The 72,089-nt window shown below is 35.9% G+C and overlaps 2 protein-coding genes across 2 annotated transcripts; both read left to right on the top strand.

Moving 5' to 3' along the window:
- Positions 1–32,765: 32,765 nt before the first annotated feature.
- On the top strand, positions 32,766–48,732 carry adgrl4 (adhesion G protein-coupled receptor L4). Its single transcript, XM_028443856.1, has 16 exons — positions 32,766–32,882; positions 33,280–33,429; positions 38,967–39,116; positions 39,736–39,885; positions 40,164–40,234; positions 41,033–41,212; positions 42,466–42,649; positions 42,752–42,865; positions 43,117–43,316; positions 43,863–44,042; positions 45,244–45,447; positions 45,741–45,961; positions 47,328–47,394; positions 47,486–47,577; positions 47,675–47,843; positions 48,406–48,732. The coding sequence occupies exons 1-16, from the start codon at positions 32,837–32,839 to the stop codon at positions 48,466–48,468; spliced, it is 2,241 nt and encodes a 746-aa protein (XP_028299657.1). The 5' UTR covers positions 32,766–32,836; the 3' UTR covers positions 48,469–48,732.
- A 2,267-nt stretch (positions 48,733–50,999) lies between these two features.
- vtg3 (vitellogenin 3, phosvitinless) lies at positions 51,000–62,099 on the top strand. Its single transcript, XM_028443857.1, has 28 exons — positions 51,000–51,039; positions 51,289–51,309; positions 51,409–51,560; positions 51,854–52,105; positions 52,616–52,777; positions 52,874–53,022; positions 53,105–53,255; positions 53,383–53,540; positions 54,620–54,788; positions 54,879–55,001; positions 55,722–55,940; positions 56,041–56,258; positions 56,345–56,442; positions 56,673–56,797; positions 56,875–56,976; positions 57,107–57,226; positions 57,364–57,553; positions 57,680–57,767; positions 57,862–58,047; positions 58,248–58,386; positions 58,476–58,638; positions 59,354–59,463; positions 59,554–59,610; positions 59,916–59,933; positions 60,440–60,670; positions 61,517–61,662; positions 61,759–61,897; positions 61,982–62,099. The coding sequence occupies exons 1-28, from the start codon at positions 51,000–51,002 to the stop codon at positions 62,081–62,083; spliced, it is 3,828 nt and encodes a 1,275-aa protein (XP_028299658.1). The 3' UTR covers positions 62,084–62,099.
- Positions 62,100–72,089: the final 9,990 nt, after the last annotated feature.

The raw sequence follows: 72,089 nt of genomic DNA, 5'->3' as shown, positions 1-72,089 counted from the left end.
CTTTCTTACTATGACTCTTATTTTGTTAAGCGCTTTAAGATGACTTTGTTGTATTCTGCGCTATATAAATAAAAGTGAATTGAAATTGAATTGAATTAAATACAAAGTTCAGTTTAGATCTCGGAACTTTGACATCACTGGCAGATTGTACGAGTTATACTGGCTTTAACAAGATTTCTGAGTTGATAATTTCATCTGGTTTGGTCAAGTTTGATGAAATTATCAAAACCCCAGAGGACCTTATTAGCAGAAAAGGTTACATACACAACAAGATATTTTTCTCACACTGTACATTGATGATTCCTTGTGATTTAATATTAAAGAGCAACCGTCCACTCATAAGGGGTTTCAATTGTGACAGCTTGATTTAGGTTTAACATTGATTCACCCGTTGGCCTGTTGTACATCACCCTGGGATCACATTAATGAGAGGCCCCGTCTGCTTACACACAAAGAAAAGAAAAAGACAAAAGCTGACCCGACGTACTTCCATGAAAGCACAGAAGCAAAGAGCATATGCAAACATGCAGCAGTGTACCTAATGAGAAGTAAGTGCATGTCACAGAATAAAATGCCTCCTTGAACAAATTGCTATTCTTGTCACGTCACGCTTCTTGTACTGTACAGCAGTGCAGAGCAGAGCGGCAGGCTGCACGGGGTGTCCTACTTTCATAAATGAGATGGAGCTCATACACTTGCAAAGAAACCACTTGCCTCAGAGTGTCTGTCTGAGCTAAACCTCCTCATGCAACTACACAACATAATGTCACAGTGACTTCACTTATTAACAAGGGTATTGCAGCATTCATGAGGCAGAAGTAAGTCCAAAATTAAAGTGTGAGGGCAGTATTTCTGTTTTGCCTTCAGCGCCTGCTTTCTCATATTTGCTTTTTGCTTCCTTTAGGCGCATTCCCTAAAAATTAGGCTTGGTATAGATTTTGCAGTGTAGTGCAGTTGGTGGACACACGGTGCAACATGTGCTACCAAAAGAGATTAGTCATATATTATATGATATATATAAAATATATTTAAAAAAATGCAAGGTTGATTATTTATGAAATGTAATCAAAATTAAATCATTGAAGGAATTGGGAAAAATATGTCATGTTGTGACATGTTAAAATCTCAACATTTCCTGCCTTTTTAACCCTCCTATTGTCCTCACATATTTACCCTTGGGTCAATCTGACCCCATGGATATTTGCCTCCAGAAATATTTTTTCAGATCATTGTTGACCACGTTTTTGTGTCAAGCATTTTGTTCATTTGTTGAATACATAAATAACTCCTTAATAATGAAACCAAGCTAAAACAGCCTGGGGTCAAATTGACCCCAGAGCAGCTCCAATGTATCTGGTAGCCCTTCAGACTATACTAGTACCCCTGCACGGCAAGCCAGCACAACATTAAGCATTTCTCCTCAAACTGCAGCTGGTAGGCAGATACTACGGCTAATATACATGCTAACGTTAGCATTAGTGGTAACATGTCTGTGTATTAAGCAGATCTGGAAAACATCAGCAGTGCAGGACGGATGCTCCGTTAGCGGGGGAAGACCGCTGTTGTGCCAAAATCTGTGACCTGAAAAAATCTGTGACCGGAGGTGGCGAGAGTTCCAACCCCTGCGGTTTCTCGGTGTACATTTACTCCCCCTTAAACATGTTTGTAATTCTTCTCCAGTCTGCATTTTCTTCACCCACCAGAGCGTCATGTTTAAGGGGGAGTAAATAGCTCCTGAATAGCTATGAAGAGGTATAGCCCTCTTCTTCTCTACCGCCAAGAAGCCACAGCGGTCACAGATGTTTTGGGGTCACAGACTGTGGCACAACACTGGTTTCGGTAAAGGAAGCCGAAGCTACTGTAAAAACAGCCCAAACAAAGTCGAAACGCCCGGCTCTGAGGAAGCCTTGGGGCTTAACAGTTACCGTAGACTCACGGTAGGCAAAGCAGCAGTGTTCCTGGGTTTACTTAGCTTCTATAGCAATACCTCTTTGTAGCTATTACGGAGCTATTTACTCCCCCTTAAACATGATGCTCCGGTGGGTGAAGTAAATACAGACTGGAGAATAATTACAAACGTATTTAAGGGGAAGTAAATGTCTACCGAGAAGCTGCAGGGGTCGGAACTGTCGCCATTTGCAGTCACAGATTTTTTGGGGTCACAGATTTTGGCACAACACCGGCACTCGGCTGCCACTCGGCTCAGCTTTGGGTCTTGGTTACATCACCAACTAGTCAACGTTGACTCGACTAGTATGCACATAAAGTCGACCTTTAAAATTATGTTGTCGTTCCGCCCCTACTATACAGTACCTATAAAGTAGCTCACAGGTTGGTAACCCCTGGATTATATTATGACTATGCTTCAGGGTAGAAGGTGTTTGACAGCACAGGCATGGTCCGGTGCAGATTACAGACACAATGCTAATTTTTGATGTGCATTAGCATGTATTTTTTTAAACATCTGTGTTTTCAACACACAGAGGGCTGGTGACAGTGCACGGCGCAGTGATTCCACCTGTAGCTAAGCGGCAGATGTCGGCCTAAAGTTTCATAGCAAAGCCTCACCTGTAAGCTGATGTTCAAAGATCACGTTTTCTCTCACTCATTTTTCACGATCAAAAGGTGGCACAAGCACAATCTACACCTCTGTGAACTCAGTGTAACACCGAGAACACCCTACTGAGCTGTTTCCTTCATTAGAGTGCATTTGCTGAGCTAAAAAGATACATTGATGTCAATAATCAAGAGCAGAGTGGGCGGGGACCGTCTCCAACAGGGTTGTCAAATTTATTTTAGTTCAGGGGCCAAATACACTTAAAAAAATATTGACTTTGCTACCAATTATTGTTTCATTTAGAGTACATTTGTGGAATTGTTTGTGAGAAATTGCATAATGTGTGGCCAAAATTGAGAGTTCTTTCCACAATTTGCAAATAAAAACTACTGCATTCATGTGATATGAACAAAGGAAAAATGCAAGCCCCTAAAAATATTGTGCAGTTTTATTAAATTGGTGAATGTGAGATATCTACAACTGAATTATTTGTAAATTTACACAATAATTCATGTTTTCTCTGTTATTTTTACTTTCCCCTGCGGGCCGGATTTGGCCCTCGTGCTTTGAGTTTGACACAGATGGTCTACAAAGTGCAACATTAAAAGGAAATAAAACAAAAATATCAATAACTTCATTGTCTTTAAAATCTATGTTGCTCTAAAAATGATGTTTTAAAAGTCATGCTGATCATACCACAACAACTTTTCTTGGAATAAATACTTTTTGGAAATATTTATTTGTAAATAATCATCACTGTTGTAATTTTTAGTAATACATTTTTACAAAAAATACCTCTTTTATACCTTTAAAACTACAGCGCACCCTTTTGATTATGTTAAAATAATGTTAATTGTATACACTAGATCCACTGACATTTATCAACAAATACAAGTCTATAAGAAAAAAAAACTTTGAAAAGATTATTCATACTGAAAAACAACCTTTGTAGTAAAATTATATTGACTTAAAAAGTTGTAAGTGGTGATGATGAGTTTTGGGGTGTGCTTTAATGGATATTTAATGTACTCGCAGTTATTTACAAATGAAAAGTAATCTAATGTAAAGCGACAACATTCTGATGTTAACTCTGTTCCACAACAGATTTAATGGTGATGTTTTTATCTTGAGTATAGTTTGTTGTATGTGCAAAATTCCTGTGTTTTTCCACTTCCAGAGCTCCTGTAGGATATCTATTGCTCGTTGGTGAACCCAACACCTAAAGTATTACAGTCATTAGGGACACTGCTGCGGTGCAATCCCACACTATCCTCAGGGTGACCATTTGGGAATTTCAGGAGCCAAGCAAAGCTGTAAAAACTGAAATCCTATATTTGTTAAGATATTGACTTCAGTCGGATTCAAATGGCTTTGTGGAAGAGTTTTCTGCTGACAATAACGAACCATTTTTACAGTTGAGCCGCACAGAAATTTGTTGTTATGTTTGTTTGACTGGTTTATGGACTCCATTTCATGTTATTGCTCCATTCCAAAGACATTTTGTTTGGAGACTTTATGGCCCACTAAACAAACAATCATTTAAATTCAATTAAGACTCTGAAACTGCACACAGCTAACAACACTTCTTTAAAAGGTTTGCTTTCGTTCAGTACTGACCTACGCGCAATGACTACATTTAGCACCTTATATACCCTATAGTGCTTGTGACAACAGATAAAAATCTTTGGTCTATTTAAAGTGAATAAAACAGAATCATTAGCGCAAAGCTCAGCATAATGAGAAATAAACAATTATAGGATGTTCCCACTTCTGTGCTCAACAGAGCATTTCATAATGAGCAATCAGGGCTCCTTGCATTATAATAGGTGCTGTGCTCAAATTACGGTAATTCAAATATAGTTTTCTTTGATCGATCTTTCACACTTAAATAAATCTAGAATAAGACTAAATTCAAACACAGGAAGGACGGCAAAAAAAAAAAAAAAACTAGGACTAAAAGTAATGAAATTTACAATAAACACTCTGGAGCAAAGACTTCAATTATAAGGAGTTTATTACATTGCATGCTCATTTTGAGGGAGAGGCAAAATATTGTGAAGAGGCAGGTCATGGTGTTAAATGAGTTCATCAGAAGAATCTGGAGGCAAAGACAAAAGACAAAAGTAGGAGTAATTCCATTCGTCTGAACCATCAACAAAATTGGTTCAATCAAACACTTTTTTAATCTAGTGAACTAACATTAGCCAGAAACTAAGAAGAATTAAACTGACAAAAAATAGGAATAACTCTTCTTTATGTTTTTGTCAAAAATCAAAAAGCCAAGACAAATATAAAAAGAAAAAAAAAATATTCAAATGAATTTCAATGTGAAATACAAAGCTTGTACAAAGAGTTTCAATGGCCCGATGAGATGGGGTATGAGTTGGCTCATTTCATTTCGACGCATCATTTACTTTAACAGCTCTGACTAACCATTCATTCATTCATCTTCCGAGTCGCTTATTTCTGTTCAAGGTCGCTGCGGTCTGCTGATACCCATGTCCATCTCTCAATGAATGCGAGGCAGGGGTAAAGCCCTGGACAGGGAACCAGTCCATCACAGTCTGATTAAACAAAAAGCTTTAAATCATTTAAAATAGCAAAGGTTTTAACTCATCCAGTGTTTTTAAGCAGTTTGGGAAGCAAAGGACCTTTAAATTCTCTCTTACCTTTTTAAGTACTTTACAATACAAGTTGGCTTAGTGGGGTTCCCTAAGGCAGAGTCCAAAGGGTCTGCATTTTTTCCTTTGAGGAGATTATTTGTGTAAGTATATGGCCATTATTGTTTGTCTTACTCATTGGAGGACTATTTAGTTACTTTAGCAGACATAACGCACAGTGAAGAAACCGACATTCAAAGAAACTCTAGCTAATTCTTTTTAGGACCACGACAAAATTCAACATGCTTTCAACATCAACAAAAAAGTTGATTATTAATAGAGAAATTGGGAAAAAAAAATATTGGTATCTGATACAGATTAAAAACATTTACAAACCATTAGATATGCAAAAAGAAAATGGGAATTTGTGGATGAGCTTTCTAAAAATGATCCATCAGTTTGAAGAAATAAGTTTCTGATGACTTTAAGGCTTTCGTACGCAACATATAAACATTTATAGATGGGTTTTCAAATTAACAATAGTACTGAAAGTTTTCCCAAGTATGTTGACTTTTGTAAATGAAATAGAAATTTAAATTTAAATAGAAAATAGGCAGAACTAATAGAGGCAGTGCTTCCCAGGAATATTTAAGTTCCATAAATTTATGCAGGAATGAAATTTGACTTTCACCTTGAACGCCCTCTTCACGGGGTAATTTCTTTGTCGCTCACTGTGCCTCTGATCCAACAACATCATTATCACACATCCGCTGTCTTGTCCTCATTATTGCTTATGTTTTCATACTGTCTTCAAAACGCTAATTACAAAAACAAAACTGTTAGTGCTATTTTCTGTAAAACTTGGTGTCCTGTCTCTAACCATTTTGAAGAACCTTGATGGGTTTGTTGAGCTATTGTCAATAATTAATGACTGTTTTTCAGTTACTTGATTGTCATAGCCACCTAATATAAATAGTTATATAGAGTTATTAAATATTTACTGGAGTGTTGGTCTGAAGGTGATTAACTCCAAAGCCATGTGTACATAGACGCATGTGTCCTTGTCCAGGCAGAGTACAGAGAAAGACAACTTTTCAGAACTGAAGACTGTTGACTTGTTATCAGACATTCAGACCTCAGGACAGGACGGCGAGCAGGGAAGTGTTGGGGTCGTGGTGTGATAAGGGGTTATCACCAGCAAAGTGAAGACAATGCAGAATCTGTCTCTGACATTTCCGGTAGTCGGGACAGCTGGCAGACTTTAAAATGATTGTGTATCTGTGTCGTAGTGAGTCTTACTGGTCTTCTTGTAAACTGCACTACTGGGGCATTACACGCAAACTAAACATAGCCAACTCCAAGATCAACAATGCATATATGACATATCTAACAAGAGCTCATAGAGATTACAAACTTACGCCAAGTCCCAAATATTATCTTTGCAGGATATTCAGTTATCTGGATCAGAGGTCCTTGGTATCATGATTATTAACACTTTAAAGGTTTGGAAGAAATGTAGTTCACCATTAATAACAATACAGTGGGTGAAAAAAGTATGGGCACCTGCATTTTTTGGGAGAAATTGCGATGAAATACGCAATTCAGATCGGATCTGGATGAAACTCATTGGTGTAACTGAGGAACTTGGTGTTAAATTTCTGAAAGATTAGTCAATTACAAACCTGGGAAGGACATTTAGACATTTCGATTTATTGATCCGCATTGCCTCCAAGGTGTAATGGAACCTTCCGAGGTTTAAGGTCTATCTTTAGTTAAAATGTTGTCAAAATCCGTTAAATTGCTTTTGACGTAATCCTGCTTATAGACCAACAAACAAACTAATAAATAAACCATGTGGAAATATTACCTCTTTGGTGGGCATAATGATCAAGTACTGTATGTGTGCACATACTCAAGCATTTTATGAATGTTGTTTGAACCAGTGGTTCATTTTGCCATGGTCATTAAATCGCGACCCACTTTTTTTTTTTTGGAATTCAACCAACCAAATTTAATTTTTCAAAAATTGCTGTTGAAAACACACATATATAATGAATGAATCTATATATTTTCTTGCATAACATGCATTTCACAGCCTGCCTGTCAAAAAAAAAAGTTTTTTTCAAAATAAAAGACAAGTCCAACATTAGAGACATTAAGTATTTCTTTTTTAATTTTTGACCAGCTGTCCACGACCCACCCAGTACAGGTCCGCGACCCACTTTTGGGTCCCGACCCACAAGTTGAGAATCGCTGGTTTAAGCCATTTGTGTTTAAGGAATAAAAACTCTAACTAAAAGCTAAACTCTCCAAACAGCAACTCATGTAAAATGTATTTAAAAACAATTTCTGTTTCACTTTAGTTTTTTGGGTGTTTAAAAAAAACAAACATTTCCTTCAAATGACATTAGGTTGAGCTTGTATTGACTCTATCCATTGCAATTTAAATATTGTTTAACCTTTGAAGACACTTCAACATTTCACTCAAAAAGCCTCCCAGACATCAAAACTACATTGAATAAAATGTGTAAAAATATTTTCCCTAAATTTTTACACTCGTCTTCCTTTTAGGAGCATGTGCTGCCATCACAAGTTGCATTGTGGGAGTTAGGCCTGTATTAGCATATCAGCTACACAGATTAACATATATTAACATACATTATAGTGGAATTAATCATGGCATGTTGTAGAAACTTGGAAAGGCATCTGAAAACACACTGTTCTGAAGTCAGTATGAGACAGAGTGCTCACTGTTCTTACATAGTAATCCCAAATACGTTCATACGCTGTGTACATGAGTGTCCTATGATATCTGAGCTCTTGTATGGAGATAATTCATTGATTTTTTTTAATCTTCCTGTTTAGTAATTTACAGATCATGTGAGGACCAGCTTTACTCATGAGAGGATTTATGTGGTGTGTATTTTTATACGAAGTGAGTTTTTATTGACGGACGATGCAACTCGACTCTAAAAATATCTGTTAGTTGTTTTCTATGAAATGAATTATTACTAACAATGAAATATTTCATTCCATCTTCATTTACTGCATACAGTTGCTTTTTTTTGTCCTTTTTAAATTAACATAATGGCAGGCACATATTGTGCTCTGGAAATTCAAATGTGAGGTCATGTGAAATATTTTTTATTAATGAGAAAAATGATTGGATATTGTATATATTTTATAGCAGGGTTTTGGTTTCAAGCAGGCTGCTTCTGTTACTGTACACCTTAGGCATGCAGCCAGTCCGCTGCAGTGGTAACACAAACAGTCATCGTCAGCCACATATTCACTCATATGGCCAAATTGGAGAAAACATGTACTGACACTGAATTCTAAAGAGGAAACAAGATATCAAAATATTAAAATATAACAAGATGTATCAATGAGGGGACGTGTGGTATCACAAAGGGAGGTCGGATTTAAAAAAAATCCACAAAATTTACCAGAGGTGAAAGTAATAAATAGTAATAGATTACTTAGTACTCACGTTGCTGTAATTGAGTAGCTTTTATGGGTAATTTTATTTGTACTTAAGTACGTTTTGAAATGAGTAAAGTAATTCATTACATTTCTATACCCAACCATTACTGAGTAAATTATTATTTTTTGTGAGAATGTTTTTATTTCCGCTTCATGGCACATTGAACCTAATCCATATGTTCTTTTTCCTGCCATTTCTGCTCAACTCCCAGCCACTTTATTGGGTTATATTTGGTATGGCACTGTTAGAGTTCATAAATGTAGCTACATACTGTACTTAGCCTGAGAATGTTTTAAAATTTTAAATTGAATTAACTGGTGTTATTTTCATTTTTTCATTTAATTTTTTTAAAGAATTGTACATTTTGACAAACCTTTTCTTTTATACAGATGCCTTTGTGGAAAATATATTAAGTTCCAATTGTGCAAGATTAAATGTTTACTGTATGCAAGGGAACCGTGGCAACATTTATCACCAAAAATAAATGAGTAACTTTTACTTTGAGTACTATTTAATTGAGCTACTTTTTACTTGTACTTGAATATTTTCTGTATGACTTCCTTGTACTTGAGTACAATTTCAATCTAGTAGTACTTCTACTTGAGTAGGATATGTCAGTACTCTTTACACCTCTGCAATTTATTACACACCAGATAGTTATGGTTTGCTTTTATTTATTTTTTTATTCCTATTGAGCTGAAAAAGTCATAACCAGAGTAACTTTTTAAGTATGAAGACTTGAAGAGAAATAAAAGCATTTCCAAATGCTATTTAATTTTAAATTTTTTGGTCTTTTTCCTTCTCAAAACTGTGAGCGCTTCGCTTTTGCATGATCCTTGTATAAAATACAGTAGCTATATCATTGAGTGCCAGGAATCTTTTGATGTGTTATAAATAAAAACGTGGGTTTAGGACGTGTGACAAGTTTGTTTTGTGATTGTGAAGCTTTCTGTGATCCTTTGCACTGACACTTTTCATGTGTCCTCAGAAAAGTGCGCGCTCTGATTGGCTGCTTTTAGAGGTCTAAGACAGACTTGGGTTTTTGCCACCTGCAATAAGTTAAAAAACGCTGATAATAGCACATTTACAGATGACTGCCCACAGTTTTGACTCTTGAGTTTGACTTTGAAAAAGCCGTGCTTTGGATTGTCAGACAGATGGCACTGCCACTCTAATTTTCTAGTCTAATTTATTTGAATAATAAAGTGCATTTTTTAGGACAACATTGAATAAAATTGAGTGAAAAAAACCAAAAAAAAAACAACCACAAACAAGGTAATACCTGGCTTTCAGAAATGCAGATGTATTATTATTGTTTCGTCAAATGAATTGAAAAGAGGCATAAAAAAAACATGTTAATTTATTTATTTTCCTCCCTGTCCCTTGAGGGTGGGTGATAAATGCTCTAATCACATATTTAATATAAATAACACATCAATCAACTTAAAGTCTTCCTGCAACCTCCAATGGTTCCTTCACCAAGGTGGTGCACATTTACAAAATGAGTTCATGAATAAAGCGATGGAGTATCCAAGTGTGGAGGACGGGGTGGATTCAACTATCACATCAAATGTCACTGATTCCTTTCTCAGCTTTTGGACATGGCTACATTAATGGTTTGCTATCTCGTTGGAACACTCAGCTGGGCTCCTATCTGGGTACGAGCACAAATTGTGCCTTGGGCACAGGTATTGCACGCAATGTGACAGTGCTTTTAAAGATGAACCCTGAGCAGATAGCACCATTCCTTCCAATACTCATCATTAACTCCTAACTGCCAGGCATCTTGTCATCGCCCTTGTTGAAGCGGCGCCATATCATCGGTGGTGTAACTCAGGTCCTGACCGCCTGTTCCACTCAGTTAAGAAATATACGAATAGTTTCCCATTGAACGCCACTTAAACAGTCCACAAAAGTGTCTCTAAAATTGTAACGTAATAAAAGTGTCGCCCACAAAACCACAGTGCAAGTGATTATTGTCATTTGAGTGAGAATGTTGGGAGAAAAAAAAAGGCACAGAGCAACACAAGATGGACAGCTTCTTACTTATGCTAAATCAGGGTAAGGGGCTGACAACTTGAATTATATGGTGATTACACCCAACCAGTGTGGCTCTGTGGACCTGCTGACATCAACACAATAAACATGACCCATCACACACCCAGCTATTTGCCAGTCAAAAGTGAGAATAATATAATGGGAAAAAAAAAAAAACAAGTCTCTTTCTACTTCCCTCCGAAGTCCTTAATGTAGGGAAACCATGCAGTTAAGCTTTTCTCTTCATTTCGTTTAAATCGGTCAACCTACTTTCAGGCACAGGAACAACAATCAACAGTGAGTGCAAGATATTCTTTTAACCAACGTAGCATTTAAATGATGAGTGTGCATCAGTCAAAACAACTGTTGTTTTTGCGTTTCATCTTTTTTCTTATTTACAGGGAATGTGTTTTTTCAAATGAATGGATGTGAGACTGGTGTACTAAATAATGCAAGCGCACTTACATGAGTGTCAGTCAGCGTGAATCTGATCACATCATAAAGCCATGAAAAAGATGGAAAATGTACTTTTACTTTTACACCTTGGCACACACGAAATAATAACAGAAAAAAACACAGACACTAGACCTGAGAGCAAATGAATCTTGAGTTTCTCATTGTTTTTTTTTTTTTCTTCGTAAATCAGTGTTTTTCTTAGTGCTTGGCTACAGGATAGACCAGACATGGGGCCGCCTAGGGCCCGCAATCAAATTTTGAGCAGCCCCCAAAGTAAATGCAAAAAATGACTTAAAAAACCATACAAAATTACAGAAATATACCCATTATTATGAGACAACATAAATACACAAAATGGCTTCAAAAACACACAAAACTTCAACAAAACCAAAAAAAAACCCTCAAAATTATAGAATGTTTACAAAATTACAAAACGCTACAAAAACATAGAAAACAAATACACAAAAAATTCCTCCAAAATTGCTAAATAACAAAAATACACAAATTGTCACAGAACACGCAAAACAACAACTAAAAAAAATGAGATGAAAATATGCAAAATGACTTCAAAAACATGTAAAGCGACAGTAGAAATGCAAAAGACAACAACAGAAAGTGCAAAATGAGGGAAAAATACATAAAAACAGATGAAGTGACAACACAAAGTCAGTGTTCTTCCCTGTGATTGGCCAGTCACCTCTGAGATACACTATAGCATTCAGTTCACTGAGTACGACCGCACCTTGCACAACCTGCTACCCTTTCGCATAGTGCAGAAGACAAGCCGTCTGAAGCTGATGTTCAATCCACATTTTAAACACACTGACAAGCACTTTGTCTAAATACATTGAATGACAGCGTCGACTGATACCTACTAAATAATTCACATACCATCTGGGTATAACGGCGGTTTAAAGGTCATTAATTTTTAGTAATTGATAGCCTGAAGAACCATGTCTCGGACTACTCGTCAGGTAAATCCAAAGCAGTATTACAAACCTGTTTCTTTCCTTTTTATCTAATATTTTCAATAAAAAAAACAATCATAAACCAATCTATACAAAACAAAACTATTTCAAATTCACTTTCGGGGAAACAAATGTCAACAACCTTGCATATACAGTACGTGTGCGTAGAACATATGTTTAAAATGTAGCGCTAACGTAAGCCTGCTGTCTAATCTTTTTTTAATCGACATAAAAACTATGAAAAACAGTGGTCTTATACTAGCAAGAGTTGCACGTCATTGCATAAGCCGGAAGTACCATTTCTTTTCCTCCAAGTAAAAACAGATATTTTTATTTTAATATCCAGATCCAGATTGAGAAAAGGAACAGCTAATCAGAAGCATAAAGAAAATAACAAAATCCATCTGAAGAAACATTCTTTTTGGGGGCGGGGTTTAGCTCTTCAGGAGCCGCTGCAGGTCCCAACCAGAAGAAAGCTATTAGAGATGTACCTCGTACAAGATGGCTAATGTATTATTAATATCATATTCAGACATTTTAGCAACTGAACATTTTCCTTGGAAATTTGAAGCAGCAGTATAAGTAATATTCTGTAAATACTAAATATCAAATATACTTGTTTTGCTGCAGGTTTGTCATTTTATGATGAATGAATGAATGAATGAATGAATGAATGAATGAATGACGACTTCTCTAAAATAATGCTGTAACTAATTTACCTCCAAGGAGGTAACGTTTTTATTGATTTGTGTGTTTGTGTCTTTGCAGGATTAGGTCAAAAGTGCTCAACAGATTTTGACAAAATTTTAACCAATCATGGAAGATTCTATAACATTTTGCAGGTGGTCCAAAAACATATACTGATACAAAATTTGAAAAATCCTTATCCCGGTATACCATCTGCAAAACTTAAAAAATATTGGTTAGTTATATTGGGTTGGTTCCTCAATTACCCAACCAATTTTAATTCAGGTCAAATTCGAAATTTGCATTTTAGTAAGATTTTCAAAGAAAAAAAAAAAATGGTTGTGCTCATATCTACCTACTGTATCATTATTAATGGAGCTAGAAATGTCTTCCAGGCCTTTAAAATGTAAATGATCATGGTACCATAGTCAGTATCACTGATCCACAATTACTGCCAATATCTGGCAAAGAGGAAATTAGGCGCCTAGTGGAGTTTGGCACTTTCTGAGTGTTCTTGTTACGCATTCAACCAACCCAACCTGTCCAAAATGTGTCTAAAATACGGCTCTCGGCAAAGAGTTTTTCATATTCACATTAAATGCAATAGATATTATATGAGGTGTTATTGAAAAACTCTCCAGGAAACACTTTGTCATCACACAATGCTTAAAGTCCCATCAGTCACATTGATTTAAGAACATTTTAGTATTATTTTGACACTGTGAAATTGTTTTATGTACTGCTGCCAGGGCACACTTGTAAAACAGATTATTAATCTCAAAGTGGTTCTCCTGACGAAATAAAAGCTAATGAAATCAGCCTGTTGTGAAAATGGGAATGTCCAGTACTGAAGTGAGGCTTTGATGCTCGTACTAGAGCAGCAGATGAACACTTAAATCTCAGACCAGTCTAAATATCAAATCAATAATTAAGATTCATCAGTATCAGTAAATAAGTTGAATAAAAGGCCAATTGTAAAATGTCAAACGGAAAACCAAATTCTCTACACTTTTAACACCAAACAATATTACTGAATTAGTAAAGGAGGAACTGAAGTCTGTAATTCTAAAACACACCACAAAAACATGACATTTAGATGATGGTTCCCACATGTACTGTTTGACAGGACACAAGATGGCAAAGGCGGTATCTCCTTTGCTCCAAGAGGTCACATAGGAAGGATGAAGCACTAATCTGACACTCACCCCAACATGGCGAGGCAAATTAAAGCAAACTGGGGGCTTAAGATAACTTTGCTATCCACCAGTGACCTCAAATGTGAAGACATTTCATGGACCACTGTGTTCCCTGAACCAAATCCTTCTCACTGCTTGGAGACGTCGCCCTTTCTTAAACCCAAGAACAGCCGATATATTCATCTGGTGTTGTCTTTTATTGTTTGGGGAGCAATGCATTGCAAAGTGATGATTGATTGGTTGGTATAGGGTTTTTAATTTTTTAATATTCGATCTGTTTAAAAAAGTGTGCATGTATCTCGATGGGGGTGATTGTATAAAGAGTACTGATGTATCCCACTCAAGTAGAATTACTGTTACTTGATTGAAATTGTACTCAAGCATAAGTACAAGTAAGTCATCCATCAAATACTCAAGTACAAGTAAAAAGTAACTCAATTAAATAGTACTCAAAGTCAAAGTTACGAGTTACTTTCACCCCCCATGTTTATTTTTGGTAATAAATCATGTCACGGTTCCCTTGCATACAGTAAACATCTTATGTATAAACTTGAAAAAGGAAGAGAGCAAAACTTGCACGATTGAAACTTAATTTATTTTCCACAAATGCTTCTGTATAAAATAAAAGGTTTGTCAAAAATGTTGAATTATTTTTAAAATAAAATAACACCAATTTATTTAGTTCAGAAATCAATGACATTCCCACAATCTATAGCTATATTATGAACTCTAAAACTGAGAAAATAACCTTCATTCAATGCTGTTTTGGTGCCATTCATTACATTTAATCTGATTGGTCGGTTATGATGTGATGCGTTTGATTGTTGTCTGGTCATTTCATTTTTTTAATTTTTTTATTAGTTTCACAATGTCCGTTAATCAATTTAAAACAAATATATATATACATATATATAATTTACTCAGTAATGGTCTGATGTAGAAATGTAATTAATCACTTTACTTATTTTAAAAAGTTTTAAGTACAAGTAAAATGACTGATTTTGAAATATATCCAAAGTATCCATAAAATCTGTTACTTTCACCTCTGGTAAAGAGTGAAATAATGTTAAAATGTCCTCACATCATATAGAAAACATCCATGCCCTAAAGGCTATACATTATTAAAAGAAATCTCACTTCTTCAGTTGGAGTTTTTGCACAGGGATGAGTTCTCTTACATAAAATGGACATCTGCTCCCACTATCCAACGGTTTATGGAAACACTCAGATCTGGAGCAACAAATCAGACTCTGTGAAAGGCTCTGGTTAGAGGGATAAATCATGCCGCTGCAGCCCAAGAGACAATATTATCAGGAAGGTTTGTGGTTTCATTGATTTCAAGACTGCTATCATCCCCATCTGATGTAGTGGTCTGACAGTATGAGGCTCCACAGTCTGTGGGTGAGCGCTGCTGTACAGAGCGAGGGCAAGTTCTGAGGCAACTTCAGCATTACACCATCGGTTTAGGGAATTTAAAGGGTCATTTCATTTAACCGCTTACAACAAAATCCCCTCTGCTCATAGCCAAAAGATTTATTTTTCTCACAGCGTAAATGTAAGTATAAAACCATGCCTAAAATTTGCCAGCAATTTATATGTTCATTTTCACTCTTTTTTTTTGAAGGCATCCTTCTATACATCCTAATTATTATTGGTCATAAATGTGCGTACATTTCTAGGTTGACTTTAGCTGAGCATAAATACAATTTAAATGCATCCACAATTAAGATGTGAACAGTCTGTTATGGAATAAAAAAAAAAAAATGGATCAACAAATGAATACAGTTTAACAATATTACAATTCTAAAATAAAATAAAAATATTATCTGTTTATTGCTACTTATTTAGAAGAATGCAACAAAAAAAGCCATCGTCCTAATGGTTGTGTTACACCTGCAAAAACTCAATAATAATGTGGATAGATTACGTTTTAAATAATTAAAAACAAAAATTTAAACACTTATTTACAACATTATTTGTGGAAAAATGTTGATAAAGGTATTAATTGAACATGTGATTTTAAATTATCTGATTAATGGCTGATAAAGAAGAGTTTCTATAACAATTGGCTTAGTGAATCCAGACAAAAAGAAATAACTTTCTTTAAAAAATAAAAATAAAATAAAAAATACTGCTGACATTAAAATGTATTACAAAAATACTAATATATAATAATATATATATATATATATATATATATATATAAATACACACATTTCATTGTCCTCCTTAATACCACATTAATCATGTGTGTATCTTGGTTCATATTTAGTTCAATAAATATGTCACAGAGGCCCTCAGAACCTAAATGCCTCTCTATGATTTGAGAGTTTATAATAAATTAACAATATGTCTTCCAGCTTCAAAATAAACATGAGGAATTAATCAGTAGTATGTTTGTGGATATATATATATATTTATATGGAGCTGGCAACAAAGCATGGTGCATCGAGCAGCGTCGAGGATTGGTGTCCTCTGGCATTGTTCGTCACTACTCGTACTGTTTCTCATTGGTGCAAAGACAAGAAAAAAAAAGGTGCTTTCCTGCATGGCAACAGAAAAAAAACCCAAAACTGAAACAAGCAATAAGAATCCAGCTTTATCGAATTTATTTAAAATGACAATTTTCTTAAGATATGAAGTTTATTCTCTAAAAAAAATTATATTTTGTTACCGATGCATTGTTTTGCAATCACATTTTTAAATAAAAAATGTAATTAGGGAAACACTTAAGTAATAAAAATCTATTATTTTCCTCATAATTCAGAGGATCGCTTCACGAAAGGAAAATAAATCTCGTTAGATTACCAATAAAAGATGTGTAAAAGGCATAAAATAGCAGTGTCAGACAATGAAAAGCAATGATAATGGGTGCACATCTTTTCATTCACATGCACGCTCACAACTTCAGGCACCGTCACACAGAGCACGGCTCAGACCAGCCCTGGCATCTGGTCTACATTTTATCCACCCACTGAAAGCCATTGCTAGCAGCTCTTCACTAACAATGAGCTTCCCTAACTAAAAGCAGTCTTCTCTCCTGGTCACAAAATCATCAGTCAACAGCAAACAAAAAAAAAAAAACAATCAATAGCATCTGCTGCAATAACATAGAGAGGAAGTGCCTCCAATTTATCTTGATATTGGGATTTGATAGCCTTACCTGCAGTGGAGTGCTTTGCCCAGTGTTGAAGCTGTAAGTGTCTAGTGCATTGGGGCAAAGGGGGGAGATCTCTGGTTCACTTGTTGTTTGTCGGGGATGGGATAGTTTTGCCGTGTGGCTGGAAGCGACACTCCTAAGGGCCCACTGTGAATAGAGGTCAGGATAATAGACACAGTCACACAACAAAGACTGATAATCCTGTCTCGCCCCACAGCTCCCATGTTGCAATCAGACATTTTAAAGGCAGTTAAGTTGCAGCGAGGGGCGGCTGAATGAACTGCGGTTGGAAAAGACTCCCAAGCTCCCATTATGGACAGTAACCGGTGTCAATTCACAGCAATTAGACCACTCAGATGTGTCAGTAGACAGGCTTCAAATTAATAAATAAATAACAGCGACCGCAAGTGCTCGCTGATATAGCCTTTTGAGTCATTTGAGTCTCCCAGTGGTCTTTTTTAGAGCAGAACACTTAGTCCTTCAAAAAAGTGACTAGGTGTATTGCCTCCTCTCGTCTATGTGACCTTTTAGTGAAAATTGTCCTTGGTGAGCAAGTTTCTGCAATCTGCCAACCAATCTGCCCACTATGGCCATTAGAAACATTTATTTCAAAGTATAACCAAGCTATCATTAGCTGAAACTACAAGGCTCAACAAAACAGGAGGACAACAAAGTACAAGGAACAAGGCCACTCATAAGGCAATGGGCACAAGCCATAAATAGGAGGTTGTTTTGTAGTTATTCTTAATAAGTGACGGGTCCAGATCCATGCTTCACCTGTTTCATATTGGAATCTGGTGAAGTGCTGGGTCAGGGCTGTTGGCTTCAGCCTTGGAGTAAATAAGAGTAAAGAGAAGCCTGTTCTAAGAAGAAAAATCATCACAGTCTGAGGGTAAAAAACATAAGAAATACCTCACAGTGGGTGTCAGTATTTATTTCTACATAAGTCCAGTGATATTAACATCATGGTGGAGCATGAACCAAAATGAATAGTAAACAAAACAAAACAAAACAAAAAGACAAATAAAACATATTTATATTCGACTGAAATCTCTACAAATGTTTTGTTATAAGAGCAAATATTTAGATTCTAAACATTTGTTTCCATTTGTATCTGGGCTTTTTCTTTTTTTACCATTCAAAGAAGAAGGAAAAAAAAAGAAAAAAAAAAAGCATGAGACCATGTGACCCGGAGCACCCAATCAGGAGAAGAGCTACACTTCGGCGTGAGGGGGCGGCCATTGCTTTGTTAGCCAGCTTTGACTGAACACCTCACCTATTCAACAATGCATAAATAATGCTCCCACTGCCTTTTATCTGCTGTGGGTGATAACTTCACAACCATGGACACGTTCCACTCATTCAGGAGCCTCTGGCATTTGTATAACTACACGTCGAAGTGCATTGGCCTCACTGAAAGCTACTGACGAGGAAGATGTGAACAAAAGACAGAGCTGAGAAAAAACTTCAATAGGTTTACTCTCTGCAGTAAACTGTTGGTGAGAAAAGGGTTGTAATTTTTGCACATGATTTATTTTTTTGTTTTATATTTTATTTGGAGTTTACAAGTCAAGAGAAAAGCTATATATTGTATAATCATAATATCAACTGCAGTCTGCTCGTGTGCAGCGTGAAACACATTGGTGCTTTGTCCATGAACTACAGTATGTTGACAAGCTTGCAGTAACTTGGACAATGACATTCATTGGGCCAAAAGAGTATGCATTTCAAAATGTGAGGTACAAAAGAAAAAAAAAAGCCATAATTGGTACAGTAGCCTGGGTTATTTATTGATTATTAAACACATATCGGTCAGTACAAGCCTGATGTTTAAGTGAAGCAGAATCTACCAGGAAACCAAGATACGTAAAGTCTGTCCGGAGAGCACCGGGAAGGTCAAAGGAAGGAAAAATATCTCTATGATAGAAGAAGAAGAAGAAGAAGAAGAAGAAGAAGAAGAAGAAGGCTAAAACCCCCTATTACCAAACTGCTATGCGAAGTAAAGTGTCACCATGTAATATTAAGCATATTAGGAATGTAAAATACATCTGCTTCTTTCTCCTATTACAGATTCACATTTGACATTAATAGCCTAACCTTATTCAGACAGAAAATAGCTGAATTAATCCCCAGTTGGGATTTTTATTACAATATAATATACACAATATTTTTTAACACACTCTCTCTTTTTTTTTTTTTTTTTTTCTTGCATTTATTGATACAAATATTAAAATCAGATTTCTTTTCTCAGTAGATAATCCTCTATAGGTATCTGCATATAGACTGAATTATCTATAAGAACTTTTATTTAATTTGAAGCTGTAAAAATGTTAACCCTGGGAACTTATTAGCAGAGCTTCCTTGTGGGAAAACTTCCGGGAAAAAGGGGAAAATGAAGCACTATTTCTGAACTGGCTTTAATGCCATGAGCATCCCCTACTGGTAAAGACACACTTCAAACATGCGATCCCTAATGAAACCCACCAATGAAGCCTTATACTAATTAATACGCAACCTGGCATGAATAACAAATATTCATGTTCATTCTAACATAAGAATCCCATTTTTTTACGCTGCCGAGCAGTCTAATGAAGGCACATACATAAAACATATGTGTTCCGTGTAATGTATGCAGATTTAAAATATGATGGAATTTAACTCAGTTTTTACATTTCAATCTTTAATTCATTTTGTATTTATTTTTTCTGAGGCTGAAAATAATTACTCTTGACTAAAGAACAACATATTCTAGCTATGTGGCTTTCAGCAATGCAATCATATTTTCTTTTTCACAGAACACAGTGAGCAGGTAATTGTTCTTCATTCTTTATTCTTCATTCTTCAATGTCCAATGTCTTCTCATCAACATTATCAGTAACATCTAAACACACCAACTCATAAAGACCACCATGAAAATCTAGCATATGCCATCCATAATATTGCCAACCAGTTTCACAAATACATGCATTTAATTTAGTCATTTATTTTATTTTATTTTATTTTTTATTTTTTTACAGGCGTGATGGAAACAAGTTTTGCTTTTGTTACTAATATATTTTTTTCTTTTGTTGTAGTTATTTGCTGTGGTGGTGTTGTATTTGTGTTATGAATCCCCCTAGGTCTGACATAAATAAATAAATAAATAAATAAATTGTGTTCACTAAATGTTTACGATGAAAGATTTGACATTTATTTGCCTTTACCGGTCCCAATAATTTTTGCTTGTACAGAAAATGTATTTCACAATTTATTCTTATTTAATTTAATCTTAGGTAATTTCTATTGAATTAAAAACCCTTAGTTGTGAGGCTCAAAATATGTAATGCTGTAAAAAAAAAAAAAATACAATACAATATATATTACATTAAATAAAACTAAAAATTGTATTTTAAAGGTAAATGATAAAAAGAAAATATTGCTCATGCCAAATAAAAGGCAACACATTTGAATTTAAAGCAGTTAACAAGACCTTGCTCTATAATAAACCCTGGACTGCAGAATAAACTGTGGCCCTTAACATCTCATTTAACCTCAATTCTTGTCAGCTTTGTCTTTAAACTAGAATGCTGTGCCAATGAATAACCACCATGTGGGTTCAATAATTACTCATTGTCCACCGATACATGGACACTGCAGTAATCTTTAGGTCTCCTGAGTGAGGAAATATAGATATTTGTAAAAGCATTGAAGGGATTAGACAGGGTCTTCTACCTCCTGCGGTACATGACTCGAGTCATGCTGAGATCACCAGGAGATCTGTGCACGTCTGTTAAACACGTGCTGTATTATTCTGATATGACCCAAACAAAGTCATCAGCATGACACCAACATAGGGGGTGTGCAGTCTGCGGCTGGCTTTTCTGCACCTTTAGCTAAAAAAATAATAATTAGTATCAGATAAATTGAATAAAAGAATTTAAGAGAAACATACTTTGAAGATACATTCATCCTCCCCTAATAACAATTATTTGCTATCGCAATGATAGTCCTTGAATAACTGGAAACATGTTGCTAATAATAAAATAAAAAAGAATATAATGTAAAATAAAATGTTAAAGAAGAAAGAAAATATGATCATAATCATAATTAAGAGCTGGGTAAAAGGGGAAAAACATGTTATGATCTTAAAATAAAATACTGATTCGAATCATTGTTAAATTTGTTGAAACATTTAAAAACTTTGCAAATAATTACCATTTTTTGTCTGCTTATTATCATTTCATTTTGAATAAAATATAACGTAAATAAGAAAAATAGATCAAAAATGAATTAAAATGTAAACAACCACAGAGACAAATCTCTAAAATATTAAAAGCAAAAAATGTATATTATAATGTTTACTTAATGTTTTTTTTTCATCCATCATTTATGTCATAGAAAACAAATGAATTATTTAGGATTTAATTATGAAGTAATGCAATTCTATGTAAAATAATAATAATAATAATAATAATAATAATAATAATAATAATAATAATAATAATAATAATAATTTTTACAGAAAATAAAAAGTATATAAATCAGTGTACATTATTATTTTCTCTACAGACAGTGTACTATAGGGTTTCTTCACCTGCATACATACACCCTGCACAGACAGAGCCTCACGACAAACTGGATCCTAATAAAAATAAAAAAAAAGATACACTCATATATAACGTTTAGCAATCAGCAAACACCAAAATTACCATTCAATAATGCACTCACATTATTCCCTTCATCAGAATATTTAGCTTTTTAAAATCTTCTCTTGATCGCTGTTACTCTAGAACATGGAGACCACTTCTAAATGTCATAATAAATACATCAGCAGAAACTCAACGGCCTCTTTCAGCACTAAAACCATTATTTATTGATCAAATTAAATCTCATGGACGAAGAAAATCAGGCACAAATTAATACGCACAACTTCAAATGAAGTTCTCAGGCAAAATTGAATTTCAAATAGGAGCTGTAATTAAGTTATTAAAGAATGTCATTACGAATATTCATTTTTTGAATCGCATCCATTAACTATGTCCTCTAAATTCATTTATGAATGACCTTGGAATTTGAAACAGTGGCTGTGTTTATGATTTAAATGAGGTTCTTTTCTTTATACTTCTCACTCTCAGCCATGGTTTTAAACATTTATATTATTTCACTGGTAAGATGTTGTTGCTTGGTTTTTGTTACTTACATAAGTACAGGTACTGTATCTTTGTGTTAGGACAGTTAGTGACCACAAATTTAAAGAACGAATGATCTAATTTACTTGTTTTATTTCAGTTGTACAGTATATAGGGGGCAAACATATGTTCAGTGTGTCAAACTCACGAGCTAAACTAAAACATATGAAATAATAATGTCATTTTAACTTGAGTTAATTTCTTCTTGCTGTTTTAAAAAGTAAAGTGTCTATTTGTACGGTTGCTGTACAAACAACCCCCGATGCTGTTGGTACGGTTACCAAAGTACAAGTACGTGGCGTCTTAGGGTTAGGTTTAGGTTTAGGTTTAGGATTAGGTTTAGGTTTAGGATTAGGTTATAACTTAATATCACAACACATTTTAGGGTTGGGGTTCGGTTAAGGATTAGGTTTAGGATTAGGTTTAGGTTTAGGATTAGGGTTAGGTTATAACTTAATATCACAACACATTTTAGGGTTGGGGTTAGGTTTAGGATTAGGGTTAGGGTTAGGTTATAACCCAATATCACAACACATTTTAGGGTTGGGGTTCGGTTTAGGATTAGGGTTAGGTTATAACTTAATATCACAACACATTTTAGGGTTGGGGTTCGGTTAAGGATTAGGTTTAGGATTAGGATTAGGGTTAGGGTTAGGGTTAGGTTATAACCCAATATCACAACACATTTTAGGGTTGGGGTTCGGTTAAGGATTAGGGTTAGGGTTAGGTTTAGGGTTAGGTTATAACCCAATATCACAACACATTTTAGGGTTGGGGTTCGGTTAAGGATTAGGGTTAGGGTTAGGGTTAGGTTATAACCCAATATCACAACACATTTTAGGGTTGGGGTTCGGTTAAGGATTAGGTTTAGGATTAGGGTTAGGGTTAGGGTTAGGGTTAGGTTATAACCCAATATCACAACACATTTTAGGGTTGGGGTTCGGTTAAGGATTAGGGTTAGGGTTAGGTTTAGGGTTAGGTTATAACCCAATATCACAACACATTTTAGGTTTAGGATTAGGTTTAGGATTAGGTTTAGGATTAGGTTTAGGATTAGGTTTAGGATTAGGTTTAGGATTAGGTTTAGGATTAGGTTTAGGTTATAACCCAATATCACAACACATTTTAGGGTTGAGGCTAGGTGTAGGATTAGGTTTAGGGTTAGGTTATAACCCAATATCACAACACATTTTAGGGTTGGGGTTAGGTTTAGGATTAGGGTTAGGGTTTGGGTTAGGTTATAACCCAATATCACAACACATTTTAGGGTTGAGGCTAGGTGTAGGATTAGGTTTAGGGTTAGGTTATAACACAATATCACAACACATTTTAGGGTTGAGGCTAGGTGTAGGATTAGGTTTAGGGTATAACCCAATATCATAACAGGGTTAGGGGTAGGGTTAGGGTTAGGTTTTAGAATTAGGTTTAGATTTAGGTTTAGGGCTAGGTTAGTGTTAGGTTTAGGGTTTAGTCTTAGTCACGCGACCTAACTTGACCAATGACTGATCAGTCCCGTGACTTAAACTGCCTAAATAGGGGCGCTGCGTACGGATAGAATGTCGGTATATTAATAAGACAACCGCCTTTAAAAAACACTATTCATACTAATGTCACGTCTGTCCACACACTCAAACCAAATGGTGGCAATAAAAGAGAATAATAGTGAGGAAACACATTTTTGTCAGGCCTATTTATTGTGCTCCTTAATAAACCTGTACAGCTATTAACCTCCACCAACATCATTCTGAGTTCATACTGAATGAAGCCAAAAGTGTCTTGTCTTGCATAACACTTTCTACTCAAAATGAATGGGCACCTTTATGAGAAAAGACGTACTGTTGTTAATGATTTTATAAGCAGGGAGCCCACCTGACATCCTGTTTTCTATTACTGTTACTTATTCAATTTGCTAGGCACACTGCAGGTGACCCAACCTATAAAAGGGCACTCTAAATTAAATTATCAGAGTCTCCTTGAAATTTTATAAATTCAAAATTGGCCACACAGAGGGATCTCATACCAGAAACTAATGGCTTCACCTTTAGCTTTGCATAAATCAATTGCACCAAAGGTCAGAATTCATCATGCTTGCACACATCAATGCAGTTTTTAACATCATAACATACACTCATTTCAGAGGTGTAAATAACAGGTGGATGGATGGATGGATGGATGGATGGATGGATGGATGGATGGATGGATGGATGGATGGATGGATGGATGGCAGAGGTGAAAGTAACCGATTACAAGTACTCACGTTACTGTAATTGAGTTGCGTTTATGTGACAAATACATTTCCAAATTAGTAATTTTACTTGTACTTAAGTAAGTTTTAAAATAAGTTCAGTAATTTCTTTCATTTCTACACCCAAACAATTACTGAGTAAATTCTCTATATATTTGTTGTTTTAAAATTATCATCAGACATAGTGAAAATACAAATAAATTAAATGACCAGACAACAATCAAATGCATCACATCATAGTCGACCAACCACGACGTCAAAACAGCATTGACAAATGTAGCCATAGTTAGAGCCTGATAAAGTTTTTACTTTGAATTATATTCCGTGGTGTTATTTTCTTTAAAATGGAATTTTAAATTTTAACAAACCTTTTTATTTTATACAGATGCCTTTGAGGAAAATAAATTAAGTTCCAATTTTGCAATATTTTGTTTCTTCATTTTTAAGTGTATACAGTTTTATTACCAAAAATAAACATGGGGTGAAAGTAACCAGTAAATTTGACTTTGAGTACGATTTAATTGAGCCACTTTTTACTTACTTGAGTATTTTACTTGTACTTAAGAACAATTTCAATCAAGTAACAGTATTTCTATTTGAGTAGGATATAATGGTACTCTTTACACCTCTGATGGATGAATGGATGGATAGATGGATGGATTTGACATATGCTTTACATCAAATCACAACAACCAAGTTAATTAGAAAAATCTTTTGTATAAGCAAAAAACAAAAAACAAAAAAATAAATAAATAAAAGTTGTAATGGTGACGTTTAATGCAAAGCCATGCCCCCCCCCCTCCTTCACTTCTCCCCCTTTGTCCCTGCTAGAGCACACGCCTCGTCCCACTGTCATTTTGTTCCAGTGAATAACCTAACAAGGGGTCTGCGGTCGCAGGGGAAAAGGGAGCCCAATCAGTCCCACTTGTTGCATCTGAAAACATGGAAATTTTTAGACTTCAATGTTTGGGCAAAATGTAAAACATCTTGGAGTAAAGACGACATGGAATATGGATAGGAGCATTCAGCTGTGTTCAATTTCAGTCAGGACAAAATGCGTATGTGAAGCAGTCAACGGTGGAGGAAATTCATTGGCCAATTGTTTCCGATCTTTTGGAGAAAACGCTGCAGAACAAAGAAAATGTTTCATAGCTACCACTGCACAGACCCTTCATCTGAATGAAATAGGAAACAACAGTATGTCATTTTTTACAATTTTCACTCTTTTTTATTGAGGAAAAAGCGCCGGGAAACAGTTTCAGATCATTTCTACGGGTCTTTTCAACTTGCCAATTAAATTTTGCTAAGGGAATGGCAACACTTGCCTTACAAGTTGCTGGTTTCATGTTTTAGAAAACCCATGTGACCACCAATAAATGTTTCCCCAACAGAACCAGAAGATGAAAAATATCACTAACTGAAGCTAATAGATCACACTGCAAAGTCTATCAACATAAAAAAAAACTACCTCTATCAATTTGTAGAGATTTCAAACAACAAATTACCAAGCTTTTAGATATATTTGATAATACTCACGTTACAACTGAAGTTCAAGTTTGTATTTTAGGTTTTTCTCCCAAAAGGACAGAATTTTCCTCTTTCAAATACAGATTTTTACATTGTTGGTAAGTCGCTCAACCTTGGTCAGGTCTTTGACACTCATCATCACAAATCTGCTTGACTGTTATTTTTTTATGACTTAATGCATCACTTTGAACGATGAATCGAGTTAGGTGGATGTAAGGCTATCTAATAAGAGGCTTGGACTAAACTCAGACTACAGAAATCAACAGTAGGATAACACAAGCTAATCTCCAAAGGAGCTAAAGGCTGCTGTCAAGTGCTCATTTCTTGATGTGCTCATTTTTTATCACTTAATTATCCCCATCAACACAACAGATGTCGGGCTCATCTCAAATTGTATCATTTAATTAAAGTTTTTTTCTGCTGCCGTTAAATAACTACTACACTAGAAATAGCCTATATAAGTAAGTAAGTAAGTAAAAGTTTATTTATATACCACCTTTCAAGAGCAGAGACGTCACAATCAGAGAAATAAATGCAAAATACAGACAGATCAGATAAAAGGCAAATCCGAACAGATTCCAAGTTTTAGGGGCCACAACCTCAAAGGCAATGTCACCTTTGGTTTTTAACCTTGTGTGAGGAACAACTAGCAGACCCTGGTCAGAGGACCTCCGGGACCTGCATAAGGCCTCAGCAGCTCAGTAACATAAGCTGGAGCTTGACCATGCAAGGCTGTAAACACAATACTGAGAACCTTGTACTGGATACGAAAAGTGACGGGGAGCCACTGTAAAGACTTCAGAATAGGTGTCACATGAGACCGTCCGGATAATCCAGTTTAACAGCAGCATTATGGACCACTTGTAGGCAGTTTACAGACGTGACACCAAGACATGTAAACATTGAATTACAATAAACAACCCTTGATGAGACAAAAGCATGGACAATCATCTCCAGCTCACCTCTGGATACAACAGATCTGAGTTTCCATAATTGACTGTTTAGTTAGTTAGAGAGTTGGTTAGTTAGTTCTGTACATTTCATTGTTTCATTGGCAGAGCCACAATTTTCATTGGGATGACCATCATCTGTTTACATGGGGGAACTCTTTACTCGTGGTGCTGTATTTACAGTAACTACTTCGCTGTGGGAAACCTGAGATTCCAACGTAATGCTAAAAGTTTGGCAGCAAAGAAATTTCAGTAACTCAGTTTTCTTAACCCCTCCCTCTTAACCCTTTCATGCATGAATTATGAGATCCTTAGTCAATATTTTTCCCTGTATGTTTTTATTACTCTATAGGGCAGGCATATATATATAAAAAAAAAAAATGCAATAGAAAAACTTTCAGGGACCCATTTTTCATGGAGTTACGGAGACATCATTTAAAGGTAGGGTAGGTAATTTCCTCCAGGTACACTTTTTAAGGTTTTGGCTGAAAATGTCTTTGTGTTCTGACAGAAATTTAGATCTTATGTGCTCTGAATAAGGAACGAAGAAAATCCATTCTTTGTAGCAGCTGTAAAAACTTTGACCAACGGCGGAAGACGGTTCGTATTTTTATTAACCATTACGTCTCCCTGTCTCCCTGCTCGTTTTCAACACGTTACGTGCACTAGCAGACCCTGGACGTTTTTTTAACATATATAATGACACAGTTCAGTGTTTTCCTACCGATGTATGTGACATGAGACGACTTTGTTTCTACACAGTACAAGCGATGAGCTTCTGGAGCACCGGCACTCGTGCATGTGAGTGAGGGGTGTAGCTTTAGAGGGAGCGCAGAGGGGAGGCGCCGGTAAAAAAAGTAGAGCACTCGAAGATATTACTTTTAAAATCCTGCTAGTTTTCGAAATTACATACCCTGCCTTTAAGTAGACACCATGTGTTTGAGTCTTGTAACATGTAACTTGTTCGTGATTAAAATAATAAGGGAAAACATTTTTTTTATGCTGCCAATCTGATGTTTTCTCCCATTTTAACATATTCTAACACTTTTCAAAGCAATACTTAAATGTTAAACTTGGCGCCAAGCCTATGAACTGCAGACAAGCACATTCATGATTTTAAATATCTGATGTATGACTCAGATTTGTAATGCTTGGGGCCTCTTTTGGTTAAATCTTTTCAATCTGTCAAGTTGTCTACTTTTGCATGGTTTCTAGTTCAAGTTTTGTTAACTTTGATGTCTTTGTGCTTCCAGGTATTCTGCTCGTGTGCTTGTTGCTGTTGAGTGATTTGGCTCCCTCCTGTTTGACACTCGGGTGTGTTGCATTACCAATCAAGCCTCCTCACTATTGACCTGTTGAGTGTTTGGACAGAGAACTGTTGCTGTTTCATTTTGTCAGGAATCGTGGTCGAGATAAGACCCAGTCACAGAAACGGAGGCTGCAGGCAGGAGTAACGTTGGTGGTACCAGTCCATTTTATTGGCAGAATCAGGGTAATAAAGAAGAAGGTGAACCAAAACCAAAACCAGAATGACAAGAAAGGGGTGGGGACACACCAAAGTATTTGAACAGGAGAGACAATGTGAAATGACAACAAAGCATGGAACAACCATTCTGTGTCCAAACACTCAGCTCAATACTGAGGAGGCTTGATTGGTAATGCGGCACACCTGAGTGGAAACAGAAGGGAATCGGATCACTCACAGGTGGGGACACAAGCAGGGTTACCTGGAAGCACAAAGATACAAAAGTTAAAACATGAACGAGGAATCAAAACTACAGAAGTAAATAAAAAATAAATACAGATCCTGACAAGATGGTTTATGCTCCACTATTCTGTCACAAGCTTCATTTGAACTCGACAAATGATAAAGATACTAATTTTTATTCACTTTATGGATATAGTATGCTAATATTATTGGTTTTGTTTTTCAAAACGGTTTACTAAATTTTTTTTACACATATAAAATGATCTACACTAATAAGTGTCATTGGAGATTTCAAATGTATCAAGAAAAGCAAAGTTATAGAACTGGCCTGAATTGCATTGTTATGCATGGTGTCCAGTTTAGTGGACACAAGGTTTGCTCCAAATTTCTCCCATTATAATACAAATATACAGAAAATTTAACAATTGTAATGATTCTTAAATGTTACTTGATGCCAGCATATTTTAATTTCTTCAGCGGTGCCCTGTTAGAGAAAGATTTATATGAATTTCCTGAGGTACTTGGTATTTTTGGCTCTCTGTCTGCACCTTCATTTTGAGTAAGTGTTTGGGATAATCCATAAGTGTCCATTGTGTTGGTTGATATGCATCTACAACAACAAAACCCATGCATATAAAAAATAAAGTCTGGATGGATAGAAGTGTTTTTCCTCATTTTTACAATAGCTGGGTTTCCATTATACATTTTTGCAAAATAAGTGATGTTTCTAAATGTCGACAAAGTATAATTGCGCATTGAACGTGTTTCTATTGAAGATTGTTTTGGGCAGGAGCCTTGAACTCCTGTGAAATCTCATTCCGCAAGACTTCGCTGCAGGAAAACGGACGCTCCAAACCTCCTTATAACACTCTGTATTCCTTTGTTGTTTCACGTCTAATGAGGCAATAATAATTTATAATAATCATGTTTTCTCGAAGATAAGTGGTCATGTGACCATGTACGTTACGTTCTGTGACGTGTATTTCATTATCAAAAACATCTGAAATTCCTCCTCATGAAAGTGTAAAAACATTTTAGTGATATTTAAGTGTTTTTCTGAAATTCAGGTGTTTTCATTGCGCTGTTTAGATTTTGCGCATTTCTGAGGGTCATGGAAACACAGCTAGCATCAAATCACAACGAAGCATAACGAAGCATGGAGGAACCATTCTGTGTCCAAACACTCAGCTCAATACTGAGGGGGCTTGATTGGAAATGCAGCACACCTGAGTGGAAACATGATGGAGTCTGATCACTCACAGGTGGAGACACAAGCAGGGTTACCTGGAAGCACAAAGACACAAGAATGAACAAAACATGAACGAGCATGTGATAGGTCTTCCTATCACATGCTACATTTGAACTCTACAAATGATAAAAAAAAAAAAAAATGTTCTTCACTTTATAGAGATAGTATGCAAATAATATTGTTTCTTAAATTGTGTTTACAAATATAAAATGATTTATACTAATAAGTGTCATTGGAGATTTCAAATTTACCAAGAAAAGCAAAGTTATAGAACTGGCCTGAATTGCATTGTGATGCATGGCGTCCAGTTTAGTGGACACATGTTTTTCTATCTTTAGTGGTGCCCTGATATGGAAACATTTACATGGATTTCCTGAGGTACTTTCCATTTTTTGGCTGTCTGTCGGCCATCTTGATTTTGAGTATGTATTTGGGATCATCCATAAGTGTCCACTGAGTTGGATGATATGCATCTACAACAACAAAACCCATGCATATACAAAATAAAGTTCCATAAATGGATGAATAGAAGTGTTTTTCCTTCATTCTTACCATGATTTATTGTGTTTGCCCCCAAAAACTCTGCCAAATTCACTTACCAAAACATTTCTGGCATTTTCACAAACAGAAAGTTGAGGCAAAACAATGGTGGATGTTTATTTTTGGGCCAAAATTGAGTGTCTAGAGGAATGCGGTGGTATTGCAGGGAATACCATAGAAACACAAGAAATCATGACGAGAATGAATGAAAAAACACTACGGGACTCCATATCCCACAATGCAATGCACGTTTACTGTGGAGATGATACCAAACTTTCAAGTGTCATTTTTGACCTTTTACATCTTTTTTTTGTTTTTTGTTTTTTCAAGCAAATGTTCTTTGATTTATTGATCAATGACTCCGAGACTAGATCTACAGTATCTGATTAGAAAAGTTGTCTTCCCAAGAACTTCAAGTTTGGCCAAAAAAATCTCAATGATTTGGGAGTAAATAGCATATGTAGATTCTAGTTGCCTTCATATTCGACTTCACTTTTTGTCTACTGATCATGAATAAACTCCAGGCTCGTGTTACTATGGAATTGTCTATGAAGGGTTACATACACAGCCTTGATGAGACATTTTGATATTGCTTAAATGGTGATTATTACAGTGTGTTTAAAACAAACACTCAAACACACACATGAACCTACGCAACCTCCAAAATAAAGTAGAAATTTCCATATTTATACGTGAGGGATGAAAAAGAGGAAACATTTACACTTGGCCGCCTCCACAGTTGAACAGATCTTTTCTCTTAAGGGTCTTTTTTTTTTTCTTTTACAATGTCATTGTGAAAGCAAGCAAGCTCCTGGGGGTTTTTTACCAAATTCTGACTAAAAGAGAAATTTCCTGCAACAGAAAAGCAATGGAGGAAGGGTGCAATCATTCAGGTTTGTTCGAGGCACCATCACTTCCTTCCTCACCGTGAGGAGAGTGTCAGAGTGAGACATTCAAACATGGATTCCTCCAAACCCTTTCCCAGGACAGTAATGTGAATCACTTCTAATGGTGTCATTCAAAGCAGCTGCCTTTCTCAGCAATAAACTGAATGCCTTGCCTAAGCAATTCAAACCGCCTCCACAGATCACTGTACAGTCAACAAAGAACTTATCTTCCACGGGGAACTATTCATCAATGAATGTGTTTGTGTGCCAAAAAGTAGAGAGTTGTTTGAAAAGACCCCAGTCACACCTGAATGGATGTTCCTTCCCTTGGACTAACCTTGTTCTTTCAGATCTCAGTTCACCAGTTTTGCAGCTGTCGTTCCAGTGAAACTTTACCTTGAGCTAGATATTTTGAAGAAGAATCTAATGCAAAAACTATACTTTTCGGCGTTTATAACAAGTACATGTTGCTTTTACTTTGGAGAAACACAATTTGAGTCAAGTGTGGGTTGTTATCTCAATATACCACCTAGTCTCATTTCCCCTCGTGGAGAATAGGGTCATTCATCTGTGACATGCGTCAAAGAACCAAACATGGTGACCTTATCACTTATTTTCAAAGGCACACTGAAATAATGCTGCTACAACACAAAGGGCTGCACATTTGTGTTTGTACAGTTTGTTATTCAGTGAGTTCAAGTTTGATGAATAACTCATGTTTACGGGAGGGTTAGGAGAACATTTGCATCATTTGTCGTAATTAGGGAGTCATTTATTTATTTTAAGTATCATTTTTTAACCTCTTTTTTGATGAAACCCCAACAGTAATCTATGTTTAATGTCCATCTATTGTCCGTTATAAAAGCTGAGGTTTCAATGTCTGTGTTCTCGGGCTGTAAATGTGCAGTTGAACAACAGATTTCAGGAAATTGGTTGGTAAACAGAAGATGATCTGTTGAATACAGACACCTCTGGAATGTGTGTGACTTTGTGCTGTCCTTTCAGGAAGGGAGGGGGGGTTGTCCTTCTGTAGAATCAGTGGCTGTTGTTTTGGCCTATGTTTATACAGCCTACTATGACTGTTCAAGAGAGAACAATAGTGCAAAAGCTTCTGAAAAAACAACGGACCAAAGGTAAACAACACGCCAAAAAAATAAAATGTCTGCATATAAAGAATAATTGATTTGTATTTGGTAAATATTTAAGTCAAAATTCTTAAAGGATTGCTGTGTGGTTGCTAACATAACATGCAGGGTGTGTGTGTGTGTGTGTTTTTTTTTTTAGAGCAGATTAAAAATCTGGACAGGAAGGGCCAGGTTTAGGGAAACAGGAAGACTGATGCAAGGAAATGGACGACGTCACCAGCCAGCCCACCACAGTCTGAGCTGAAAGTAAAAATCTGAAGATTTGAGCCAGTATGAAGTCTTTACTGAGGTCCCCAATGAAACTTGTACTTTTAACAGGTATGTCAGCTTCTTTTTGTATCATACCATGCAAATGTCTTCAGGTGAGGGATGTGACGATTATTCTTCTGAAGGGGCTTCTAAATTACTGGTACCCAATGTGGGAAAATGATGGTGTAGATTGAAATATTGAATAGTTTTTTCATTGTAAACAATATCTGATGGTTTTAATTGCAAACGAATGGTTTTCGGCAATGTTTGATACATGGACATTAGTGGAGAGCTCTCACTATTCCTGGTTGGTAATGGTGAGCGAGCTTGAATATATTTTTTTATTTTATCTCACTTTTAGACAATTTAACTGTCCAAACTGAAGTCTGGCAGCGCAACCAAAGGGTTTGGAATATAGTATAAATGCCCTATTATCGGTCAAACATAAAGTCTTGTGTTTTCACAGCATGGCTCTCGAGTCTGTTGGACCCATGCAGTCTCTTTGACATTTGTGGCTCTTGTCACCAACATGCAACATGTAAGGCCTTGAACGGATCAAAAGAAGCCTGCTTCTGTAACCATGGCTATACCGGGGATGGAACGACTTTTTGCAATGGTGAATACAAATACTTGACCCCTATTTTTATTTACACTACTGTATATGTACAAGATGTTGCCGTTCTGCTGTGTTCATGCGGTGTGTGTATTTGTACCTGGAATTCAAGCTTTAGGAACCAATTGTTGTGTCTATCTGCTCACGACTATAACATGTTTCCCATCAGAACAAATAGCTATAACCAACATGATTTTCTCACTTGAATTTTAATGTTACAACTAGAACCTCTTTCATTTCTAATTGGATATTTGGAATGTATTACCTAAAAGGTAAACTTTATTGAATTAGGAGAATAAAATGTAGTTTGTTGAAGTACTAAATGCTTCTTTTTTTAAGAACTAAAATCTATCATTTGAAAATGTAGCAATATATTTAAATACACATATGTCATACTGTATATTCCTGCATTTGTTTCAACTTCTATATATTTGTAAACTGCCAAAGGTAAAGTAAGTGTGAGCTGGAGTAATGCTGTATAGTTTAATATTCATATCAGGAAAGTAATTACTATTAGTTAGTAATTAGTAATTAGTTAGAGTGATAATTAGCTTCTTCAGGAAAGAAGCCTCTGACTTCAATTTTAGGACTATTTATGCTGCCTGTTGGTCATTGATTTAGCGTAACTTTTACTCTTGTTTTTATACTGTTTTAGCTTAACATTTATTATGGTTTTATACTGTTTTAGCTTAACATTTATTATGGTTTTATACTGTTTTAGCTTAACATTTGTTATGGTTTTATACAGTGTTTTAGCTTAACTTTTGTTATGGTTTTATACTGTTTTAGCTTAACTTTTGTTATGGTTTTATACTGTTTTAGCTTAACTTTTATTATGGTTTTATACTGTTTTAGCTTAACTTTTATTATGGTTTTATACTGTTTTAGCTTAACTTTTATTATGGTTTTATACTGTTTTAGCTTAACTTTTATTATGGTTTTATACTGTTTTAGCTTAACTTTTGTTATGGTTTTATACTGTTTTAGCTTAACTTTTATTGTTTTTTTATTGTTTTAGCTTAACTTTTATTATGGTTTTATACTGTTTTAGCTTAACTTTTATTATGGTTTTATACTGTTTTAGCTTAACTTTTATTATGGTTTTATATTATGCATTGTAAAGTGACCTTGGGTGACCTGAAATGTGCTGGTTTTCAAACAAAATATATTATTATTATTATTATTATTATTATTATTATTATTATTATTATTATTATTATTATTATTATTATTATTACTTTTAATGTTTTTGGGAATCTTCAGTGGATACTGAATCAATGTGATCACAATGACCGCACAGTTTTCACTGCTTTGGATGAAATGTAAACTGGTGAAATGAACATGACTAAGATATTTTAATCAAACATCACTTTTATAGATTTAATAGTAATAAAGTTTTATTTGTTTTAGAGAAACTAAGGACAATATTCAACAACAAAAATGCTGCAGATTGATGCATTGTAGCAGGGTTAGCTTAACAACCATTGTGCATTTTACTTCCATATTGTGTTCATTTGACATAATGAAAATGTGAGTTCTGGACTTCAATGAAAAAGCTGGAGATGAGGGTGAATCATAGACCCAGAGGGGATGTGTTTGTGCTCACTTGTCCTGCGTGTCATGAAGGTATTTCCTCTTCCAACATTTGAAGTCCCTCATCAGAGCAGAGGATTTCCTTTACCACTCGGTTTTTACTGCCAAAGGTGCAGAGAATAGGAGGAGTAGAGTTTTCCAAAACAGGAGTTTTTGTTTTGGTAAACCGGAGGTGGAGCTGGAAGGTTTATTGGAAAATCAAGCTGGAAAAACAAGAGAGGACATCTGTCAAAATCAAGATAATATTCTGTACCTAGAATTGAATGAATCCAGTAAATACAGACAGACAAACAAACAAACACTAGGGTAATCAAAACTCAAGACAACACATAGTTATTTCATGTCAGTGTGAAATTCTAATTGTTGAAATATGGACTGCAAACATTGATGAGTTTTAAAAAGAGTTAAAAAACAAAAAAAACAAAAACAAAATAGGTTTTGAATACTGGTACTTTAGGATTTACAATTAGACAATTCAGCCATAAAAATATTCATCTTCAGCCTTTGGTGTTTTAATACAAAAAAAACATGAAATACAAAAGTAAAGCTACTGAAAAATATTTTCAAAGACATACACATTCTTTGACCAACACTATACTAATAAAAAAGTTCAGTGTCTTTAAATTTAATTAATTCAAAAGTTCAATTTCCCATGTGAACCTGTGCACAAAATAAACTTGTAAAGTCAATTATGAAAAACACGCACTTTGAAGAAAATAACTAAATTATCCCTAACCGACTGCCAGACGAGGGAATAGACAACACTGCATTAATAAACCTCCTGTGAAATACAACAACAGCTCTTCTTTTTACTTAATTTATTTTTTTAAGACAAATTTATTCATTAAAAGCGAGTCTGAATTTCACTTTTAAGTCTCAAATCTTGAATTGAGAACCCGTGCTTTAAACCTTTACTTTCTTGGCAGATGTATTAACATGTATACTATGGTTAATGTCAATCATTTTCCTCATGCAAACTTCTTGAAACACTAAAGTCATGTCTAATATTTCTAATGTTGCTCCACGTTTGGCTGGTATAGAGAACACACACACTTGTTTGGTTGGGTCATTTTATATTAAAGATTAGCAGCCAAGGAGTGAGGAAATGATAGGATTGAATAAAAACTCAGTCAGCCAACCTGCAGCTCACAAAGAAAGTGTGGTTTTGAAAGGAAACCTTTTAAATGTTGCTTTCCTCCACTTCTCTCTCCAACACTGCTAACCCCAGTTTTAAGTTTCTGCAGCAACATGAGTTTGTTAAGATACATCCATCCAATAATCCTCACACCATGTTCCCTGGTTTGGGTCCTGGGGCGATGGACCGTTTCCCAGTTAACTTAGGGTACAAAGCCAAGTAGATACACACACACACACACACACACACACACACGCACACGCACACACACAGTCAAATTAGATATTTTGATTAATTTAGCAGAAACATTTTAGGAACGTAAGAAGTAGGAAAAGTAAAATAACAATTTAAAATCTAAGTCATAAATATGGAAGCCTGTTTCCGCCACTAAAAGATACAAAAAATTACTATGGCAAGTCATAATTATGAGAAACAGTGATAATTATGAGATAGAAAGTCACAATTATGAGATAGAAAGTGATAAATATGAAATAGAAAGTGATAATTAGGAGATAGAAAGTCACAATTATGAGATAGAAAGTGATAATTATGAGATATAAATTCACAATTATGAGTTAGAAAGTGATAATTATTAGATAGAAAGGGATAATTATGAGAAACAAAGTGATAATTATGAGATAGAAATTCACAATTTTGAGATAGAAAGTGATAATTATGAGATAGAAATTCACAATTATGAGATAGAAAGTGATAATTATGAGATATAAATTCACAATAATGAGATAGAAAGTGATACTTATGAGATAGAACGTGATAATTATAAGATTTAAATTCACAATAATGAGATAGAAAGTGATAATTATGAGATAGAAAGTCATAACTATGAGAAAATTATTTTTAATGTAAAATTGCAAGAAAACACAAAAATGTGATGTAATCATTTTGCAATGAAGATGTATGTATGTAATTCTACTATTTTCTACACTATGTAAAAAAAATGTAAAAAAAAAAAAGTGAATGTAACCATGTCAGAAATAAACTGAATAAATAAATACATAAATAAAATAAAAATGTGTGGAATTCTAACTGAATAAACAGCCAAAATATGAGTTTTGAATAGATTATTACTCAAAGTGTCATTAAGAATGGTAAGAGTCAGTGTTAGTAGACTGCTGCAAATGCTCAGTTTGTATGATAAAAAGTATGACTTTACTAACTCATAATTATGACTTTCCATGGTGATGTCTATCAGAATACTGGAGAAAAAACAATCATACATACTGGGAGACAACAAGCACTGGGACTGAAGCCTCTGCCCTTGACACAGCAACATAACCTCAACCTCATTACTAAGCAACATGAAAATATACAATATAAAACCATGTCCATATACTCAGCTCTCTCCCTTCACCACAGCAGCCCAGTCCAGCACCTGCATACTTCCCATTGCCTCCCCCCCAGTCTGCCACCAATCTCACAATCACACTTCTCATGAAAGAACAAGACATCCAGTCACAAAAAATGGGCTTACCTCAAACTCTGTGTAGCTTTAATAAAAGCACAAGCACCAATAAATATTCTTCAAAAATGTTTAAAAAAAAACAAAAAAAAAAAAACAACACATCACAATCATGGATTTTGCAAGGATGACATCACTGAGCGGTTTTGCTGATCACTTTTAATATCCACTTGTAAAGTCTCCTAGCAACAGTACCTTCATTTAAACCCTAGGTTCCCAAAGTGGGGTACGGGTACCCCAAGCGGTACGTAAATTGACATGGGGGTACGTTAATCAAAATTAAAAACAGCATGACAACATTGGAAACTAGAATATAAATAGAGCAGCCGTCAGCAGCCTCCATGCATTGCCACAAATTACACACTGACCCTATGTAAGTGGTGACATAAAACTCAAAAAATCTCATCAAAAAAAGTGTAAACATGAGAGTAGCGACGTTGCTGTGTGCTAACCAAACGTGCTCGATGCCCTTTGTCACCGCGTAATTGTATGAACGTGGATTTTTAGCTTTGACAAACAAGAAAATAAAATATAGAACAGGATTTTAGGTCAATTATTTGAGACTTGGACTCATATTGCAGAGTTCTTCTGTGCATCCTCTCAACCTTCTCCTTAAAGCTGTAGTGAGTTGTATTTCACCGATGAATATGTGTTAATAAACTGGTATATGTTCAATCAACAAATATTTGGTAGATAACTTTTTTCCAAAAAAAAAAAAAAGATTATTTCTCACTGAAAATGCTCGTAGGTGAATTATTTAAATACATGTAATAATTCAGAATAAGATGTTTTCTTATGTGCTTACAAAATATGATCATTATTCATTTCATATATATAATATTCCTTAACAGGATAGGCAAACTTCAGAGAGAAATTTCACTGTCGGGATACATTATTATGTTTTTTTAAGTGTGCAGGAGTAGGGGTACATAAGACTTCACGTTAAATGTCTGAAGGGGGTAGGGGACTGTGAAAAGTTTGAGAACCACTGATTTAAACTGATTTATAAGTGGATTGCTGCACAATCCTGAAAAGCAATGTCTCTTTCTATTTAAAAACGCTCACACCATTCTACTATAGCCCTGACTCAAATAGTTGCTAGAAAACTTTACTTTTCCTGTTTGTTTTTGCAACTTTTGCGATCATCCTTCCTGGGTCTAGTCGACTCTGGCCAAATCGAAACTCAGTGAAATTAACACACGCTAATTTTCTTCTTCTTCGTTTTTTTTTTTTTTTTTTTTTTTTTCAAATGAACGTAGGTAGACGGTTTTAAACCTATTTCATTTTTCATTACTGTTTTCAGTTCACTGATTTTCAATTTTCTCTCCGCAGATGACAACGAGTGCCAGAATGTGACTAATATCTGTGGGGAGCTGAGCAACTGCACCAACACAGCTGGCAGCTACTACTGCACATGTGTCTCTGGCTACACATCCACTGGACTAACACAGTTCCAACCCAACGATGGCACCGAATGCATTGGTAGAGTACGAGTTATTATTAAGTTAGGAATGAAAAAGTTCACACAAAATAACCAAACACACACACAGGTATACCTGTTAAAGGTGTGTAAGCTATGAAAAAAGAGTGTAAGTGTAAACAAGAATAATTGTGTTTGTAGTTGTTTTTGTTTTTTTTCTCCTAACCTTTCTCTTCTTTCCATCTGCTGCTGCAATGGGAACTACTTTACGTTTCCTTTTCTTTTTCCTTTTGCACTCAAAGGTCACCAAAAGCAGATGCCACATAGTGTTTGATACAAATTCAAGCATGTGTAGCTGATTTCAATACTCTGATTTATAAATATTTACACGTGAGACATCGTCGACGTAGGGTTTATTTCTGAATGTGCTACACACACGACGGTGTCAAATTCCGTGAACAAATAGAAAAAGCACAAAGTATGAAGTATGAAAAGACATAGATGCATACTAAATAGATATGGTTTAAAAAAACAAAAAACAAAAAAAAACTACAGATTACTCAGAAGGAAAGACAATTACTAAGATGTGTTCAATGTGTGTAAACATTTTTCCAAAGTCAAAGAGACGTATCATTGTGTTGATCTTTCAGTGCAGCTCAACTCTTCATTTGCATTTTCCAGATATCGACGAATGCCTTTTGGGCCAGGTGTGTGGGTCCAACTCCCACTGCCATAATTTAAAAGGATCTTTCTATTGCACATGTCAGCGTGATTACGTCTCCTCTTCAGGCTCTAAGCACTTTCATCCTGAGAGTGGAGTAAAATGTAAAGGTCAGTGTGAGAATGGAGAGGCACACCTGCCCAACACACTACAATGACAGTCAAGGACACGTACATTTTTTTTTTGATCTTTGCTCTGTCAGAAATGATGCCGCACGTTCTCGAGTGAGAAGTTGAGTTTCACAATACTTCAAATATATGATGGAATTATTTTCTGCATTTTTTTTATTTATTTATTTTGCAAATTTGGTTACAAACTGTTCAGGTTTTTAAAAACTGACTGATCCCATTAAATCCATTCAGATTAATAAGAAATTGTTTTCTTCCAGAACATCCCCAGAAAAACTGCCATGACAACATGAGATGCATGACACAGGCTGTCAACAAAACACTCCAATCTGTAAGTACACTTTCTCGGAAATTAGCCAAATCAGGTGGAAATAGATGGGGTGACACTGCCCTCTGTTGGAAATAATGGGTACTACATAAAATGAAAGCTGAAGCTGAGTTGTTTTATATATATATATATATATATAATTTTTTTTTTTTTTTTTTTTATTTATATATGATACATAATGTATCATTTAACATAAAAGAGGAAAAATACAGTCCTATCCAACTGAATACTCACAAATAATGTGAATTACATTATGCTATGCTTGGAGCGGGAAATACTGCCATGTTGTCAAGATTCAATTTATTGTACGATATTTCTTTTTTTTTTTTTTTTTTCAATCGGCCTATGTATTTCTCTTTTTATTTTTTTATTTTTTTTACAATGATTCAGGGTTGGGGTGAATTACAATTTTCAGATTGTACACTTACATTTTCAATTATCCACATCAAATTACAATTAAATTACGATTACAGTGACCAACCTTTTTTCCAAATACAATTAAACTACAATTATTTTTTTTCTTTAACACTCCAGAAGACCGAGATGGAAAAAACAACAACTGTGGTGGTCATTTGCTGTCATTGTCATGACGATGTCATGGCAATGACATTGACAGTTAATGATTTTATTGAACTGTAAGAAATGTAAGAAAAAAGTACTTAATTAAAAAAAAAACATAACATAACATAAATGAAACACCCTGTTGATGTTAAGGAGCAACTACATTCACAAAAGTCATAAAATACAATACCCTTGATTTATTCTGTGATCTGTTTGAAACTTTTTTTTTTTTTCTCTCAGCTGAACAACATTACAGAGCCTCAAAGTCTCCTGAAAGAAATAGCCAAACAGACATCTGGAGAGCTCACATCAGTGGAAGTGATCGCATATGTCGAGGCTTTAAGTCGATCAACAACAACTCAGGCTGCTGGAGAAAAGGATTACAATGTCCAACCATCCGACATCAACTCCACCCTTACAGTAATCATCTGCCTTTACGTTTTTTTAAAAAAAAAAAAAATATTCATTAACATCCTAATGTTAGCCTGAAATGCTGGTTGATTTGTCTGTGTATGAAATAACTGTACCATGAGGAACATACAGTTTACTGTTTAGGACTCAAGCATTGTCCAACTATTCACCCATTGACTCTGCAGACAGCAGCATAACTGTATCCACCAATAAATGACACACCAAATATGAACATTTCGATAACACATTATTGTTGTTGTTGTTGTATGACACCTGTCATTAGCATGAATAAGGTGTCACGAAGACTGCCATTAAGTGTTGTTTGCTAAATTACGACACCTTTGGAGCTATAAAGAAATGTAAAGAATATATAATATATATACTGTATATAAAGAAATGACCTAATAAATGCCAACATAGCTCCAAAGGTGTCATTATTTTCTTCATGACAGCTTATTCATGCTAATGACAGGTGTCATGTCATAATAATGACAGCGTGATGTCAGCCTTATGTATAATACTTCAAGTAAAGTGTTACCATCAGTCATTAACACCTTCAACATACAGTATAAACACTTTCAACAAAGACCAAAAAAAAAAAAAAATGGTTTTACCAACTTAATTCAATTGTTTCCATTGGTAAAAACCTGAATGAGTTCAGTTCTTTGAAATGATGCTAATAAACGAGATTAAAACAATTGATTTAATTAACATGAATTTACTCATCTCATTGTTCTCAAAGCAATGTTTTGCTTTTGTCTAACTTAAAATGAACGCAAGTCAACTTAAAGTTTTTAGTTTTTTCAACTCAATAGTAAGGGCCTTGCTCAATGACACACGGTGGGGTTACAAGTTCACTTCCACTCCGCTTCTAACCTGATACTGTAGTTTGATGAAAATTACTTTTTAATTAACTGTAAAATGACATTCTAGTTTGCTTAATAATTAAAATTCCAATTTTAAGTTGGCAGAACTTAAAACGAAACATAAAATCGGATTTTTTTAAATTTTTTCTAGAGATTTTTCAAGAGAAATTCTCGATAAGTAATGACATCACACTTAATCCCAAGAAACCTACTTGACGCAGGATCACTCAAATGAGAACAGCAGGTTGTAGATAACCTTCACTGAAGCAGAAATCTGAACAAAAGTCACTCAGAACTATGAGTTACTTGAACAACTGTGGCAGAAAACAAGATGAAGTACAGACGTGCATGGCATGGCATGGCTTTCATTTTGAAACCTCCATCCTTTCTCAACAGAAATTAGTCGGCGCTGTAAACAATCTGGTGGAGAAGGATGAAATGGTGGCTTGGAGCAGAATGAGCGAGGAGCGCCGTGAACACACCATCACCAAGCTGCTGCACACTGTTGAAGAAAGCGCTTTGTCACTGGTGAACAATTATAAAACTCCAACCCAACTGGAAATCACAGCCTCGGACATGGGTCAGACTGGCATAAGACCACACAGCTTTTGTTCAAATGTTAGTGATATTACCTTTAAAACTGTGTTCAAACACACTTTGGTTTTTTTCCTGTCAACCACAGAACTGAAAATCTACACGTTTGATGCTCAGCAAACCAAACCCAAACTGTCCGTGTCCCTGGGAGGAGATCACATAAACCTCACACCAAAGCTCCAACCACAGGAGGACACAAATGGTATTAATCACCATACAATTAGTCTATTCTAGAATTATAGTAGCTAAACTGTTAGCCTTCCTATTATCCTTGGGGTCAGTTTGACCACATTTAATGTTTATCATTCAAAAAATAATAGTTGACTTCATTTTTTTGCTTCATATTTCATGACTTTTCCTACTTTGATGCCTATTATCTCAATGGTTAAGTGTGTGTTGCAGTTTGATCAGAAGTTTGACTTTCTTTTTATATTTTCTCTGTCCATCCATCAGGAAGTGTGTCGGTAGTTTTTGTGCGATACGACAGCATCAGTGGCATGCTGAAGCCCAGCAGTGACCCGGGTGTCACGGACTACTCACGTTACGCAGGAACAGGGGAAATCACCGTCAACTCCCAAGTCGTAGCAGCCGCCATCAAACCTGCTGATGTTTACAGACTTGACCATGTCACCTTTACTCTGAGACACACAGAGGTAATGAAGCAGTGCATTCTCAAACACACAATGTCTTTGTTTTAGTACAACAACAAAAAATGTGCCATGCTGCAGGGTCCAGCTGAAGGAATTTTTTCTTTCTCTTTGCTACTTTCAAGTCTTTGATCAACTACGGTAATAGAGTTGTTTGGGTTTCTCCTCTAGTTTTCTGTTGTGATTCAAGTCATTATTGTGTTTCCCTTCCATTGTGACAAATACCCTTCCTTATTACCAGATCGATTCTGACTTGATAATAACACGAGCTTCCATTAAAGGCAAAACACATGTAAAGAACTGAATTTTCTGAGGACCAGATGTTTTTCCAAGGGTTGTTGCATGTTCGCCTCAAGCTTAAAATAGTTTTCTTCATTTTTTTTTTTTTCCCTAAACGCATAATATTTAACACTCTGCAATTATAATAAAAAAAGAACCAAACTGAATATCATCTTTTTTTCATTCCTATGTTGAAAACTTTACCACTGAAGACATAAAGTAATCACCATCCACAGCTAACCGAGCCTTTGTTCCTCCTTTTGTCACCTAAAGCCCATTGACACCAAAGCTGATGTGACAAAGTGTGCCTTCTGGGAGTATGAGGTGGACAGCCTGCAGGGACACTGGGCCACTCATGGCTGTAAGACAGTCCACGTCACCAGCAACACCACGTCCTGTTCCTGTAACCACCTCACCCACTTTGCTATCCTCATGTCATCTGGGCGAGCCAATGTAAGTCACCAACGACACACAATATGGTTCCATGTTCTATTTATTTATTTATTTGCTGTGTGCATTTCTTCAGTGTAGGATATGTGATGAAAATATGTGTTATTATAATGGTGTGTTATAAGTGTACGTTACTTAAACAACAGGGTTTTTTTCATAATGTAAAATGATTTATTATTTTGTATAATATTATGTGATAGGCATATGATAAGCAGAACAGAGCAGGTATTTAACCTTTTTTGTAAATAAAACAAATAAAGAGTATTGTTGTACATTTTGACATTAGCTAATTTCATTAGCTTTTTTTTTTAAATAAACATTGAAATGAAAATAAATAAATACATTTTAAAATTGTACAAGCTTTTTATTGTAACACTTTACTTGTAGTATACATAAGGCTGACATTACTATGTCATTATTATGACATGACACCTGTCACTAGCATGAATAAGGTGTCATTAAGGCCGTCATTAAGTGTCATTAGTAACCCTAACCCTAACCCCACCTAACCCGAAAAATGCCAAGATGTCATAATTTAGCAAAAGGTGTCATAATGGCAGCCTTTTATGACACTTTATTAATGCTAATGACAGATAATGACAGCGTAATGTCAGCCTTGTATTAAACTTTAAGTAAAGTGTTACCAATTTCACTTTGTATGATTTTTTAGGTATTAAAAATGCAAGGACATAATATTATATTTTAGTTGTGGTGATTTACAGTAGGTTTTATATATATATAATTTTTTCTGTTAAAACTGAAACATTTTCAGGTGAACAAAACCTGGAGGCAAGGTGACTCGAAGCACACGATGACTCAAAGAGACTTCCACCCTCTAGTTTTTCGACTCACTTGACAATTGTTACCACAAGATAGGAAACTTTCCTCCAGCCCACAAATACTTTATCTATAGGCCGGAGGACATTTGTGCAACTTTGAAGTCAGCGCACTCACAAAAACTTAAAAACTGCAAGGAAATACGGCAAAAAGAAAGTATAATAACTATTAAAATATGAATCACTGACCAAAAGAGTTAATAGTCTTTCTGAAATATACATTTGGATACAAGGACAAGCTAACATGGATATACAAGGTCACACTGGAATCTATTCCTGTGACATGGGAAGTAATTTAAAGGTGAAACCCTGAGGTTACCATGAGACTGAGAATGAAACACCTCTCATTCTATACTTCCCCCCCCCAGCTGGTGGCCCACTATACCATCCTCACCCGCATCACACAGCTGGGGATGATCATCTCCCTCATCTGTTTGTCAATGTGCATCTTCACCTTCTGGTTCTTCAGTGAGATTCAAAGCACGAGAACCACCATCCACAAGAACCTCTGCTGCAGCCTCTTCATGGCTGAGTTCATCTTCCTGGTTGGGATCAACATGAACACGCATAAGGTGCACAAAACAAGATCTATGCCTCTCAGGAGGACATACTGTATGATAGATGTGCTAAAGTGATTGCATTTCCTTAAAGATGCTATCCGGAGTTTTTGAGATGAAATGTCTCGATGTCCCGCCCTCAACAGCTCTACTTCCTGATACATAAACATAGATTTCTCAGTAACTCCAGATATCAGCTTTAAAGCCTGAACCAAATAACCACCAATGCACATTTATAGCTTGAAAAATAAAAGAAAGTTAAATGAAAGTTTCCCTTTTTTCCCTCTCACCTCTCCCGCTGCCTGCAGCTTTTCTGCTCTGTGATTGCAGGGCTGCTGCACTATTTCTTCCTCGCAGCCTTTGCCTGGATGTGCATCGAGGGCATCCATCTGTATTTAATCGTGGTTGGTGTTATCTACAACAAAGGCTTTCTGCATCGTAACTTTTATATCTTCGGTTATGGAAGCCCCGCGGTGGTGGTAACCATTTCAGCCACACTGGGATCAAAATATTATGGCACCGACAAGGCGTAAGTTCAACCTGCTCAGCGAGCCTTTTCAAAAGACATTTTGTGGTAAATTTGCCCACAATGGTGTTTAAACAAAGTCATAATTCATGACTTGACAATTTTGTTCGAGTTTGTTTCACCACTGCCCAACTTGATACACCAGAGAGGAAGACAGAGGATGCTGAGCAACTCCATGATTGCTTGGCGTTATTTGAACTGTTAGTTGGTTAAGCAGGTTGTTAACATGGACAAACGAAGAAGAGGAAAAGTTCAAATCAAAGTCGTAAAAGTTTCTCATGCTGGGATTCTATATATGCATTTAAAATAAAGAAACTAAATGTACCAGTACTTTTATTTTAGTTAAATTTATCCCTTTTTTTGTTAAACGTAATGCTTTTGTCATATTAAACAGTGTACGCTTAAATGATACTTACACAAAAAACCATTACACAATATAATGTAAATGGAACCTAAAATGTACTCAATTTATAAATAATTACTATAAATCCTTAGTTTGAAATGTATTTTTACTGGAAAGATATGTATGTATGTATGTATGTTTTTATTACTTTCGAAAATGAAAATGGTTTTCGGTATGTTGGCCAGTTTGTTTGCGTGTGTGTGTTTTTGTGTTTGTCTGTTTGTGTACACAATAACTTGAAAAGTTATTTACGGATTTTGATACAACTTTCAGGAAACGTTGATAATGGGTCAAGGAACAGCTGATTAAATTTTGGTGATGTTCTGGCTACCAAAAGAAAATATATATACATATATATCCCATTTATTTCCCATCCACACTGTGGAACTTCTGATGATGTCATCAACAGTGATGTCATCAGTGTACATCGTGTACACAAACAGACACACACACACAAACAGACTGACCGCTTTTGTTTTGTAACAGTGTCTCCGTGGAGACGTACGGATCCGATCGGCCGTTTGCAAAAGTCTGCGCAAAACGAGCGCGAGTTAATATATTTATTAATTTGTAAACACACATTTTTACATATAGATATATAAAGTTTCTTTTTTTTTTTTTTTAGTATACATTTTTCGCTCATGAAAAATTCATTAAAAAAAGACGAGAATGTTATTTGTGAATTGCAGCAGAAAATATCATAGTTGTGTAAATAGCAAGTACGCAGTCAGTGTTGCCAGATAAATCTGATGATTTCTCACTCATTTTTATTGTGATTCAGTTTGCTATAATTATCAACAATTTCCTTTGTGTTTATGCGCACCCAAAATTGCCAACAGAATGTGGATGAGACAAAAAAAAGTCATATAAATCTGTGCAACAGCACACGTTTAGGGACAGTCAGAGTTTGCATGTTCTCCCTGGTTGTGTGAGGTGTGTGCTAATAATAAACTCATTGTATTCAAGGTGTTGGCTGAGCACAGAAAACCACTTCATCTGGAGCTTCATTGGGCCTGCGTGTCTCATCATCTTGGTAAATTTACTAACATATAATCACATGGACACATTGATTTCCTCCTTAATGTTGATGTGATTGTGTTTGTTGTCCATTATTCCCACTAAAGGTTAATCTCTTGGCCTTTGGAGTAATAATCTTCAAGGTGTACCGGCACACTGCTGTGAAAAAGCCTGAAATCAGCCACTATGAAAACATCAGGTCGGGATATGTTTTCTCTCATTTGAGCTGTTGAAAAAGAGAATTATTGACATGATGTGTAGTTGGTGGGGTTCATAACATGTGATATCCTGTCCAGGTCGTGTGCTCGTGGTGCCATGGCCTTGCTGTTTGTGCTGGGTGCCACGTGGACATTTGGGGTGCTGCACATCCTCAATGAAACCACCCTCACTGCCTATTTGTTCACCATCGCCAACACCTTTCAAGGAATGTTTATCTTCATCTTCCTCTGTGTGATGTCCAGAAAGGTACATTTTCATCTTTGAAATTCCAAACTACATTATATGATATGATATGATATTATATTATATTATATTATATTATATTATATTATATTATATTATATTATATTATATTATATTATATCAGAGCTTCTCAACCTTTTTTGGGTCATGGCCCCATTTTTATAACAAAAATGTCTGGCAAAAAAAATAAAAAAAATAAAACAAAATGAAATGAAATAAAAATAAATGTCTGGCGACCCCAGAGACATTTTTCTCTTCTCATGTTTATTAAAGTGTGTTACAAATACAGAGTAAACAGGATTAGTGCACAAAGGGATAAGTTTGCTACCTTATACCTTTGACATTTTCATATACTGCATTTTATTTGACCTACATTCATATTTGAGAAAGTTTGAATATACAGTAGGATACAGTTATTTGATGTGTATTGTGTGAAGTGTATTTAAAAAAGAATATATATGTATTTAGACATTTCAGGTGACCCCAAGATTGAAAAACACTGTATTCTATTCTATTGTATTCTATTATTAAATGCAGATCTTATTTATCTTCCATTTCTTTGCAGATTCAGGAGGAGTACTACAGACTATTCAAAAATGTGCCGTGTTGCTTTGAATGCCTACGATAAATGAGCACTATAATAACTGACTCTACAGCTCTACATTTTCTCCTGTTTCCAGTTTTAATACATCAGCCATCACACATAGCATTTGTAGCTTTTTTAAAGGTTGTGTTCTCCTTTCAGATGGCTTCATTTAAACATTGTGTGGCCCCTTCATATTTAAAACAATCAATAACAACAATAAATCTCTTATTACTATCTCAGATGGACTGCAAGTCCTGATTGTCTCTAATGGTAAAAAAAGGGGAAAAAAAACACATATTGCATATTCTGTTGGTGATTTTACATCTTTGCATTTCAGCTCAATTCAGTCATTTGTCTCTTTCTGTGTTTGTAATCAATTTGTAAATTATTAAAATGAATGTAATAAAGCAATCTTGATTACTGCAACCTATGGATTTTATGTTTGGGTAATCTTATGATATTATTATTGATCATCTCTATTAAGCACAACATTCAGTGTAAAACATGTGTGGAGGACCAATGGCGCCCTCTCTTGGACTGAGGAGGAGTTGTTTCTCCATGCACATGTTTGTTATGCTGATTCATTATGGATTGATTCCTTATCACCAGTGGGTCTCTGCTGCTGTGTTGCTTAATCTGGTAAAATAGTGTGCTGAGGGTCATCCTGTGGACCAAAGTCATTTAATCACAGGCTGTTTGTAATCTCTGCCCTGTATTTAAATGTGTGTCTCCATGAATTTCAATGAATAAAATGGTAAATTATGGTAAATTAGACTAACCTTCCAACAATGGCCCAGGTCTAACTATTTAATCCAGGTTGTAACTATATTATTAACAATATTCACTATTACCTTTAAAACTAGTGTTAAAAAAACTAAGAAACAGTCAGTGTTTCCAACAATAAATAGAACATGTTTTTAGAGGTTAACAGTCTCAGAATGAGACTAGTAAATATCTACATATTGAAAATATACAACATAGTAAATTCAGGATTACAATATTTATTACACTGTCAAAAAATACAATAAAAATAATAACACAAAATCTAAATAATGCTATTATTTGTATTCATGTTAATGTGAGACACTTTTCTAGTTGGAGACAGACATACTGTATATATTCAGACTTTCATATATACAGTATATTTAAACTTCTCTTATATTTATTCAGACTTATATCAATTCAAACTTCCATATAGATATATAGACTTTCATAATTATGTTCAAACTTTTCCTATATATATTCATACTGTATTATATATATTCAGACTTTCAATTAATTCCTATATATTTCTAGAGCCAATAAATAGAAATTAAATACAAGACTCTGGAAGGAAAAGTTTAAATATACAATATATACATGTATGGGGAAAAAAGTTTATATATATATATATATATATATATATATATATATATATATATATATATATATATATATATATACATATATATATATGTATATATATAGACAAATTTCCATCTTCAACCAGAAAAGTGTCTGTATTCACATGAAAATAAATACACAGGTTTTGTTTTTTCCAGTTAATATTACAAAATACTAAGCCATAGTCCAACGGTCAGCACTGGTACTTCAGCGCAAAGAGATTGTTGTTTGAAGTTGCGCTGATATTATTTAACTCTTAGATGCCTGCATGGAAACACACTTTCAGTGACATGAACGCACACACACTGACTTGAGTTTGCCAATGTTTGCAGGAGCACAACAACCAGTTCAAGGTGCTTGGATGATAAAACATCACCCAGTGAGTAAACAGGTGTAGAAAAGTGAAGTGTGAGAAAACATCAGCACCATAAAGCAGGAATAGAGACTCTCTGATGCCATCACAGCCAATTCTTATTAGGATGAAGTTTTTTTGTTTTTTCTTCTAAAAGATTGAACCTTAACAAATGTTATCCGCCATAAGGGGCCTCTGAGGTTCACATGCAGCAGTTTCAATCTCTAAACTCAAATACATTCCTTTTTTTAAAAGAAAAATTGAATTAAAAAGTCCAAAAATCCACTATTCTTCTGATTTCCTAATAAGAAATGATATATACTCTTTGAAAAAACAACTTTAAGAACTGATGCCAAACATGTAAATGGTTTGGTCTGGATTCCAACTGAAAAAGCCTAAAGCAACCTTTTAATGTTTATTAAGCTGTTTTATTTTAGAAACGTTCATAAATACTTCTAGGATTACAGTTGTTGTTGTTTTCGTTTGTATTTTTCTGTACCCAAATCTCTGACAGTCCAGCGATTAAATTTGAAAAGCTTCCATGCCTTAAGGGGTTTCGTTTGAAGCTAATGTTAGACGCTAACATTGGCTCTGTTTAGTGTGATTTTTCTCAAACGGTGACCTCGGCTGCTGTTGCCAGGGTCATTTCAGATATTGTCTGTGTCACTCTGACAGCGCAGAGGCAGGTCAGCATGGTTATACCTCAGATATGTTTGCTTTTTCCTCTGTAAATTGTCCAAAATAAACAACTACACGCCCCACCAGGCTGGATGGGGGATGAAAACCATACATATATATAGAGAGGAAAACAGCTCTGTGGCCTTACTCCTGACTTACCATGAGGGGTCTTCTGCTGTGTTGCCTTGTGGCCCTGGCTAGTAAGATTTTTAATCTCTATATCCATCATATTGTGACTGAAAAAACAATATAGAGTGTAAACCAATACTAGATTTGAATGAGTAAACATTTATAAAGCTATACTCACTCAATAACTTAATTTAAGATGCTTTTTGACATTGTTTGTTGACTAATGACAATTAAAATTCATTTTAAGTTTATTTAATGCCACTGTTATTGTACTGTTGTCTACATTAAACCCTAATCATTTGACTTTTTTTCATTTTCAGCATGCCAAAGGGGTCATTATGGTGAGTCCATTAATTCTAGTTCTACATTTCACAATGTGAGTACAGCTCTTATGTTCTTTTAAATGAAGACTAAGCCATTGTACAATTTTTCACTTCCAGATCTCAGCTTTAATCCCAAGAAAACCTACGAGTACAGATATGAGGGAATGGTCAATTTTGGGCTCGGAGCACCAAATCTTGTGGAGTCTGGATTGAAAATGATGTGTAAGATCAAGATCAACGGTGTTTCCCCACAAACATTTGTCCTTCAGGTAAGAATGGAAACAGCCCAATGACTGTTGTTTTGTTAACTGGCTGTGATAAGTCCTGATTACTTGTTGTTTCCGATGTCTCACACCAAAAAACCTTTTGACATGTAACTATGGTTGGTTGTATTTCATTTGATATAAAAAAAAAAAAACAAAAAAAATGAATAATAATAAAGAAAATGATCGTCAATGAACTAACCCATACAGACGTCTCACACTAGCACAGGAATAAATAACCTTAAAGCAATACGAATATTTTTGTTGCAATAACCTGAAGAATCTTTTCTTCCTCAAAGATTTCAGATTTGAACTTTGAGGAGTTCAACGGATTACCAAAGAACGACACCTTTAATTCCTCTGCAAAGCTGACTCAGCGTATTGCTGCCCAGCTCATGAAACCCTTCTTGTTCGACTACATTCGTGGGCATGTCAGTGACATCCGTGCGTCTGGTGACGTTTCTGACACTATTGTCAACATTGTCAGGGGTGTCCTGGATTTCCTCCACTTCACTGTGAAAACCACACAGAGGGTCTATGAGCTGGAAGAGGTAAATCATCACTGAAACTGGTCTCTTTACAGCTTTATTTCTGAACGTTATCTATACCAGTGGTTCTCAAACTTTTTTGGCTCAAGTCCCGCCTTTCTCTTACTTTTAAATCCAAGTACCCCTTTTGTCTGACTACTACATTTTGCTAATAATACTAAGAAAAAACAACTATAGAGCATAATAATGGAATGAATGAGTGATAACACACATTTCCAATAATCTAATTTTGTAAATAAGTGGAATGAAACAGTATTTAGTGCCTCTTGAATAGACTTGTTTCTATAGTTTTTTATAATTTACAGTCATCTCCCTGATGTTGGACCAACACTTACCCTTATATTTTCAGTTCATGTTCCAATCAAGGTAATTTTTAAACATTTAAAAAAACCCATATTTTAATGCTTTTATTTGTTAATTTTCCTCTTTCTCTCTCTCAAGTACCCCTGTAGAGCCATCGAGTACCCCCGTTTGAGAAACACTGATCTATGGCATGCTTTATTAATCTTCTAGGTTGGAATCCATGGCATGTGTCACAGTCAGTATGCTACTGAAGAAAATGTGGACACAAAGGAACTGACTATCACCCAGGTTGTGGATGTGGATAACTGCAGGGAGAAGGCAGCACAGTTCAAGGGAATGGCCACTGCTGTGCCTGACAAGTTCTCCAGACAGGTTTGTGTGCCCTGTCGTGGATGGACTCACTGAATTCTTTATTTTTGGAATCAAAAAGACCAAACTTAGATATATCTCTGCCTTTCTGCAACCCAGAGAGGAGCATCAGTCATATCCACACTGAGATATGTTTACTCAGTCAAACCAACAGCAGAAGGAGGTCTCATCACCAAAGCCCAAGGCTTAGAGCGACAGCACTTCAGTCCATTCAATGTGAAAGGAGGCAATTTCAAGATGCAAGCGAAGTAAGAGAAGGAAAATATCTTCTCATTTACTAAGCCCGCTCGCAACACAAACTCAAAGACTTTAAATAACTTTTTCCTGCAGGAAGGAACTGGTGCTGCTGAGTGTGACTGACACAAGCCGAGCCATCACATACGGGCCGATGGAAAGCAGAGGCAACATTGTTTACAAGTTCTTCAACTCAGAGGCTCACGTGCCCATCATGATGCAAGACCTGCAAGAGCCAATACCAAAGGTAACAGTAACTGACTGATGAAACTGATATACGTAGAACTCAAGGGAATCCATCCACCATCCGACGTTGAATTGTTTCTTTTTGTTTATTAATTGTTCTCATCTTTACTCTGCGTTTATCTCTGCAGGCTATTGAACTGATCAGGCGTTTGGCTCAGGTCAATTCCTACCAGATTGACAGTACAACAACAGAAGAAACCATAAAGCTGTATCAGCTTTTGCGAATGATCCCTTATGAAGGACTGCAGACTATGTGGGTAGAGTTTTCAGGAAACAATGAGCTCAGGTAAGCGTTTGATAAGAAAACAATACACTGTAGACAACAAACTTGTTATCCTCTTCACTAAAATATGATGTTTTCATACCAGCAATTGTCCAAAATAGATGTTTCTTTAGCATAGGATGTGTTGTCCTGAAAAATACAAACAGTTAACCAAATAACAGTTATTTTACAAGATACTCTCACCTGTAATGGCACATCATAGTAAAAAACAATAAAAGTAATACCTGCAATACCACATGTGCACAATGTATTTAGACAGTTTCAAACAGCATGTTTAATTATCTCATTCGACAGCCTAAATTAGAAAGACGTCTAAAAAGTATAGTTAATGTTAGTTATTGTACGTAAACCTTCCTTGGTAAAAGTGTCTCTACCTAAACCATTGATGATATTTAAAATGTTGTACTTTTTCTTGCAAAACAACCAACCCAGAACATTTCTGATTGGCTGCAACAGTGGTAACAACCAATATAATCAATGAAATTATCAGATTTTTCTAAGACTGGACAGTCTGATGTTTAATGATCAATGCTGTTTTAAAAGCTTCTAAAGTAAATATATACAGTATACATATAGATAATGCATGATACTGCTTTATGTATTATTCAATTCACCTTGAAAAGTCGAGTAGATTTATAGCAACTTTATATAGACTTCTTTTTAGAAAATCTATTTTTGCTGATAGCACATTAGTTAAAGCTATAAGTGAAATCCATCACAGATGACCTCTTAGTCTCAGTTTTATGGCATGTAGAAAAAAAAAAAAAAAAGGTTCTATGTTATATCCAAAAATCGGATCTACTGCAGCTATTTTACTAATTGAAAAAAATCCTTACACTTTGTTAAGGACAGATTTATTCTGCCACATTGGCACTGATGAATGATTTATTATCACAGATGGGGTGATGACAGATAGATGATGACTAAGAAACTGCGTTCTTCCATCATTAAAATTCACACCATGCTTTTCATATTTCACATTTTTTCCTCTTATCATCTGTGATTAATTTGATGGACAGCCCTTTCTAGCCAATATAATCGTGGTTTGAATAACTCTCCTTCATTCTCTTCCTGTTCATTAGGCGTTGGTTTTTAGACATGATTGTTGAGATCAATGACGCCAGAGTCCTGAAATTCCTGGAAGCTCGGTTTAAGGCAAGGGATCTTAGCACAAATGAAGCTCTGCAAACTCTTTTGCTGGTCTTTGATCACCTCCAGGCTCTTCCTGAACTGGTCGAGAATGCTAAAGTGAGTTATAATTACGAGATGGAGAAATGTGAGCAGACTGAGTAATGGTATAACTGGAAACTGGTAAATTACTCTCTGTGCCCTTTAAAGGCATTCCTTGACATGCCCTTCACCAGATCTAATGTCCTCTTGAGGCAAACTGTGGTGCTGTCTTATGGTTCTCTGGTGTACAAGTACTGTGCAAACTACACAACGTGCCCAGTTCCAGCTGTTCAGGTAATCCCTTTAAAGAAAAAGAAAATGTCATTTTACTAAGGTTGAAGCTGCTATCCATGATTCTTTTTTATTAGATAAAATCATAGTGTAAGCCATAGTGTATAGATCAATGAATCGAACATCATTTACTTGCACTTGAAATTGTGGGATGTGGAGTCCTGTAGACAGATTTCTAGATTTCATAGTGACTTCCTGTCACATTTCTGGTGTTTTCACAGACTGAAAGTTGTGCCAAAGCAATGGCAAAAGTTTATTTTCAGGTTTACACAGAAATATCCAAATCTCGCCAAAATTAAAAGTCTCGCAGAGTAAGGTGATATCACGGGGAATACCGGCAATAAACTCGAACAATTATGGTATCAAGAATCACTGTTTTCCTTATTTGGTGAAGAAACACAACAATTCATAGTAAGAATGAAGTAGAAACACGTTTATGTATCCGTCTACAGGAGTTCACATCCCACAATGCAATGTGCATAACCTTTCCAAGAATGTCAATTTAGTGTTTGCAGTGGAGATCAAAACAAACTTTTGACAATCTTTTTTCTTTCTTTTTAGGTAAATGATGCTAATACTATGAAGTATACACTACAATTTCATCTAATATAAACTAATGTTGGTAGCAGCTTTAAGTAATGTTTATTGTCAATGCAAAACCTCCTTTAAGTCAATCAGCATTATCAAAGCATCATAAGCTCATGTCTGTTTTCCTCATTCTAGCCACTGCTAGACTTAGCAACAGAGAGTCTCAGACAAAGCAATGCACCAGACATGGTCCTTGCTCTAAAAGCTCTTGGAAACGCAGGACATCCAGCAAGTATTAAAACCATCATTCGTTTCCTCCCTGGAGTGTCTGCCACCCCTGTGGACCTGCCGCCACGTGTGCTGAGCGCCGCAGTGCAGTCCATGAGGCTGATAGCTGCCAGAGATCCCCACAGTGTAAGAACACAAAGTGGCAGTTTGCTCTTACATGGGTTAAACCTCCAAATGTGAGCGTTGACCTAAACTTCTCACCATGTTGCGTTTTGTGTGTTCGCAGGTTCAAGACATCACCCTGAATCTGTTCCTGCAAAAGGAACTTCCCACTGAGATTCGAATGCTGGCCTTCATGATTCTGTTTGAATCCAATCCATCAATGGCTCTCGTATCAACGGTGACTGCACATCTCCTGCAAGAACATGACCTCCATGTTGCTAGTTTTGCATACACTTACTTGGAAAATGTAGCTAAATCCAAAACACCAGAGAATTATCAAATGTGAGTATTACAATTCAAAGTGTTATATTTCTTTGTATGTGTTTTGTAAAAGCTAATTATTCTTTTATTTATTTATTCTTTACTAGCTCTACGGCCGGCAGCTTAGCATTGAAACTCCTTGCTCCCAAATTTGGCCGTCTGAGCTATTCCTACAGCAGGGCAGGACGCATGGACTGGTTTGATGGTGCATTTACTCAACCTCTTTCTAAAATCTGTTGTAACTTTTTTCGAGCAATTTTTGAAAGCACATTCAATCTTTTTTTAAGTAACACAATGCAGACTTAATGTGGGGCAGTATTGGCCAGCAATTAGCATTTACATTGATCTACTGTTTAAACAAAACACACAGATAAAACTCTAATTACACAATGTTTTATTGAGATCAAGTCAACATTTATTATTTCCCAACTGCAGATAACTACCTCATTGGAACAGCGGTAGAAGTCTTGATGCTAAAGAGTGCAACTAGCTTCTTTCCCACTGAGATGATGACAAAAAGTAAATTCTATGTCATTGGTCGTATCCTGCAGCTAATGGAGGTACAGTGTCTGACGTTATAACTGGCAATGAGTTCAACACATATTATTAACACATTTTGGTAATTTGTGGATTACAGTTCGGTATTCGTGCTGATGGCCTTAAGGAATTGTTTGGCACCACAATTCCTGGATTTAACGGAGACTATAGCTTCAATGATTTCCTGGCTATTTTCAAATCGGTGAGAATTGCATACACAATGCATTTATTCGGTATTCAGTACGTAAGTCTTTACGTACAATACTCCAAGGTAAAACTACCAAATTAATTCAAATGCATGTCTTCTTGATGTGTTTTTTTGTCAACCGTAGCTTCAAAACTGGGAAGTTATGCCCAATGATAGGCCAGTCATTTCAGCGTACACTCGTACCTCAGGACAGGAGTGGTTCTTTGCTGATGTCAACAAAGACTTAATCCGCAATATCATCATGGTGAGAGTAAAAAATGGATTAAACCCCTTTTTTTAAAAAAAAAAAAAAAAAAAAAAAACGCCCTCACATAACAGTTTTTCATGCTTTTCTAACTTTGAATTCACTGAAACATGTCACGGCCTATTGGTAACCCACAGGCGGTCCATCCTGCTGAGGACAGCAAAAGTCCACTGTGGGCTGCAGTTGAGGGTTTGCAGAAAGGATTTTCCTGGCATTGGACCAAGCCATTCCTGATCTTTGAGGCTCGGTACTTCCAAGCTACCACTCTTGGTCTTCCCCTGGAGATAAGCAAATATTATCAAACGGTCAATGGAATCACTGTCAACGGTAAGAAGCATTGTCTATCACTTACTCTCCATTACGGTTGTCCCCTTCAGGGACAGAAAATCAGACAATTCTACATTAAAACCTATATTTGATTAACTAAAATATTTCTGTGGTATATTTTTATAGCTAAAGCTACTATCAATCCACCTCTGAATGGGAAACTTACACAGCTCTTGCATTCTGACATTTCCGTGGAGTCTGATGGTTTCATTGGGTAATCAATGTTATCACATTTTCCTTATATTCCTTAAATTGTAATTACATAGCACTCAATTTTATTGAAATGTTTTGCCGGAATTTTTCTTTAGCTTCACAAAGGATTTCTGGGTTTTCTACGGAATAAACACAGAGTTGTTCCAGTGTGGCTCAGAGTTTAAGAGCAAAATGCCTCTGTCCATCCCTTATAAGGTCACTGCCAAGCTCAACATGAGGGAAAAGAAATTTGAACTTGACATCCCGGCTTTGAAAAAGGAGATTGAAATCTTGTCTGTCAGGTATGTTACACATGTCTTACATCAGACAGAAAAATGGCACTCAGTGGCTTTGTAAACAAGTAGACATGACACTGCAAATTAGAGCATCTTTAGTTGAACCAGCTTTCAATTTGAATGATAAAATAGAAATTCAGTTCTTCATCCTCACCTTGAAGCCAGTGTCATAGTTTCATGATAGTGTCCTTTCTTATCTTTTACAGCTCTAATGTCTATGCAGTCACGAGGAACATTGAAGAGCTAGCCTTAGCTAGGCTCACACCAATGATCCCTGACTCGTTTTTCACCAATGATGAAATCGTCACAGGGGTTCCACCTGTGGCGAGGGCTGAGCCAGGCAAGGTGAAGCCACATCTCTGAAAGTCCATATAAAAAAGGAATTATGTGACAATAGAATCAATATTTCATGACTTCTATCAAATCTCCTACAGGTTCAAAACAAATGGCATCCAAAGAGCAAACTGCGAGTGGAGAGTAACACCTATGGAGTGGGTGTGAGTATAGAGTCTGAGCTGAAGAGACTGTATTATCATGAGGAGTACCCCTTGTACTATTTCTTGGGATACACCCACATGGCTCTCAAAATAACCCCAGGTATACACAACTAATATTTATAAATGTATTTACATTATTCCTTTGTTTCTTTGACACATGACAGATAGGTGTGTGGTCTTGCAAATTTAAGTATTACTTGGTTGTTGATTCGTTATTTTGTTTTTGTTTTTATATTTGGTTTGTTAAATTGCTGAGGCTAGCAGTAGACATGATTACAGAATGTATTTACATTTTTTATTCATTGCTAGTTCTTACATGTTGTAACCTAATTGACTGTAAAACAAACCAAAAAAAAAGAAAAGAATTAATTGAAAGAATATGAATGCAAATGGTTTCCTTAAAGGTGCAGTCCGTAACTCTCAGATCCCTCTCTCCCCCTGCCTCCCGCTGCTCTCTTGCCCTGCCTCCACACAGTGTAAAAAAGATGGCACTCCAGCCCGGGAAAGGGGCGGGGCCTGTGAGGAAAAGGCTGTCAGACAGCCCATCAAACACAATCCTGGCTCTGATTGGTTCTGTTTGCTCGGTCGCAGTGCATTCTGGCATTCTGCCAAAGGCTGCTGGAGCAGTAGAGTTTTATTCACACAAACTACTAGTTTCATGTAAATCTATCCTTATATAGTGACAGCTTTAGCAAATATGACAAAAAGTTACTTTTATAAGAGTTGCAGACTGCACCTTTAATTCCTTGTGTAATGTGGTGTTGTGTCAATGCTTGTAACTTTCTTCTTCTAACTAGCCTGTCCACCTTTTTCAGCCCAGGCAGGCAAAAGCCTGGACAGAATCCACTTTGAGATCAATGCCGGGGCAAGCAAACAACCCCTGAGTATGCATCAAATGCTGGCCACTCTGAAACAAATGTCCCAGGTATGTTTTTGGCCGTCTTCACTCAGTTTTATAGCAGTAGCTGCTCTGCTGCTTCTACCGCTCAGTGTTCTCTCTGAATGCTGTTTACAGGAAGCAATGAAGAAACTTTCCTCTGATCCAGCCTCAGCTGCAGGGAAGGTTCATGGCGTCTCAATGGACGTACGTAATGCATGCATGCCGCTACACAACCTATTTTCAAATTTTACATTATTTGTATGCACTTAGCGCATTCAACTTAGTTACTTTACTTTACTTTAAACTCACCGAAACAAGGTTGACTTATGTTTCTCATTTTTTGTTGTCGACACTAATATCAAACTATGCAATGTCATGCACACGGCCCATTTATGCTGCAACAGGTCGCAAAAAAGAAAAGATAAAGATGAAATGATCATTATGGGGCTGCACAGCAAATCTTTTAGAACTTTGAACTTATGAAACAAATTGCCTAGGGACCTGATTCAAGACATGTGAACTTTACGCATATTTAAAAAACCTTTAAAATTGTAATGTAATGTAATGTATATATCATGTATTTTTTTATGTATTTGTTGGTGTAATAAATTGGTTGGTGTCTTGATGTACCTTTTTATGTAATGTTTGTGTATATTTTGAACATTCTTTAATTTTTCTGTTCTTAAATGTACTAGAATATTTTTATATGGACCCCAGGACGATTAGCAACCACTACGGTGCAAGCTAATGGGCATCCAATGAACAAATAGACAAATAAACTAGCCTATAAGGTCAAATATTTATAGACTGTGTCGCCAGTTTTGTAGTTAAAAGAAGATTTTTTAAAAAAATAATTCAAAACATTAAAAATGATAATTAAAGGCAATATGTTTGATGGCAATATGGTTAATTTAAAAATCTCTGTGCCGTGTGTTTTACATCTTTGTCTTCGGTTATTTAATTATAATCACGACAACTTCACTTTTGTGTTGCTGTCATAATCTACGTTCTTCGATAACAGTGTTCTATATATCTCATCTCTCAGGGCTTGAGTTCAACACCTGAACCAGTTGTCGGTGTCAAAGTCTATGCCATGAGCTCTACCCAGAAGCCTGAGGGATATGATGCATCTGTGTATCACACAGCTGAGGCAGGCGCTATCAGTGCTCAGCTGATCGTATCCCAGGTTGCAGATGAAACCAACTGGAAGATGTGTGTGGACACCAGTGTTGACCGTCAAGCTGTGGCAAAGGTATGCTCAATAAAACATATCAGAGTTCTGAAAATGAGTCTGAACTGCATATAAGTTTGGAAATTACTCTCAACGTTTGGATTATTTGTTTTCTCCATTCATCTGTTCTTTATTTATCTATGGAAGGCCTTTGATTTGCACGTACATAACTAATGCAAACTACATCATCATCAAAACTTTCATCTACTTTCTTTTCCCTGGTCTTTTTTCAGTTACTCTATAACCTATACTGGCTTATGTAGTGTTAAAGGTAGCACTGATCCAGGGACAAGGACAATCTAAACTGAGCTGGCGTAATAAGATAGTATTTATCATATGTTACATTCATCTAAGTAGAACTACAGTATTCTTTTGTGTTTTTCTTATGTTAAATTACAGTACATCATTTTTTACATTTTCATATATTATATTTTTGCTTTCTGATTCTTGTAAATATCTATATTATATTTGTATGTTTGTATTATTATTATTATTATTATTATTTTTATTTGTATATTATTGTTTTTTTTACTGTAATGGTTGCACTATTATTTTATCTTTATTTTATTAGCAGTCTTTTACTCAATCATGTATGTTTTTTTTTCTTTTTTTTTTCTTTCATTGTTTAGCGTTTATCATTTTCATTTGTATTATGTCTCGAGCGTCTGTGACACCTGGGATAAATAAAAGTACTTCTGATGCTTGCATGACTTTTAAGCAAAACGTGACGACGTCTGAGGTCATTAATACTCTAACCCGCAGTGTGCACCATCTTTTCCAGCCTTTTCAGACATCTTTTAAAAGTAAAATGTCAACAAGTACACGTTAACAATAGTTCTAACCTTTGTTCTTCTTTGCTGCTTTCAGGCCCATATCAGATGGGGATCTGAATGCCAGTCCTATGAAATGTCAATAATCACTGCCCCTGCAGTTCTGCCTAGTATGAGACCAGCACTCACAACCAAAGTGCACTGGCCCAAGATCCCAGACTCCTTGGTAGATATTGGCAGGAGGTGAGTCAAGCCAAACCTTTGAGAAACACTTCCTATTTACAGCAATGACAAATACTAATTTCATTTTCTTTTTTTTTTATGTTTTGCTTTTTGCAGATTTGAAAGCTACATCCCAGGTATGGCTCTGTTTCTGGGCTTCTCAGAGCAGCAGGAGAAAAATGCCAGCCAGGAGGTCTCCGCATCCATAGGAGCGTCTGCTGCAGACAGCATTGATGTGATGATCAAACTGCCAGAGGTTTGAAGCACAATCATGACTCCTTGCATTGCAAGAGACAGTTCAATAAGAAAAAATGTGTCTTTCTTCTTGTGTCATTATCAGTACACCATCTACCGCCAGGCCATTCCATTTCCGGTGCAGTCCATCATTTACCGGGAGCAGAACATCAGAAATTCAACAACTGAAGAAATTGGACGAGCATGAAACAAAATGAGCAACCAAAAGCTATTTCATCGAGCTTAATTGGATGTTCAGTGTAATCTGTGTTTTCATGTAATTTTGTTTCGAATGCATTCACTCTCGTTTGCGGTCGTCTTGAAGTGGTTTCTTTTGACAAGAAAACAAAAGAGAGGCAGAGTTGATTTGGTTTGCTGTGACTGAGTGAAATGCTTTTGTGTTGCAGAAAGGCAGAAAAAAGGCTGTAATTCTTCTTAATGCATTAGAAATCTATCTAATGGCTGCAGTTTGTGAACATTGAACAACTAAGAAAAGTCATGGAAAAGAAAGTTTGATTCCTGCTAGAAATAAAATAAAAAATATCCACTGATATGTGTGTCTTTATTAAACTGTTTTTATATGTTCATTGTCCAACACTATAGGAAACAGTAGTCAGTTCGATATTTCCCCCATTTATGGACAAGTTAAGATTTAATGTATTTGTTGAAATATGAACTAAAAGCATAATTTCAAAGTAAAGGCATTTAATGTCAGTAAACAACAAGGAGTAAGTTTAAGAAGTCATAGATTTCTCCTCCAAATTACATTTTATATACATACCGTATAGTCATATTTCTAATATTTGCTGTGAAATATACAGTATGTCCCGGTTTTTCTAGAAATGAAGACGTTATTGGAAAAGAAATACTCAGCAATTCTAAAAATACTAGAAATAGAAAAACTTTGTATTACTATTGACATAAATACACTAGTAGTGGAGTGGTTTTTTAAAGAATCTGTACTCCAACCGTATAGGACTGGGGACCAATAAACCCAGTAATAACAAACACAAATCACCATATTCTTCCTCCCGGTTACAAGTTGATTTCATACTGAAACCAACAAACAGAAAACAGATACTGGATTTAAAGAAACTAGTTACTAATCATTTAAATTAGGGGCTTTTGTTTCAAATCAACTTTTTGTCTCTAAAAACTGTTTTCAGCCTTTTTTTTATTGTTTAGTGGAATAAATCCATAACAATTTTAGGCGACTGAATCTGAAAAGGTTTTAGTGAACTCATGTTAGCTATATTTACATTTATCAACTTACAAAAGGGAAGATCCACCAAGCCCCAAGTCTACCAAGTCGGACTTCCTTCACACAGTTACTATATATCCCACATTCCAAATGGGAGAATAACCACTACATCCTATTTAACAATGGACTGTCTCCATTACTCCTGTCTCTGCTTTCACACTGCAATACTTATTAGACCAGATGGTGTCGAGGTGAAATGATATACAATTTCATTAAATACTGAAAAAAAGCGGAATTATATTTCACGTCTGTGTATCCTGCAGGATATCTATATTGTGTATGTATGGACAGCTGTGCACACATACAGATGTGCACTGAATCCTGATAATAAATATCAGGACAGTCTGACCTTGTGTTGACATCAGTTGATGTTGGACTGGTTGCAAAGCGTCTGAAAATAACTGACCTCTGGTCATTAAGTGGGAATGAAGTGGCCATCGCCTCTTTTAACGGCTGATCACTATAATTACAGCAGGCAGTCTGTCAGGCCAGCTGAAAGTCATCTTAGGCTCGTGTTTATCATCACGGCATTGGACGCTTTTGTTAAACTGTAGCTGTTGCTTTACTATGTGTGCATGGAAGAAAAAAAAGCACTACGTTTGTTTTAATCACATACACTATCACAGCCCATTGATGCGCAACGTAAATACCAATACAGGCATTTTCTGTTTGGAACTTTAACTGACCTCTATTACTATTTTCTTTCACAGTCCACAATCTATGTTTTTGTTTGTTCCGACTACAATTATTGCTCTTAAAAACCTGCTGAATCATTCTGAGGTGTTCCATACACAGACACAACAATGCCCATGTCCAGAACACCTTTTTCAAACACTAGTGGTTAATGATCTACAGGGTAGTATGGTAACTTGTCATATTTGCAAGATATAATCATTTCTAAAACTTCTGCCAACAATAAGCATTGTTCTATGATTTCTAACCCTATTGGCCTAAGAAACTGGGCGACAAAATGAGTGTGGAGTCTGTGGACTGAGAACCTTGAACTTTGGTAAATAATGCTGAGTAATGGCTCATTTTTATCCTTTAAGCCAGGGGTGTCAAACTCATTTTAGTTCAGGGGCCAAATATGGAGCAGTTTGATCTGAAGTGGGCCACAGGTTTTTTAAAGGGACCCTCCACTGTATTTATAAAAGTGGCCTAAAACCTTTGAAATGTCCTTATTAGAAGATCTATGGAAATTTGTTTTATTAACTTTTAAAACTGGGACTACTTTACACTGTGTCATTGATGACATGAATCGCCCCTTTCAGCCCATTGAGTTCTATGTAACTTTGACTGAAAAATCTGCTAAATGATCCTGAATTATATATATATATATATATATATATATATATATATATATATTTGGTATTTTCATATTTTGATCAAACTAATTCATTGTTTGAAATACATTTATTAATGGTTTTATTTGTGATCCTTGACTTCTCTTTCTTCATTAGAACTTACATGGAAGTGCAAGCCAGGTGTAGACATTCAGCCCAATCAAACAGAACCATGTGGCCCAGAGGGAGGGGAGTTTTAGGAGTAGAAAGATGTAAGTAAAATGGTACAGTATCAACAATACACAATGATACTAATAATAAATAAAGATCTATCTTTGTTAAATGTTTTTGTTGAATTTGTAAATATTTATTGTGGGTGTTGAAATGGGCTAAATGTGGAACTCACCCACTCATGGACTAATAATGGGTTAGTCCGTTATGTATTTAGGGGCTGTAAATGTGATTTTGTGTTGATTTTTTTTTTTTTTTTTTTTTTCAATGGATGATCCGAGGGGCCAAATGTGGCCCCCGGGCCATGAGTTTGACACCATTTAGTGAACTCTTGATGTTGCCATATTGTTTGGGAGAATATTTAATGTTTAGGGATCCATGTTTGAAAAAGATGCATTTATTGTCAAACAGAAATGGGGTCTGAACCATCAGTCAGAATAACTGTGGGCAGGTTTTGATTGTACAATTATTGGAAAACATAACTTCATTGTATTTCTATTTGAAATAAGACATTTGTGTGAGATTCATTGTGTTAGGGAACATTTTCATGTGACACGGTGCTGTAGTGTGAGCACTAGAGGACAGTGTTTACCCAAGATTAAAATACTTGGCAGAGAGCAGAAACCCTGGATCCAGTATTTGTTCAGCTTACACAGAAAAATAGGCAGTGGGTGTTGACATTTTCAGGGTGAATGAATATACATCGAGATACTTTTGGAATAAAAGAGAGATTCCACCTTTCCATTCAAATTCCACCTTTGAAAAAATTTAGTCCTCGACAAGCTGTTATGTTCTACGACTATAACAAACAGGGTTATGACTGAGCAATTAGCGCACACGTGGCAAACTCAAGGCCTGGGGGCCAAATGCGGCCATTTCGAGGATCCGATTCGACCCACAACAAAAAGCAAAAAAAGTCAGAAACAATGAATCATTGTGTAAATGACCAACTACCAACTAATTCAGTTGTAGATATCTCCAAATTAACACACAAACTCAATGAAACTCCACAATATTATATTTTTATCTCAAATTGTTAAAATAACAAATTTTCCCAAATCATGCCATTTTATTCAAATTATTCCACAGAATTTTCACAAATTTCACACAAAACGTTCATAAAATCAACAAATTGAAAGTGAAGACCCTGCAGGGACTGATATTTGTCACTTATTGCTTTTCAGTGCAGTATAATTTTATTCATACATGGATGTGCAAACTAGAGCACAATTACGGATGGGTATGAGTCTCGCCATTGACCCCATTATTCGAGTAACATTCCGTTACTGTGCAAGCACTGCTTATGGCTACAAAACTTGAACTCATATAGCGTTACATGTGTGACCCAGCTTTTTTGTTTTCACCTAACTGAATATACTAGGTAGGAAAATAATAAGTATGACTTCTCAGGCCACGGTTTCAGCAAAAACAACTGTTTTACGGCAGCTACGGCAACTCTCAAGGAACAAAAACAAAGCAGCTCTTATTGTGTATGCTCTGGATCCCCGGCACAAGCGCCTCCATTTTCTGGAGCCAGCCATGCGTGTGGACGTCCGAGAGAGACTCACTGAACTTTATGACAGCCACCCAGAACAGCCCAGAGAGAGACAGTGTTCTGCCCCAGACAGACGGACATCGCCCAGCATCCTCCCAATTCACAAGCGCCGCAGGCGGGAATGTGTTGTTGGCTCAGTTCTTCAAGGAGCCATGTATCCTACCCAACCAAAACCCGCTGCAGTGGTGGCAAAACAACAAGACCAGGTACTGTAAACTCAGTGTGTTGGCGAAACAATACCTTAGTGTACCTGCTACCTCCGTACCAGCCGAAAGAGTATTCTCAATGCGGGCCTCGTTTTTAAATCACCTCCGCACTCGGTCATCGCAAACACGTTGATATGCTTATCTTTTTAAACAAGAATTAGTAAAGTCACTTCATGTCTGTCCCGTGTCTACCATAAAACTAAATATACAGATGGTTATTTTATGTTGTTGTCAGTAGCCTAAGTTTTAACGTCTTCCTACTTCCTTTCAATGTATTATTTTAATTTAATTGTATTTTCTTTTCTTTTTATTAGTGTTTTTTTTTTTTAATCAGAGTTATGATTTTGTACATAACATGCTCGAAATAAAGAATCAAACAAACAAACTTGTTTGCTATTAAGCTGCAGCCCGTTTATATTAATGTAGGCTATTCAAATTATAAAGTTGAGCAGCTCATCATTCTGTGACATTATTTATTTTTTTTGCCAAGGGAAACTGCAGTCTTAAAAACAGTATTTTAGTTGATTAGCCTACTATTTATTTATTTTAAAGATGAATGTTGTATGATTTAGCCCAGTTTTTGACATGACAGGAATGGTAAACAAAACAGAAATTGAAATGGCTGTTATGGTTGTTAAATAAATGCATTTGAAATTGAAATCTATGTTGTTGGCTATTTATTTATATTTATGTTTAAATATTGGATGTTTACATCATTTTACAGGAATAAGGTTTACAATTTAGGTCCGTGAGCTCCGTGTCCGAGGGACCCTTTGTTTTGTTTATGGTTAAAATAAATAAATAAATCTGCAAGTACTCGAGTACTCGCTCATTAGGTAATTCCAGTAATCGAGTGCAGGGGGTTACTGTAAATTCCCATTCCTAAGCACAATAATGATTAAATTACGAACTTAAAATAAACTCAGGGATGTCAAGAAGCGTAGGCGGCGGGCGGAATCGCCTACTACTCTCTTTCTGACCGCCTTCTACTCTTAAAGCTGCAGTTCATAGAATTCTCTCTCCGCTCCGTTTTGAAACCTAAACCAAAACTGAACCTCCCTTACGGTATATTTTCTGAACTCTCAGAGATTTTTTTCTCAATATACACGAGTGACAAATGTATGGACTTTATCTTGTGTTGTTGGAGATTTTTCTGGTGTTTTAGAGACTCTAACATGAACGCACGTATCACTCTAGTTTCTGTCGGGAGCAGCGCGGCTGATGCCATCAACTCGTCCCCGCCACAGAGCTCACAGAGGCGGCTGTGATCCCTGCTGACTGAGCGGACTGACAACCATCACTCCGCTTCCAGACTATAGAATGAATTTACCTTGAATAAGCTTATCTTTGTTTACACACGTCTGTTATCACTCTCTCTCTGACACCAGTGTGTGTGTGGGGGGCGGACCCTGCACAGTCACCGGGATCCATGGGGACACAAAGCGATCCGTTCCTGCTCAGTATGTTTGTGGCTTTAAACTATTGCTTCTCCTCCTCAGTCAGCCTTTTTCCTCTGGATTTGTTGTGTAACTGCTGTGTCTAACGCTGTTTTGGAGACTTTTGCTGGGACGTCCATCATTACACTTTTACTACCGAGGGTACCTGAACGGCTATCGACTTCAGTCGAGCAACCAACAGTAATGCCAAAAACAGCTCATGGAGCACACATGTTTGTAGAATATCTCTGATTGGCTGAAGTCCAGTGTCACGCTCCTGGATTTATAAATGTCATTTTACAGAGCCAGAAGGAGAATAGCTTCACTGTCCCCTCAGAACACTTTTGATTACAATATGCTCAAAGATTTAAAGCTTTAAACATGTTCATAAATGATTCCTTACCCCTTTGGCACCAAAAGAATATCTGTAATTTTACTTGAATATCTGTAAAAGTCAGGTTTTTCTATTAGCTCTATTCTTTGTCATCAATATCATGGATAGCAGATTTCAACTTGTGAATGCGTCATGCAAACAAAAACGAGGTGAGAAAATACATCCTATTAAGAAAAGTGCTACAAAACAAACAGATGAAAAGCCACAATTACACTATTATAATGCACCAAAAGCCACCATACAGCATCATTTTCGCTCAATTCTCCAGGGGGGCATGCCCCCCGACTCCCCTAGGTGTCGCGCGTCATCGGCGCAACTCGACGCAAGTTTTAGCCTTCCACTGTTTTTTTTAAGCCTACTATTTTTTTTTTCTGGACATCTCTGTAAACTGCTTTAAATTTGGCCCCTGAAATAAAATGAGTTTGACACGCCTGATTCAGGGTTCTAGCAAAGTTTTGTACATGGGTATTAAAGATTTTAGGTTCAAGGCATTCACTGGCTGCACTGGAGAGCAATGCATTTTTGGCCTTTTTTTATCACCAAAGGGAGCGTCTTTGTCTGAAGTGAAGAGGAACATTCATGCATGATTAATCAGTTAATTTAAACCAGCTATAAACTGTTATATTTCACAAGTTTGCTTAATATTAAAAAAAAATATATTTGCGTATATGCAAACGGCCAACACAGGATAGGATTTCATGTGACAATGTGAGAGGGCGAGACTTACGGTACATCACTGACATTATCGCTAACATTATCAAGTACGCACACCTTGTCACAGATGCTTCACAGCACCTCCAGAGGGCTTAGCATGTGACATAACTCCTGCTGGCACTCCTCTCACATCATCTCACCCATAATTTTACCATCACAGTCTCCAAATGAGCCTCATTTTTCCAGACATTATCAAGAAATCTGGAGCCATGTTTTCAGGGGAACACTTAAAAGCTAATTTATTTTGAGGCATAGCTCCTAAAATGCACAGCAGTACAATGTCTCTTAATGGCAACATTATCATCATCTGAAGACTTTATGAGGAGAATAATAAAACATGTTACACTGCTGCATCAGTATTATTGTATTATATGCAGCGCCGTAATATGCAGTGCAGTAGAAAGAGTGGATAGGTTTTTATTTTTAAAGCAGCAATGAATTCAGATTTTTGGATAAAGTACAAACTCAGGGAAACTTCCTTTGTTAAAATGATAATTAAAAAATATATTAGAGCAACATCCTGATCCTTCTGGGTCACCATGTGAATTGTTTTTTGTTTCTATCGCTAAATGAAAGCTTGGTGTCACAAGTAGAGACCAAATACAATTGAGTGAATAGTGGGTAAGTCTAATATTAAAAATGTCAGCAAGTTATTTTTAAATAATATGTTAGGGTTTCATTTATTCAGACAACTGTTCTTCAGGAAATCCACTTTGATCTCCTGACATGTTTCGATTGTCTTCTTAAAAGGATCCTCGACTGTTTTTACAAATGTGGCCTAAAACCTTTGAAATGTCCAATGCCTAACAAAATGCATTATTTTTGCACCACATTCATTGTATTAACTTTTGAAAATAGGACTACTTTACCTTTTAAGAGCCTGTGCGCCGTCATGTTGAAATGACGTCAATTGCCCCGTCCAGCCCATTGAGTTCTATAGGAGGTGAAGCATTTTTAGGGCAACCCAAAGCAGCAAACGCTGTAATTTTGACTGAAAAAGCTCCTAAATGATCCTGAATGCTTAATCTCTTATAGAACTCAATTGACTGAAAGTGATGATTTGCGTCATCAATGACGTCAACATGGCGGCGCAAAGGCTATCAAACGGTAAAGCAGTCCTATTTTTTAAAAGTTAATAATATTAATATGGTTAGGCATAGATCTTCTAATAAGGACATTTCAAAGATTTTAGGCCACATTTGTAAAAACAGTGGAGGATCCCTTTCAGCGGTGTCAGCTAATAATTTCAGCAAGTTCTTTTTGAATAATATGTTAAGGTTTCATTTATTCAGACAACTGTTCTTCAGGAAATGTACTTTGATCTCCTGACTTGTTTTGACTATCCACTGCCAGACTTCTTCAGAGGCATCTGCTAATCGCTTTGATGTTCCCTTGACTTCCCCGTAGTAATTTCAGCAAGTTCCTTTTGTCTTCTTTTTGAATAATATGTTAAGGTTTCATTTATTCAGACAACTGTTCTTCAGGAAATGTACTTTGATCTCCTGACTTGTTTTGACTATCTACTGCCAGACTTCTTCAGAGGCGTCTGCTAATCGTTTTGATGTTTCTTTGTCTTCCCCGTAATAATTTCAGCAAGTTCCTTTTGTCTTCTTTTTCAATAATATGTTAAGGTTTCATTTATTCAGACACTGTAACTGTCCGTCAGAGTAAATTTCTTGAAGAACAGATGTCTGAATAAATGAAACCTTTACATATTAAGTAGAATATTTTTAAGACCTTTAACATCTGCTTGTGTTTGCTACACATGAAACAGAATCCCAAGATTCAATGTTGGTCTTTTGGATGAACAGAAAAAGCTAATGTCGAGCATGCGTGTTATCCTGAGAGTTAGAAAACGATTGACTACTAAAAATAACATCATCTGTTGTCCCACAAAATAATGCAAAATCCTTAGGTTTAAAATGTTGTGTTGAGCTGTGTTCTTGAATGTGGACCTGCTGTGTCCAACTTACTCAGTCTATTGATCACGTCAACATGCAGCTCTACAGACAGACTGATAACAAGTCTTTCCACAAGATCTGAGATGAATCATCAAAAACATGTAGCTGTGGCTCTGCTGAGACCCCAGCAAAACAACTCTGACTCTGACTATCTATTTATACATCGACTTATCCATTTACAGGAAGACAGGGTCCAGTGAAGAATAAACCCTGTCCAGTCTATGAATACACACTATTGGTATTTGCACAAAATCTGTTTTATCAAGAAATTTTAAACTGCAATGATTGTAATTGGTAGAGCGAAAGTTTACGACCCAAAAGCTCTAATAAATGCTCGGTGGGGTCGTGTTTATTTTGCTTCAATCCGACTTTATTTCCCAATTGTTCATTGTTTCCAAATTACTTTCTTCAGTTTGTTTTTTGTAGAGAAGTGTTATTATGATGGTGTCTATTCTGCCTTGGAGAGAGAAAACTGGCGATGCAGTATAAAACAATCAACGTTGTTTTGAGCTGAAGGCTCAAAACACAGACACTCTGAACTGCTGCAGTCTAGAACAGCTTATACATAAATATGAAAATATACTCATTTTTTATTTTTATGCCCTAAATATATGTAAACAGTCTCAGATAAGTTAATTTGTATTAACATTACGCAAGGCGTCACCTGTGCCTATCTGCCCAGTGGATACCTAATTATCAATGAAAACATCCCACAAAAGTGAAATGTGTTTTCCTTTAAACAAATTTAATGAATAAATTCATGAAACATTGTTTAATTTTTTGAAACCCTAGAAAATAGCTCCAAGTGCCTTTGTCCTTGAAAATCCTTCAACCCCCCCTATTATCCTTGGGGTCAATTTGACCCCATTTAATGTTTATCATTCAAAAAATAATAGTATTTCATTACTTTTCCTAGTTTGATGGATACATTTGATGAAGCAGAAAATTATCATGTTTTTCATTTTTCTTTTTTTTTTTTTTTTCAATGTGCTGAACACATATTGCAATCACTGATGTTCATCTGCGGTCGATTTGAACCAACAACCCCTGTTTTAGCTGTGTAAAACTTGTCTTTCTGTCAGCTCTTTTACAGTGAAAGTGACGCAGAGGAGGCTTTGTCTGAGACAGAGGACTTTATAGTGAATAACCCCAAATATGTTACACAAGAAGCAA

This window comes from Gouania willdenowi, chromosome 4 (assembly GCF_900634775.1).
Source record: "Gouania willdenowi chromosome 4, fGouWil2.1, whole genome shotgun sequence".
Taxonomy (NCBI): Eukaryota; Metazoa; Chordata; class Actinopteri; order Blenniiformes; family Gobiesocidae; genus Gouania; species Gouania willdenowi.
This window is presented reverse-complemented; position numbering and strand designations above follow the sequence as displayed.

Coding starts and splice junctions, on each gene's coding strand:
- vtg3 (XM_028443857.1), top strand. CDS start 51,000: ATGAGGGGTCTTCTGCTGTGTTGCCTTGTGGCCCTGGCTA. Junction 53,256..53,382: donor TGCAAGAGCCAATACCAAAG/GTAACAGTAACT, acceptor TTATCTCTGCAG/GCTATTGAACTGATCAGGCG. Junction 53,541..54,619: donor TCAGGAAACAATGAGCTCAG/GTAAGCGTTTGA, acceptor CCTGTTCATTAG/GCGTTGGTTTTTAGACATGA.
- adgrl4 (XM_028443856.1), top strand. CDS start 32,837: ATGAAGTCTTTACTGAGGTCCCCAATGAAACTTGTACTTTTAACAG. Junction 39,117..39,735: donor CGATGGCACCGAATGCATTG/GTAGAGTACGAG, acceptor TGCATTTTCCAG/ATATCGACGAATGCCTTTTG. Junction 45,962..47,327: donor TATTATGGCACCGACAAGGC/GTAAGTTCAACC, acceptor ATTGTATTCAAG/GTGTTGGCTGAGCACAGAAA.